The following is a 72,089-nucleotide window of genomic DNA, read 5'->3' as shown; positions in this document are numbered from 1 at the left end:
ATTGCATTCATAACCATTGTGGGATGGAGTCTTGATGGCATGATTGAGCTTTGATGTAAACATGAAAGTGTCCAGCTAAACTTTCTAGGAAGTACTAAATCATTAACTTCGACATCCATTGCTCAGACAAAAGTTATGTCATCCAGATTGCAAAGTTTTAATAATATTTGGTATATTTGCAAAATGCCATAAGCTGAGATGATGCCAATAGTATATGCACCATAGACAAGGAAAAGCAAAGCTCCATAACTATTTATATCTACTCATATTGGCCCAGATATTCAAAGTCCAGGTTCATATTGGTAAAGAAAAATTGCAAAGTAAACACAAAACTATTCGAATTATTTTAAGCTAGGTTCGCATATTTTACTTTGGAGAAGATCAATTACAAATATGTGTACGTTCCTTTATTACTCTCCTTATTAGGTTAGACACTGTCTTGACCAGCAGGTACAACTATTATCAATTCCATAGAGAACAAGGAAAAGAAAAGAAATGTGTTTCCTACAGCTGGAAACACAGGACTATTTTTTGGGATTTATACACATATAAAATATATTCATGAGTTGTCCCAAATACCATTAAAGCACGAGACTATTTAATTGATTCAAAAATATTCCAATTTCACTGAAATACGAGATAGAAATATATAAAACTTAATGAAAACTACAAATGAAGAAAGCAGGACAAATAACTGCATGTATTCAAGCTTTTATAGATCCAAAAATGAGAAAATTTGTCTGTGAACTCAAGCGAGTCTACCAGATGAGTTGGAAGAATAGCATCATAAAGAGGAAATGCATTAAAAAACCATGCCAACAGTTCACGCTTTAATTGTACTAAATTTGTAAGTATAGAATACAAATAAAATATCCATCAATGAGTAAATTAAACTTTGCTGCTAAGCTACAAGCAGCAAACGAATTTTCACAAATGAGACATACAGCCTTAGTCCAAATGATATGCTACCTAGCATAACTAAGCCACTGGAACATGCACCTTGGCAATATTCCATACTTTTGAGTGAGAGGATGTAGGCATGGGCCATGGGTTACAACCCTTTCAATGTGTTTTAAACTGACAATTTATGCCTGAACTATAGTTACCTCTTCAATAAGAATACTTCGGAATAATTTACTATAGCATACATATGTCCAAATTTTGTGGCGTTGTAATAGCTAGTCAAAATGTTGGTTATTGGATATCTATCTCAATATATCCTGAGGGATGACATGATAACAACAAAAAGAATAATCTCAAGAAATATAACCTGCATTTTGGATTTAAATACTTGACATCTATAAAGATTCAACAGTACACGCCCCTAAGATAGTGCAAGTAATGGTATGAAAATGCTTATAGCAATTGAGTTAATCACTTATTTAAAGAATTATTTACGGAATCCTCACCAAGCCTAGACTTGGAACATCGTAGCCAACCTCAGCCTGATATTTTGCATCGCTTGATCTTGCAATAAGCTTTACCTCACCTTGTTGAGACTGTCACAAAAATGTTGGCTTACAGTTCAGTTGATGTGCTACGGCAGGTATGATGGTAGCTCAATTGTGCAAATTTTCAATGAGCAGCTTCCAATATGGCTCTTTCTATTTGTAGATTCAGTGAGTAGGAAAAAAAAAACCAAAATAGGCTGGATGTCTCACCTTGATTTCTCTGAGATACTTCATTTCTACATTAGACCCAAGGTTTGCGATGGCAGTTACAAGTGCATTGCGGTCCTCGTGGTCATACAAGACGGAGAGATGCTTGGTGGAGAGGGAAAGGGAAGGGGACCGGATCTCCCCTGTCTGATCACGCTGGAATGATGCCCTGATCTTCGCGAGCCCATTGAGGATGCGTGCAGAAACTTTGTTAGTGAGCATGCTGACTTCGCTGTCATACTCACTTGACACCTTCAAGGCAACATACTTCCTCCAGTCTCCTCCTTCTTTTATGAGGCTCGTAGCAGTGGCAGTGACGGTGCTGAGGAGAGGGGGATTCGATGGCTGCTCCATGGGGATTCCTACTAAATATCACGCAAGCAGACAGAAGAGAGGAGGAAACAGAGGGAGAAGGTGTGAGTGGGATAAAGAGGGGAAAAACCAGAAACAAGAAAGAAAGAAAACCAAAAAATGGTGGGACAAATTTCATTGCTTGGCCTTGCCTGTGGATGAAGAAGGAGGCTGGGATGATGCAGCTCCTGCTCCTGCTCCTGCTCCAGCTCCCATGGCCCTGTGCCCCTTGTCTTGCTCTGCTCTGTCTTTACAGTAGGACCAAGCATGAAGGAGAACAAAAACAGTCTGTGCTCAAGACTTGAGTTCAAAACCAATGAGAAAGAGAAAGAGAAGAAAAAAAGATGCTTTGCTTGTCATCCATAAGCTGCCCACTTTCCTTCCTCCAAAAAGGATTGGATTTGGGGAGATATCTCATATATGTATGTATCCACCACCACACCACACGGATCACACGCACCTTTCGCTCACATCCGAATGCATACGCATCCCCACTTCTGGCGTGAATTTGTATCGACCATCTCACTAGCGAACAGATGTGCACTTGCCCAATTCCTGCTCCTGCTCAATTCCTCCTCTTGCTCTTGCTCTTGCTCTCTCTCTACTACAATGCGCATTGCCCCGGTACAACATGGTCTCTTGAGTATATTGATACCTCCTCCTGCCCGTATGTGTGTGGACATACCATTTGAACTAGAACCAAACCCGTCTTCTACATTCCTTCCCTTTTCCCCCAATGCACTTCTCATCCTATATTAACAATGGCATATGTACGTGAATAGGGCGATGTAGTTCATGGCCTTGGAGCACGAGAATCAAAGGCTTCTCGAGGATTTACTAGAAGTCAATGCTAAGAAAGCTCGACAACGTGAGGAATTAACTCAGACAGTTCAACAACTTGAAGTGGTGCAGAAACAAACATTGGGAGCACCAAGTTCGCCGAAAGAAGCTAAGATGAGTTTACCAACAAAGTTTGATGGTACTCAGGCACAATTCCAAGGATTTCTAAACCAAGTGCATCTAGTATTGCTAATGCATCCCACTCGACATCCAACTGATTCGGCGTGAGTAGGGTTGGTCTATTAATTTGTACAACACTAGCTTGGTTTGCGCCATTACTTGAGAAAATGTCCCTTATTTTGGATAGTTTTGATGAGTTTATTAAGGAGTTTGAAACTTGTTTTGGAGATATGGATTGTGTGAGAATTGTAATAACTAAGATTTGAAGATTGCGACAAGGAGATTACCCAACCTCGACATATGCAACTAATTTTCGTCTTCTTGCATGTGACATCCCTTGGGATGAAGATGCATTGATGGATCAATTTCAACAAGGACTTTGTAATAGTGTGAAAGACCTACTTCTCACATTTTATGAAGATTCTATTGAGGATCGAGACCGGCCACAACCGGTTATACTCACAAATACGTGTTTGGGTGCACAGAAACCGAGCAAGGTAATGCACAGTAAAAAACGAGGGGCGGGAAAAAAACGAAAAACAAAGACACAAGATATTTTACGTGGAAAACCCAAATCGGGAAAAACCACATGGAGTCCTCGAACTCCGAATTGAGTTTCACAGTTCTGCTCTCTCTGTCTCTCTCGTGTATTCAAGCTTTCCATTAAACCTCCGCATTGTGTTCTCTTGTTATCTGGACTAGCCGATTTTGTCTTAGCTTCCGCACAATATCTTTTACATAATCTAAATGCCCACCGATTTATTCTAGTTTATTTGAGTCAACAAAACTCATTAATTGCACTTTGCATTCTGTCCAAGTTGTTTGCATCCCCCTTAACGTAAGTTGTTGTATCATCAGCATATTTTGTATCAAGTATCATTCCTGCATCCTTGGGCAGGGGAAGGCCTTGTATTTACCAAGATCTATCAACAATCTGATAATGCGAAGCTTCTGCTGCAATAATGAATAGGTATGGGGCCAATGGCCATCCTTTGTGTGCTGATTGTGACATCTTAAAGCTCTTCCCCATGCTTCCAACCATTAAAACCTAGCTGGATGCATCCTGTAAAAGGCAACCGTTCCAAGGATACATTGTTGTTCGAAGCCTAGGGCCTGCATCACTACTTCTAGGAATTCCCATGAGATCCTATCATATGCTTTTTTGAAGTCAAGTAACATTACTGCCAAGTCTACCTCTTGCTCCTCTGCCCATGCCGAATACTCCCAGAAAGTTATCACATTGTCAACAATGCTCTGGTTTTCTAGGAAGCCAATTTGTGTTATATGTATAATGTCCCCTAGTACTGTTTTCAATCGACTACTTACAACTTTAGCCATGATCTTATAGGCATTAGGGAGAATCGTCAATGGTCGCTCGCCAATTATCAAGTATTGTCAGATCTTTTCTATCCTTGGGTATTAAATAAATCATTCCTCTGCACAATGTTGTAGGCATTAAACCTTCTGCCATAATGTATTGCATCCCTACCAACATGTCATCCTTAATTAGATCCCAATGTTTGATGTAAACATATATAGGGAGTCCATCAATCCCTGCACAACTTTGTTTATTCATATTTGCAATTGCATCCCACAATTCCTACATACATATAGGGGTATTTAGTCAGTCCATCATCTAAGCAGTAACTCTTTTCGGTATCCTATTTATTATATTTCCGAAGGCATCTTGATCAATTTGTTCCTCTTTGCATACATTTAGTAGTTGCATATAATAGCTCGTGGTCATTTCAAGCATTTCCTCCTCGCACGTGGTCATTGTGCCATATGTCTTTTTTAAACATGAAGTCTGAGTCCTGGAGCCTTTGCATTTGACAACTTCAAAAATCCTTTAGTAACACGATCTCCTACCCTCATCCAGCTTGTTGCTTTACGTCGATAGGCATCAGTAGTCCTTAGTTTCTAGTACATATCTTGTTTGCATTTTGCCTCCTCTAGTTGGGCCTCAATCCATACATTATTCGGGTAATGTTTTCGTAGTCGTTGCATAGAAGTGAGTGTCCATTGCATTCTTTGTAGTTTCTCCCTCCTCTCTTTTCTAATTTCAGTCCCTTTCTTCCGAAAGAAGCATGCCCATTTCTCAATTTTCCCAGCCAGCCTATGAGCGGGATCATGATACATCCATTTGACATTAGACCATATTCTTCTTATATCATCAATCCATTTATTTTCCATAACCAATTCCTTGCTCACCTTCACATTATGTGGCCTGCATCGATTGTTTTCATTTATATGCAACAGAACTGGTGCATGGTTGGAAAACAATTTTCTAGGACAAATTATGCATTTGCCTTTCCTATCGAGGAGCCGAGGGTCCAAATATCATTTGTCCAGCTTGGACATTGTCCTCCCATGCACGAGTCCTCCTACTCTAGAGTATAGCAGAGATTTTTCTTTTTGCATCTGAAAGTTAGCTGCATTCCAACAATCTATCTCATTATATGCTAAACAAAACTTATCCCATGCATCTTTTCCTGCCCCTTGCACTATGCCATTTGCATTTCCTCTTCTATCTTCTTGTTGCTCCACCATATTAAAATCTCCTCCAATGACCCACAACTCTGTATTTGGTTTCTTGTCCACTAGTTGCAACCAGAATTCTTTTCTTTTGGCAGTTGAATTTGGGGCATATATGTTCAATATGCCCAAGTGCCCATATCCGTGTTTTATCCTGATATAGACAACACAACCCTCCATTTAACACCCCCTGCATGTGTATGATGCATTATACTTAGCTTTCATTGCTATCAGTACTCCCCCGTGAATATGTCTATCCCTCGTAGCTACCAACCATGTATTGGTCCAACTCCCAGGGCAAATGTTTCCAATTTTGTCGATCTTATCCCCATCTAGGTGGTGCTCTTGCACCATGATAACATCAGTCACCATGACATTGGTGCATCTAGAATTGGGTGCCACAAATTCCTTGTATGTTCCATGTTAGCAAGTGAAGATTCATTTCAACATATACCCTGCATCTTTTGTGGCCCAACCAATGCATTTTCCGCTTCCATTAGGTTAGCTAAGATCCTATCTTGGAGATTATCCTCTTCTAGTGTCAACATTTCAAGGTGGTATACCATGAACTCCGTGATCATTCTAGGAAGCTTCCTAAATTTCACATTTATGTAGCATATGCATTGCTCATTCACCTTGTCCAAGCTCCATATCATGACATCTTTTCATTGTCTTTTCATTTTCACACCTATTGTGGTACCATATGTTGAGTCTAGATGAGCACCCATTTGTTGTTCAACCCATCCGAGTGCTTCTTCTCTACTGTGGGGTTCCTTATTTCCAGTGACCAACATATAGGACAGTCCAACGATTTGACCTTCGTCATCACATTTACTATAGATATTGATTCGACACATGTTGTCCTTCTTCATCTCAGTTCCACACATTTCCTCGAACCACTTTTTGCTTGTCAGTTTCAGTTTGATTTGTTGCCCGATATTCGATAGGGGGGTCACTTTTTATTGAGGATTCCATTTCACTCTAGGCCATTTACGCATACCTTTATTTTTCTCCATCACATTCTCTTCATCTTTTCTAGCATGCATGTGCCTTTTCATTTTTGCTATCCCCTTAATATGTTGGGTTTTCATTAGTGACTTATCTTGCTCTTTCAAGGGGCTTACAACCTTTCCAATACTTATTTTTCTTACCTCATCCATACATTCCTGATGCAACTGATCAGTTTCAGCCACTACCAGGTCATCTTCCTACTGCAATTTTTGCATATCATTAATAGCTGTTGAAAATCAACCTCAACCTAGCCTAGTGTGTGAACACACCCTTGAGAGTGTATGAACACTCAAAGGTCAAAAGTCACACCGCTACTCTTTACACATTAACTATGTGTCATAGAATCATATTCTATGACACATAACTAATGAGTTTCCACATTCCCCATGACTCATGAGCTTCGATAATTAATGAAGAGAGAGAGTGACTATATAAAGCACTCTCCTCCTACTTTGTAATAGGTCGGTTAATCTCCTTTGTAATATACAATCTTCTTGAGTATTTTCCATTGTCTATTCTATCTATCTTGTGTTTCTCTCCTCTCCTCTCTCTCTCTCTCTCTCTCTCTCTCTCTCTCTCTCTCTCTCTCTCTCACTCACTCACTCACATAACACACATCTCTAACCTATTCCGCTGCACGAGAATCGCCATTGATTCTTTACATGGTATCAGAGCGGTTTGGTAGCTCGATCTAGCCCATCCGTGTGTGTTGTGCTCTACACTGATGTTTAAGAAGAACCGGCTTATCATTATCGTAGTGCAGCTACATAGCTCATATTCACGAGAGAAGAAGAAGAAAGAAAACTACATTGAACACCATGAATACTCAAATGGGGAGCGCTCTCCCTAGAGAGAAGTTGGACCGAAACAATTTCATATCTTGGGAATACAAGATGCACCAATACCTTGTCGGTGAAGGTTATTGGAGCTACATCAAAGGAGCACAAGAAAATTGACCTGACCTAAAGGACGCTGACTACTCAACATGGGAGCAAGCGGCGAATCGAGTAATGTATTGCTTGGCGACATGTGTTCATGTTGAGTGGCAAGCTCAACCGGATCCGGATCGACTGAATAAGCCTGAGCCGGATCGGTGAGCCGGTGAGCTGGGGAGCCGGTTAGGTGGATCAAGCAGTAACCGGAAGCCAAGTAGCAGCTAGTCTACTAGGGAGTTAATATCTCGTAGTTAGTGTCAGACGCTCGTGTGAGCATTGAAGTACACCATACTTCTGTCAGTCCATATGGACTTGTATAAAAGTGTTCACTGAACACATACGATGTACAGACTGAGTAGTATTTTTGAATTGAGTTTCTGTGTGGTCTCTCTCTCTGTCTCTCCCGTGTACTGTTAAGCTCTCCATTAAACTTGTTTTCTGTTTTCTGTTTTCTATTGCTTTCGCATGCTATTTGTTTCTACATGGTATCAGAGCGTGAGGGTTGAGAACCTCTACAACCGACATTTGCTTTCGCAAGAAGAAAACCTAACCTTTGTAAAGAACAGAAAAAAAAAACAAATGGATAGAGGAATGGCTAGCTCGCTCCCGATGGAGAAACTCGACAGATCCAACTACGCATCTTGGTCATACAAGGTGCACCAATACCTGCTTGGGCATGGTTACTGGAGCTGTGTCGACGAAGCTAACGACGCAACACCTGATGCGGCACACAAGGACTTCCTAGTGTGGGAACAATTGGCAAGCAGAGTGTTACGGGCATGACCATTTAATATCCCGTGGTGAGAATTTACCGTAGTATTCTATACACGTGGATAAGTGTGAGGGTTAAACAAGAGTGTAAAGAAGGGGAGGATTAGTTTTATTCCTCGGGATTGAGACAACCCATTAGGTCAAGTGTGAACTTGCCTGGGGGCCTTGGGAGTGATGTACTGCTTTGCGTCCAGTGTCAGAGACCAGCTGCTGAGCCACATCCGAGATGCCAAGACGCTGAAAGAGGCTTGGGGAAACCTGAAGAAGGTGTTCGCCGCAAGCACTATAGCCCAGAAGCTGTAACTCCGACAGGAGTTGAGCAATGTCCGACAGAAGGACATGTCGGTGGTTGATTACACGACCCGAATCAAAGAGATCTGTGACTCTCTTGCCTCTATCAACGTCACTATAGAGGAAGACGAGATGGTACAAGTCTGTCTTGGGGGCCTGGCGTCTAAGTTCCGAGCTTTCCGGACAACAGTATGTACGAGGGAGAATACGTCGTCATTTTTTGATTTACAGTCGATGCTCCTTGTAGAGGAGAACCACGCCGGTGCATCAACAAGTGCACCCACTGACAGTTGGATGCTGTACACGGCGGCGGATCGGCCCTGTGGGCGTGGTGGATGAGGCGGGTTGGCTTGCAATGGTAGCGGCCGGCAAGAGCAGGACCGAAGGCACAGAGAGCATGCCGACAACAATTCCGAACCCTCCACAACCAAGGGGAGTTAAGGCGGCACCAGAAGCTGGCAAGACAAATCCGCCACGGAATGCTGGTATTGTGGCAAAAAGGGCGATAGAGAAAGCGAGTACTGGAAGAAGCGCGCCGATTCAGATAGATCTGGATCCGGAAAAACTGGTCGGGAGAACAGGCAAAGCTCTCACTACGCGCAAGGATCGAAAGGATCCGGAACTGGGAAGACCGGTAAGGGGCCAGCCTTGATGATGAAACACGAGGCTAACTCGATGAAGAAGACCGCCTCCGAATCAGAGGAAGTGTGGTATGTTGATTCCGGTGCGTTGAATCAGATGACGAGCCACAAAGAGTGGTTCTCCTTCTTGGAGAAACCGGAACAACCGGGAGTCGTCGAAACCGGAGACGACACTCCTCACCCAATCATGCATGTCGGAGAAGTCCCTTTGAGCCACGTCGGACAAAAGGGGAAGCTGATGAGCGCATTACACGTTCCGACCATCACGAAGAAGTTGGTGTTGGTTGGACAGATTGTCGACCAGGGGATGTAGGTGCAGTTTACGCACCTCGGGTGCTTCATCGAGGAAGAGGGCCAAATCATTGCGCAAGGGCGCAAAGACGGGAGGATGTTTATCCTCAACACCAATGACGTCGACACCGCGTTGTTCGCCAAAGGACAGAAGATTGAATCGGATATTGATCTCTGGCACAAGTGGATCAGCCATGTCAATTACCAGAGGCTTCAAGACCTGCAAATGAAACAAGTTGTTTTCGGTTTGACGAAGTTCAGTGGCCGGAAGGCCCAAGTATGTGAAGCCTGCCAACTCGGGAAGCAACACCGACTTCCATTCCCCACTGAACGAAACCATAGCCGTAACAAGCTCGACCTTATTCATTCGGATGTATGGGGACCAACACAGAACGTGAGTCTTGGCGGGAGTCGATACTTCGTCTCCTTCATCGACGACTATAGCCAGCACACATGGATCTACCTCATTGAGCGGAAGAGAGAAGTATTCGACTCTTTCCGGAACCTCCAAAGCATGGTGGAACAGGAATCAGAGACGAAGATCAAGTGCCTATGGTCAGATGGCGGAAAAGAATATTTTTCTGGCCAATTCAATAGTTATTTTCAGCAAACAGGAATTCGAAGAGAGTTCAGCTACAGATACACACCGGAGCAAAACGGTGTGGCCGAAAGGAAGAACCGGTCGCTTGTCGACGTGGCAAGGGCAATGTTGGAAGAGAATAACATGCCCCATTTCTACTGGGCGGAGGCGGTCCGGACGACCGTCTACATCCAAAACCGGATCGGTGACAAGGTGTCCACGCATGAGCTGTATTTCGGGCGCAAGCCGAATTTGAGACACCTTCGGATTTTCGGCAACATAGCATATGTGCATGTGCCGGATGAGAAGCGGAGGAAGCTAGATGCAAAATCAGAGAAGTGCATCCTCATCGGCTACTCACATGAGCAAAAGGGGTATAAGTGTTATAACCCCCGGACGAAGTAGGTCCGAGTTAGCCGCGATGTTGAGTTTGATGAGACAACATCATGGTATGCCTTACCGGCTCCGACTTCCGACCCCAACCCGATACCGGAGGATGAGGCTAGTGAGCCTGAACCGGTCCAGATAGAAGATGATGAATCCGGGACTCAAGAAGAGAGTTCGGAATCATTTCGGTTGAGTGGGCCGAACGAGAGACTAGGTCAATCTGACCAGTCAGAAGAGGAACTGACGAGTAGTGAAGACTCTGCCGTGCTCTCCCTGTGCAAGGAACAGAGGAGACAGTTCACGCACAAAGAGAAGGGGAAGAAGAAGATGCCGGATTATGAAACCGGTAATGATGAGTCGGATCAGAGCGGATCCGACTCCGGAAAGGAAAATGACGGTTCTTCGGCCAAGAAGGGCCTCAAACCGGGTAACGGTGGGTTACGTCGGTCAACCCGCCAGAAGGAACCTGTTAAGCGGTACGGGTACAATGAGTACATGGCACATCACTATGCGTACATGACCAAGGTGGCGGAAGTGCGTGGGCCGGAGAGCTACATAGAAGCGACAAAGGACGCAAGTTGGCGTGCTGCTATGGAGGAAGAAATGTGGGCACTTGATGCCAACGAGACATGGGACTTGGTTGACCCTCCCCGTCACTGTAACTGATTGGATGCAAGTGGGTGTACAAGGTAAAGTACAACGCCGACGGTTCAATTAACCAGTACAAGGCCCGTTTAGTGGCGAGGGGATACGTGTAGACCCACGGAATTGACTACGATGAGACCTTCACTTTGGTAGCGAAGATGACGACGGTTCGTGTGGTGTTGGCAGTTGCTGCGGCAAGGGAGTGGCATCTTCACCAGATGGATGTGAAGAATGCGTTTCTTCAAGGTGATCTTGAAGAAGAAGTCTTTATGACTCAGCCCCCCGACTTTCAGTCAGAGATGAACAAGTCAACGGTGTCGCGTTGCTACACGCGTGCGTGGAGAAGGGCGGGACCACGGGGGGTCTTGGACTAAGGAGTAGAGGAGAAGGAATCAGACATGGAATGGAAGCTTTGCTCAAGAAGAAGAAGAATGAACAAGAGATTAGATCGAACAAGAGGAAGATGGAGACAAGATGATCAACAAGATATATTAAAACGAAATGAACGATTACAAAATGGTGGCCGCATAGGCCGCACCAAACGACTACTCGAAACCCTAACCGACGAAGATGAAGATAAAGATAAAGAAACCCTAACCCTAACCCTAACGCTCGACCTATGTGGTATACCTCGCACACTCAAAATAGGCAACCCCCACAATGGTGCCTTCCCTCTCCTTTTATAGCACAAGGAGGGAAGACCGTTTACAAAAGTGAGACTAAAATATCCCCTTTCATTCAAAGGGGATATTTGCCTTGATTTGGGGAGGGTGAGATTGATGGCCCCTTTACTCCCACCTCCACACAAACAACTAGGTACCTATGTACCGCATAATACCTCTCTCTCTCTCTCTCTCTCGCGTGGATGTGCGCACAAGATCACATCACCTTTATACCTTAGGGATCCTATGGGGCATTTCTAGCACCATACACTTTACCCTTATTACTATTACAAATACATTATATACGTGTGCAACGTTGCACATCGCTCTTTGGCTCTCTTTGCTCGGGTTTCCGCTTGTGGACGAAAATCTTCACGACAACGGTATGCAGGCTGAAGAAGTCACTTAATGGCCTGAAGCAAGCCCCCTGAGCTTGGAATGCGAAGATCACGCACCGATTGCGTAAGATGGGGTTTGTGGCCTCCAAATCCGACTCTTCACTGTTCATCCGGCAAGGTCCGGACGGTCTGGTTTGCATCTTGTTGTATGTTGATGAATTGGTCATCACCGGACCCGGACTCGATGAAATCAACCGAGTCAAGTCCCAACTGTCGAACGCATTTGAGATGAAGGATCTGGGGGACCTTCACTATTTCCTTGGGATCGAGGTGATCCAAACCCCCGACAGCATATTGCTCTCACAAAGACACTATGTGTTGAATATGTTGTACAAGTTCGGCATGACAGAATGCCGACCGATCTCCACACCCCTGTACCGGAACCAGAACCTTCATCCCGACTCCGGATCGGCCTGCGATGAGAAACAGTTCCGGCAAATTGTCGGAAGCCTTATATATCTAACAATTACCCGACCTGACATCAGTTATCCAGTCGGCGTGATCAGCCAATATATGCAGAAGCCAACCGTGGAGCACCTTTTGTGCGCGCATCGAATTTTCTGATATGTGAGCGGCACGAAGGAACAAGGACTTTTATACCGACATGGTATAACCGAAGAGCTAGTCGGCTACACCGATGCCGATTGGGCTGACGATGCATCGGATCACCGATCCACCTCTGGCTATATGTTTTCCATTTGTTGTGCGGTTGTTGCGTGGAGCAACAAAAAGCAACCAATAGGGGCCCTTTAGAGCACTGAGGCTGAATATCGGGGCGCTACCGTTGTCACTTGTGACGCCATTTGGCTTCGGCGTTTGCTGCAAGACCTGCGGATCGAGGTGCCAACCCCGATCCTGATCTACTGTGACAACATCAGCAACATGCAACTCGCCAAGAACCTCGTATTCCATGCTCACACAAAGCACATAGAAGTGCACTACCACTTCGTGCGCGAGCGTGTCCTGAGCGGTGAAGTCGAACTTCGGTATGTTCATACGGATTGGCAAGTTTTCGACATCTTCACCAAACTACTCGGATCAGACAAGTTGCAACACTTCACTGAAATGCTTGGTGTTCAACATCTCAACGTGCCACACTTTAGGGGGAGAATGGGCAAAGACACTGGAACGGGCAATGGCAAAGAGACTGCCGATTGCGCCGGTGAGGGAAGAACCGACAAAGGGGGAGACAAGAAGAAGAAAGGAGCCGAGTCGACAAAGGAAGTTGACACATCCGAACAAGTCGGAACAAGCGGCAGTGGCGGCAGAGTCAAGAAGGACAGAGCCGACCGGAAGAAGAAGGCCAAGACCCGGACATGGTCTGATGTGGTGAAGGGCCTAGAACCGGAAGACGAATCGGGAGCAACTGATTCAGACAAGAGCTGGAACGAATCGGAGACAACTGATTCGGTTCAACAGACGGATTCGGAAGAACCAGATCAATTCAAGGCCAAGAGGACGAGATGGCAGCAAAAGTTGACGCCAACATGAAGGAATCGGCGGGTCGACAAGCGCCGAAGTCACAGCAGCGAGGGAGCTGATTTGGGCTTGTTGAGTAGACAAGACGACCAAGGAGGTCGAGATGCGCAGAAACAAAAGGGTCGTGGCCAGAAACAAAAGGGTCGTGGCAAACGGGACCGAACCGGACAAGGAGTGCGAGCAAGGCGGAGTGACGCCAGAATGAGCCGGGTGGATGGACCGGCTGCCATGGAGACTGACACTACGATCTGACCTCAAGTTGAGCTTGAGGGGGAGTGTTGACACTAAACACATACGATGTACAGACTGAGTAGTATTTTTGAATTGAGTTTTTGTGTGCTCTCTCTCTTTGTCTCTCCTGCGTACTGTTAAGCTCTCCATTAAACCTGTTTTCTGTTTTCTGTTTTCTATTGCTTCCGCACGCTATTTGTTTCTACAGTTCATGACCACATGCTCAACTACATTCAAGAAGCCACGAGACCAAAAGAAGTATGGGAGAATCTAAGGAAGATATTCGCCGCCAATACGACCACATGCAAGCTTCAACTCCGCCAAGAGTTGAACAACATCCAACAATGGGACATGTCCATCACAAGCTACACTTTGAAGATCAAATAGCTTTGTGATTCACTCAACTCAATAAGCGTCAATGTGGAGGATGATGAGATGGTGCAAATATGCCTCGGCAACCTTGCACCACAGTTCGGTGCAATGAGGACCGTCGTACTAGCAAGGGAGAATCCTCCCTCTTTCTTTGATCTTCAATCCATGTTGTTGGTTGAAGAAAATTATGTTCGAACGAGGAGCAACGCCTCGGAAAGCCACATGCTCTACACACATTCAAACGGAGGAAGAGGACGTGGCCTAGCAAGAGGCCGATTCGGCCAAGGACGAGGTCCGACTTATGAAAACAACTCTCAAGTTCGGCAACAAGACGGAAGCCATCGAGGAACCTTCAGAAGAAGGGGGAGCTTCCATTCCTCGATCGAATGCAGATATTGTGGCAAAATCGGCCACCACGAAGAAGAGTGAAGAAAGAAGAATCGTGAATTGACAACTCACAAATTACGCCACAAACTCGGACTATGAAGACCATGGCAAAATGTTCGCGATGAGACATAGAGCAAATTCTATGTTGATGTCCACTTCGACTAATGCCTCCAATCCGGAAGATGTATGGTTTGTCGACTCCGGTGCTTCAAACCATATGACGTCTCATCAATAATGGTTCTGAGACTTACAAGAGCTGGATTGACCCGGTTATGTCGAGACCAAAGACGACACCACTCATCCGATTCGGCATGTCGGCAATGTCCCATTCAGGAAAGACGACAAACAAACTTGCATAAAAAACGTCTTACATGTACCCACCATAACAAAGAATTTGGTCTCGGTCGGCCAAATTGTGGAGCAAGGGATGCAAGTTTGATTCAACCAAGGTGGTTGCTTCATCAAGAAGGAAGGCTGACTAATTGCTTGTGGTTGACGGGAAGGCCGAATGTTTATCCTTGAAGCGAATGAGGTAAAATTGGCCATGTTTGCAAAGGGCCTCAAACCCGACACCGACATAGAGCTATGGCATAAAAGAATCAGCCATATCAATCTCAACAAACTCAAGGTGATGCAATCGAAAGGAGTCGTCATTGGACTTCCGATGTTCAAAGAGAAAGAGATTGAAGGAGTATGTGGAGCATGCCAATTTGGCAAGCAACACCGGCACCCATTCTTGAAGGAGAGGAATGTGAGCAAAGGCCTATTGGATGTAGTCCACTCGGATGTGTGGGGACTGGCACAGACAACAACATTCGGAGGATGTCAGTACTATGTTACCTTCATTGACAACTTCTCTAGATACACATGGATCTTTCCCATGAGGATGAAGAGTGAAGTGTTTACACACTTCCAAAACTTCAAAAGTGAAGTCGAAAAGACAATTGGCCACCATGTACGATGTATTCGGTCAGACGGAGGAAGGGAATACTTCTCCGATGCATTCATGGCATACCTTCGACAAGAAGGAATTCGGCGAGAATTCACTTGCCGACACACACTGCAACAGAACGGTGTATCCAAACGCAAGAATCGGCACATACTCAAAGTAGCAAGGGCCATGCTAAATGAGAAGCATATGCCCAAGTCATATTGGGTAGAAGCTGCAAATACCGACGTCTACCTCATGAACTGGTGCACACCATCCGGAGTGCACGAGGTCACCCCGCACGAGAAATACTATGGGAAGAAGCCGGATCTATCCCATACAAGGATATTCGGCTCCATTGCATACGTGCACATTCCCGATGAGAAGCGGAAGAAGCTTGACCCAAAATCAGAGAAGTGCATCCTCATGGGGTACTCACTAGAGCAAAAGGGGTACAAGTGCTTCAACCCCTCTACTTGGAAAGCTCGTGTAAGTCAGGATGTCATCTTTGACGAATCGACATCATGGTACAAACCTGAGCCGACTCCTCCTGAACCATCTACGAACGACCTTGACAACACAGAAGACGATGATCAACTAAGGTCAATACTCGAAGAGAGTCCGATCTCAACTAGATTAAGCGAACCACAAGAGCCTCCGAACAACCAAAGCATATCTCTACCAAGTCCAAAGATAGACAAAGGGAAGGCCAAAATGCCGGAATATGATGACAATCACTTCGACGACAACGAATCGACTCACTCACTCGATAGTGAGTTCGATGGATTTGATGTGCCTCTTTTGAGGTCACCCGGAGTTAAGAAATAACTCACATCGGCAAATGAGAAACTTTGTTGCTCCACCTGAGAGAAGAATCCGGTTAGCCGATTCAACTACAACGACTATATGGCATACCACTATGCCTTTATGATGAAGGTGGTAGCAGTTCGAGAACCAGAGAGCTTTGCCGAAGCCGCTAAAGATCCGCGATGGGTCGAAGCGATGAACGAAGAGATGCAAGCTCTCAGCAAGAATGAGACATGGGATCTTGTCCCTCACTCACCGCACAAGATGGCAATCGGTTGCAAATGGATATACAAAGTGAAGTATAATGTTGACGGTTCCGTCAACCACTACAAAGCTCGACTCGTAGCAAAGGGCTACACACAAACACAGGGAGTCGACTATGAAGAGACCTTTGCCCCGGTGGCAAAGATGACAACCGCACAGACCGTGATAACGCTTGCTGCAGCAAAAGGGTGGCACCTCCACCAGATGGATGTCAAGAACGCCTTTCTTCAAGGAGCATTAGAAGAGGATGTGTACATGGTAACAACCACCCGGCTTCGAATCCAATATTCATCCGAAAGCCGTCTGCCAACTCAAGAAGCCTCTCTACGGCCTTAAGCAAGCACCACGTGCTTGACACTCGAAGATAACACAATATCTTCATCGAATCAGGTTCCGAATGTCAAAATTTGACAATTCTCTCTATGTAAGAAGTGATTCCGAAAGTCCGATTGTCATCATCCTATATGTGGATGATCTGGTCATTGGAGGTGAGCATCTAGTTGACATCAACAAGGTCAAGTCCCTCCTCTCCAACAAATTCGAGATGAAAAACATGAAAGAGCTCCATTACTTCCTTGGCATTGAGGTAATCCAGACTCCAATCGGAGTAATGATCTCTCAACGGCACTACATACCTAACTTGTCATACAAGTTCGGGATGACCGAGTGCAAATATGTGGCAACCCCTCTTGATCGAAACCTCAAACTGGATGCCAATTCTGGCACCACAGAGTGTGAGCCAACACACTATCGACAACTTGTTGGTAGCCTCATCTACCTCATGATCACTCGACCCGACCTTAGCTATCCGGTCGGCCTCCTTAGCCAATTCATGCAAACTCCGCGAGATATCCATTTGGATTGTGCTAAGCGAGTGCTACAATATGTGAGCGGAACGATGGACTATGGTATTCTCTATAAGTCAGCCATGCTAATTCAACTCGAAGGGTACACAGATGCCAATTGGGCCGGCTACAAAGACAATCGACGATCAACCTCTGGTTTTGTCTTTTCCCTCGGAAGTGGAACCATCTCCTGGAGTAGCAAGAAGCAACCCACCACTGCGCTTTCGAGCACAGGGGCCGAATACAGGGGCGCGACAGTGGCTGCATGTGAAGCCGTATGGCTCAAGAGGATATTGAAGGATTTGGGTGCTCCCATCAAAGATCTGATTCCCCTTTACTGTGAGAACATGAGCAATATTCATCTGGTTCAGAACCCAGTGTTCCACGCATGCAGGAAGCATATCGAAGTGCATTATTACTTCATTTGAGAGCGCGTTCAGGCTAGAGATGTCGACCTTCAACACATCAACACGAATCTTCAAACAATCGACATCTTCACCAAAGCCCTAGGAGTCGACAAGCTTCGGCAATTCATGTTAGACCTTGGATTGATGATCCATGACTTGCCAAGCTTGAGGGGGAGTACGTCTGAACCGGGTATCAGCTGAAGCAAACACCAAACAGAGAGAACTGAATATCGTTCGAATTGGGTACTAGCCGAAGCGGACAAGCCGACCCAAGTTGAGCTTGAGGGGGCATGTTGAGAATCAAGCTCAACCTAGCCTAGTGTGTGAACACGCCCTTGAGAGTGTATGAACAGTCAAAGTTCAAAAGTCACACCACTACTCTTTACACATTAACTATGTGTCATAGAATCATATTCTATGACACATAACTAATGAGTTTCCACGTTCCCCATGACTCATGAACTTCAATAGTTAATGAAGAGAGAGAGTGGCTATATAAAGCACTCGCCTCCTACTTTGTAATAGGTCGGTTAATCTCCTTTGTAATATACAATCTTCTTGAGTATTTTCCATTGTCTATTCTATCTATCTTGTGTTTCTCTTCTCTCCTCTTTCTCTCTTTCTCTGTCTACATAACACACATCTCTAACCTATTCCGCTGCACAAGAATCACTGTCGATTCTTTACAATAGCTCTAACATAGTTTCTCTCCAAATTTGCCTTCGATCTTGCTTCCCTTTCATTAGTTATGTTTTCATTGTATTCTAAGGTTAAGAGTTCATATTTGTTGCTAACTGGAAGCCATTCTTGTCCGACCATAATTTTTTGTTTTACTTTATTGTTCTTATATTTCCTGTTACGGGCATGACCATATAATATCCCGTGGTAAGAATTTACCGTAGTATTCTATACACGTGGATAAGTGTGAGGGTTAAATGAGAGTGTAAAGAAGGGGAGTATTACTTTTAATCCTCGGGATTGAGACAACCCATTAAGTCAAGTGTGAACTTGCCTGGGGGCCTTGGGTATCACTATAAATAAGAGGCCTAGCTACCCTCATTGTGTCAAGATTCGAACTCTTGACATAGCCATGTTGTAATCGAGTGTTATGTGTTAACCACACATCTAGCATATAATCATGTATATACTTCCTCATTGTAGGTTTTAGCTAGCATCATGTGCATAATTTCGCCCTTGTATTATTAACACTTGGCACATGCATGCGTACCTACTGCCTACATGCTCTATTGTATCACATGTGTGCAATAGGTACGCATGCCACTTAGTATAAATAGTTGAGTTCACCTTGAAGGAATTCAAGGTGAACAACGCTAGTCATGGACATATCAAACTAGTATTCTCGTTTCGCCCATCTTCTCTCATTAATCTTCATCTCTATCTTTATGCTCTTGCGTCATTCCGTCATCGCTCCGTTGTAGCCTCATCATCCTTGCTCCGTCTTAGTCCGCGCTTGGTGTGTCCGTGACAGTTTGTTCACCTTCCAATTAGAAGCATCACTCGTCTCCGTCATCGCCTTTGCTTCTAGAGTTACCATCGTCACCATACCATCATCAACATCGCTTCATTTCCTATCTTCCTCGTCGTTTCTATCTCCTAGTTTTTTCTCATAATTTTCATTGGCATTTAGTTCTCCTCATCATTGTCGCTATTTTTTAGTTTCTTTCCCGTTCATGTTTGTGTTCTAGTTCCTGGTGAGGGCCACACAAGGCCGCTCACTCCCGTTGGTGTTCTTGTTCCAGTTCCTAGTGAGGGCCGCATGGTCGCTCACGCATGTTCGTGTTCGAGTTCCCGGTGAGGGCTGCATGGTCGCTCACGCACGTTTGTGTTCGAGTTCCCGGTGAGGGCCGCATGGTCGCTCACACCCATTCGTGTTCTTGTGCCTGGTGAGGGCCGCATGGTTGCTCACTCCCGTTCGTGTACCAGTCTCCAGTGAGGACCGCATATGGTCGCTCACTCCAGTTATTTTTCATGTTCCACATCCCGGCGAGGACCGACATGGTCGCTCATGCCCATTGCGGCTCATGTTCTAGTTCTCGGTGAGGACCACACATGGTCGCTCACGCCCGTTGGTGTTTGTGTTCCAACTCTCGGCGAGGACCAACATGGTCTCTCATGTCTGTTGGTGTTCGTGTTCCAATCTCCGGTGAGGACCACACATGGTCACTCACTCCAACTATTGTTTGTGTTTCAGATCTCGGTGAGGACCGACATGGTTCCTCATGCCTGTTGTTGTTCCTGTTCTAGTTCCTGGTGAGGACCACACATGGTCAATTACTCCCGTTCGTGTTCCTGTTCCCGGTGAGGGCCACACGGTTGCTCACTCGTTTGTGTTCCATTTCTCGGTGAGGACAACATGGTTGCTCATGCCCGTTGGTGTTCGTGTTCCAACTCTCAGCGAGGACCATTCCGATTCTCGGCAAGGACCCCACATGGTTACTCATGCCCCTTGGTGTTCATGCTCCCCGTGAGGACTTCACATGGTCGCTCACACCCGTTGATATTTGTATTCCAGCTCTAGGCGAGGACCACACATGGTCGCTCATGCCCGTTGGTGTTAAATACCTCGTCTTGTGGAAGGGTTACTCCTTGTCTAGGGTTTACAAAATACTTTGGAGGTGATCTAAGATTTTCATCAACAATATCCCCTTAAGCTGACAAACGATTTGGGAAGACATCGTTGGAGGGGGGATAATGTCAAGATTCGAACTCTTGACATAGCCATGTTGTAATCGAGTGTTATGTGTTAACCACACATCTAGCATATAATCATGTATATACTTCCTCATTGTAGGTTTTAGCTAGCATCATGTGCATAATTTCGCCCTTGTATTATTAACACTTGGCACATGCATGCGTACCTACTGCCTACATGCTCTATTGTATCACATGTGTGCAACAGGTACGCATGCCACTTAGTATAAATAGTTGAGTTCACCTTGAAGGAATTCAAGGTGAACAACGCTAGTCATGGACATATCAAACTAGTATTCTCGTTTCGCCCATCTTCTCTCATTAATCTTCATCTCTATCTTTATGCTCTTGCGTCATTCCGTCATCGCTCCGTTGTAGCCTCATCATCCTTGCTCCGTCTTAGTCCGCGCTTGGTGTGTCCGTGACACATTGGATCATCTTTTGACTACATCGAGACTCTGCTCGTGTGGTGGGTCAACTCTTGTAGCGAGCGCGCCAGCACCAGGTACGACTCAACGCCACAGCGGTGGTATGGGACGCCGATCGAGGCTCGAGTCCGTCTCGATCCCTTCGCTCGGGGGTGGTCGGGTGGATCGACACCCTTCTTTCTCTTTCTCCTTTCTATCTTTCATTTCTTTATCCTTATCTTAAGCTTACTTTAGTACCTAGATCTATAATATTTGGTATCAGATTTTTGTACTAATGTTTCTTTGTTTTTCATTTGTCTTTTGATTGATGCTGATCGATCATTGTGCGGTTGGCCTTGATCCAGACAACGATCAACAAAGAACTTCGGTAACTCTTTCCATAATTTTTCTTTCTATTCTCTCTTCTCCCATCTAATCATGTGTTTAGTTTATATGTAATTTTTTTCATTAAGTCAATGATGTTGTAGTGGTCTTTAATTGATTATCTAAAACGTTTACATATGTGCACGAGGTCAATACCTCGTTTGACATATTAATAATATGTGATGAGTGTCGTATGCGTACGCGGTTAATACCTCAATTACGTATTACGTTCACGAACATATGTTACGTTTGCGTATGAGTTTAATACCTTGATTTGTTGTAAACGATATGTGTTTGGTCTCGTATGCGTAAGAGGTCAATACCTCCATTGCATATTACGATGATCTCTTATTTGTGGATGTTTCGTGTGCGTAGAGGTATATACCTCGATTACGTATCTCGATCACATCATTTGTGGCTATTTACTATAACGATATGTTTAATATAGGCATATGTGGTCACATATATACGTATTTGATCGTATATATGTGATAAGTAAACATATGTGTATATTCGTTATTACGTGATTATATCGAAAGTTGTCATGGTCGGGAAAAGGATGTTGGTGGCCGTCCTTACATTTTTGTGAGAATGGCGTTGTCACCATCCCTTTTTCAACATTTTTTTATTGTTGATAACCCCGTTGATGACCTCGATTTCGTTACGTAAAGAAACGCCAATAGCCAAAATGATGTTGAGTACGTAGGGCTTGACCCACTTCAAGTGAGGTCGCTCCAATGACGCACGTATCCAACATCCCTCCCTCGTTACATGGATACGATGCCACCATGAGCTCGTTCTTACGAGAGGCATTCGTAATGACGTGACCATGTGATGGCCCACGTGAGCCTACTACGAAACAAGGGCTCATTTGGCTTCACCATTAGGTTGCACTTTGGCGTATGCCATCGTAATTACGAGACTTGAGGATAGGTAACGTACCAACATAGTTTTGGTAAATGAGGGCGAAATAAGGACCCTTGACATATATGTTCTTTTAAAAAAACATATATGATCAATTGCCTCGCATATCTCTTATACGCATCAAACATTAAGCATTCGAGAAGAGCAACTTACTTGGTTGGCTCAAGTGTTTAATGTATTTGTTCTCGAGGTCTCGAGTTCAAATATGACCAAGACCATACAACATCCTTGATACATATGACTATAACACATGTTTAGACTTAAGGTCTAAGTGCACCTCGGGGTCCTCGTAATAGGACTTAAAGAGCCGAAACCACTTATGTGGGCACCGAAACATAGTTTATTGTTAACATTTTTTTTCGTGTATAAACTATTCATGACGCGAACATACATGGTTGAGCCTCGGGGAGCCACCATGAAAAAATCGATATAGAGATCAGGGAAAGACATTTATTTGTCACCCCCATGGTTTTTAAAACACCTTTGTGTTACCATAGTAACCTAATCTTGAACCTCATCTCATACGTCTAGAGGGGTATTGACGTGAGATAATGATATCGATTAATGCTCGCCCATGATATGTTTACATCACGACATGATGTTATGACTATATCTCTGACCTTATCCTATTTCTTTTCCAGAAATAATCTTTAATGGCTCAAATTAACGACCCGATGTCATCCGCTCAAGCGGAAGGAACTCAAGGGAATCCTCCTGGACAAATGTCCACTGAGATGTATTTGGCACAAATAACCCAATACCTTAGTTTCACCGCTCAACAGATGACCGAACTTCGGCAATCTCAGAGTGCACTTGAGGCACGTGTCATTAGTCTACAACATGAGACTAATAGACCTGATGAGCGACAAGGTGAACCATCATTTGTCATTAAGCCATTTACGGGAGACAAAAAGGAAAGAACCGAAGAAGCAATCTGCACATGGCTGGGACGATGGGAGTCTCATTTTGAGCTCTATCCCACGCCAGATAGTACGAAGATTGCATATGTCGGCCGAGAACTCGGGGGTAAGGCCGCCGCCTGGTGGCGTGGCCTCCGTACTATGGGGAAATTGCTGGATACTTGGACAGATTTTGTCACGGTTTTTAAGGGCCAATTTCTGCAACCTCCCTCTCGAACCGAGGCAGCACAAGCTTTAATGAACCTCTCTAGCAGGAAATTTTCCTCGCTAGAAGACTATGTTCACCATGCTAGAACCCAAATCCAAAAATCGGGTCTAGAAGGGGACAATTGGTTGATAGCTTGTTTTGTCAATGGCATCCCCAATTCGGACTATCACTGGATAGTGCACGATAAGGATCCAAAATCCTTCGAAGAGGCCGTTGAAATAGTTCTTCGCTATCAACACACTTCGAAGAAGGACCATAACAAACCCAACGAAGCGCCCGGGACTAAGCAGTCGCAATTTGTTGGGAAACGCAAGACACCCAACGAATTCCTAGATCGCGATTGTAAGCGACAACATCCTTTTTGTGTATTCTGCAAAAAGAAGTGTCATACAAAAGATCAATGTCGAAAGCTCCAGCGGAAAGAGCACGACAACAAAGCTAAAGCTGCAGACCATAAAGGTCAGATTCCTAATGTCCTTCAGGTCTATACACACCATTTAAGTAATTGTCAATGTTCTTTCCCTCACTATGTATTGGGTCCCAATGATTTACTACGTGCAAACGAGTATATCAATGGATCTCCCGTACAATTTTTATTTGATTCGGGAAGCTCACACAATTTTGTGAATGATCGTTTGGTTCAGATATGGGGAATCCAACCCACCGTAAGTGATCACACCTACACGGTGCACTTGGCTGATGGAAGAGTACAATACATCAACGGGGCGATTCATTCATTAGGAATTTCTATTGATACTTATATAGAGGAAGTAGACTTCCATGTAATGAATCTTTGTACCACCGATGTAATACTGGGTTATCCCTGGTTTTATAATAAAAACTCTTCTTTATTTATTGATTGGGTTCGTCATTCCATTTCTTTTGTACTGAACGATTGTACGCATTTTATTCAATGTGTAAAAAAACAATCCCTCTCGATTGTTTCCTCGTGTCCATCAATATCCGAGTTGTCTTGTTCTACGTTATTTTATTGTGTACTTGATCCGGACATTCACGTTTACAATATCGATAATGTCCCGATTCAATTAACATATTTTGAACAACAACAACTTGATGAAATCTTAAATGATTTTCATGATGTTTTTCCAAGTGAACTACCTGATGGGTTACCTCCTAAACGTAATATAGACCATCGTATAGATATTGTACCTGGTGTTGCACCAATAAGTATACCTCCGTATCGCTTAAGTCGATCCGAAGAAGATGAGGTATCTAAGCAACTCAAGGACTATTTACGAATGGGTTATATACGTTATAGTAAATCTCCATGGGGTGCACCAGTTCTCTTGGTTAAAAAGAAAGAGGGCACATGGCGTATGTGTATTAATTACCGACGCTTGAATAAAGTGACGATCAAGAATTCGTATCCATTGCCCCGGGCTGACGATCTAATTGACCGTCTCCAGGGAGCTCGGTATTTTACGAAACTTGATCTCCGTACTGGCTACCATCAAATACGAATAAGTGAGGACGATGTTCCTAAAATGGCATTTCATACGCGCTATGGCCATTACGAGTTTTTGGTTATGCCTTTTGGTTTGACCAATGCTGCGGCTACTTTTCAACAAGAAATGAATGACATTTTCCGAGAACAACTTGGAAAATTTGTCGTTATTTTCTTGGATGATATTTTAGTTTATAGCCGTACATTACAAGAACATGCTAGACATGTCCGCTTTGTTTTACAAACATTGCGTGACAAACAGTTTTATGCGAAGATCTCAAAATGTGAGTTCTTCAAGAAATCAATTACTTATCTAGGACATCTCATAACCGAACGAGGAGTTGAAATTGATCCTTCTCGCATTGAGAAAATCAAGCTTTGGCCCACTCTTCGGAATATTCGAGAAGTTCGATCATTCCTTGGTTTTGTGGGGTTTTTGCGAAAGTCTCTTCGTAATTACTCCCAATTGACGACGCCGTTTACTGATCTTTTAAAAGGTCAAACGCGTAAGTCTACAAAACCTATTGTGTGGAATGCTACAATAGACCTTGCCTTTAAGGAACTCAAGGACCTGGTTTGCAAGGCTCCTTCACTTCTTTTACCCGATCCTTCAAAACCTTTTGAGGTTGAAACCGATGCAAGCGATTATGCTATAGGTGCTGTCTTGTATCAAGATGGTAAACCAATAGCATTCGAGAGTAAGAAACTTGATTCTGCTCAATGTCGGTATACCGTTCAAGAAAAGGAATTATTTGCAGTTATACATGCGCTCAAAACATGGCGCCATTATCTTTATGGAAATCACTTTGTGGTAACTACGGACCACGAGTCCTTGAAATATTTTTGTGACCAACAAGACCTGAAAGGTCGTAAGGCACGATGGGCTGATCTCATCCAGGACTTTGATTTTTCCATACGATATCGTAAAGGTTCCATGAACACTGTCGCTGATGCACTAAGTCGCATCCGTGAAGTTAACATGCTTAGCTTCACTGCAATATCATCAGATCTTTATGATCACCTTCGAGGAAAGTATCCTGATGACAGTTATTTCGCAAAATACTGGGCAAGAGTTGAGTCTGGAACAGACACCACCACATCCTCGAAGGAATACTTCCACATTGCTAACGGTTTGCTCTACCGTAATGGGAAGGTTTGTGTTCCAGATTTACCCGAGGTCAAAAAGAGGATTCTTTTTGAATGCCATGATGCACCCTCAGCAGGGCACCCTGGAATACATCGTACACTCGTTCTCATCTCCACTCAATTTTATTGGCCTAAGATGCGTCCTGACATACATAGCTATGTGACTAAATGTCACCAGTGTCAGGTTAACAAAGCCGAGAGACTTAAAGCCGCAGGACTTTTACATCCCCTGGACATTCCCAATAATAAGTGGGAAAGTATATCCATGGATTTTATTGTTAGCCTTCCTCGCACCCAAAAAGGTCATGATGCCATCTGGGTTGTCGTTGATCGACTAACTAAAATGGCCAGATTTATTGCTACTAAAACCACGATAACAGCTCCTGAATTGGCTTACCAATTCGTTGACGAATTGTTTCGTTTTTATGGGTTACCGATGGATATCGTGAGTGATCGAGATCCAAAGTTTACTAGTGACTTCTGGACACAAGTCTTTAAGAAGTTAGAAACTACGTTGAGCATGAGCTCCACGGATCATCCTCAATCTGATGGACAGACAGAACGAGTAAATCAAATTATTGAGGACATGCTTCGAGCATACGTTGGTGCAAAACCAACAAAATGGGAACGTTATCTCCCAATTTTGGAGTTTGCTTATAACAGCTCCAAGCATACGTCGACGGGATATAGTCCTTTTATGTTGATGTATGGTTTTCAGCCACGAGCCCCGATTGATGTTAATATACATCATGATGAGTTGCGAAGTACGCAAAACTTTCTTCGGGATATGCAAGATATGTTGCATATTGCACGAGATAATATAAAAACAGCTCAAGATAGAGCGCGTTTTTATGCCGATCATCATAGGCAACCTCGTGTATTCAACCTTGGACAGAAGGTATTTTTACGTGTACCTCACAATTCTAAGACATTGTCTACGGGTAAGTACGCTAAGTTAGCCCCACGGTTTTGTGGATCTTTTACAGTCCTCAAACGCATTGGGTCATCAGCCTATCGTCTCGCTCTTCCCGATGGTGTTGGAATTCATCCAGTCTTTCATGTGAGTCGTCTAAAAGAACTTCTAGGTTCTGGCGACAATACAGTTACGACTGAAACTCTGGTTACTTCTGAAGAATTATCTTCTAAACCACATGTACCAGAAAGAATTCTCGATGTTAAAACAAAAAAATTACGTACTAAAGAAATCCGAGAATTCAAAATAAAATGGATGGATAAATCAATAAAAGATGCCACATGGGAACGCCAAAATACTCTTAGAACTAACTTCCCTAACTTTCCATTGCAAGAGTGCAATGTTTTAAAGAGGGGGAGTATGTTACGGGCATGACCATATAATATCCTGTGGTAAGAATTTACCGTAGTATTCTATACACGTGGATAAGTGTGAGGGTTAAATGAGAGTGTAAAGAAGGGGAGGATTACTTTTAATCCTCGGGATTGAGACAACCCATTAGGTCAAGTGTGAACTTGCCTGGGGGCCTTGGGTATCGCTATAAATAAGAGGCCTAGCTACCCTCATTGGATCATCTTTTGACTACATCGAGACTCTGCTCGTGTGGTGGGTCAACTCTTGTAGCGAGCACGCCAGCACCAGGTACGACTCGACGCCACGGCGGTGGTATGGGACGCCGATCGAGGCTCGAGTCCGTCTCGATCCCTTTGCTCGGGGGTGGTCGGGTGGATCGACGCCCTTCTTTCTCTTTCTCCTTTCTATCTTTCATTTCTTTATCCTTATCTTAAGCTTACTTTATTACCTAGATCTATAATATTTCCATCCATCTTCATTCATACGCACTGCAAGGTTTATTCTCAGATTATTATGTTGTGTCAGACTTGTTCTGCCTTTCCATCCTTGCTTCCCATTTCTACGATGTATGGTCTCCTTACCTCTAGGGCATTCTCGGGCCATATGCCCCATCTATCTACATACAAAGCATTGCCATGGGAGTCTTGCATATTCCACTAGTTGTACATGGTCGGACTTTAGTTTGCTGCTAAGAAACATCGATTGTGGTAAGGCCTTTACATTAGAGACAATTAATTTCATCCTCGGTGTTTCACTTATTCTCTCTACTAATGTTTTTCCCATGCATTGCCCTCCCATACTTTTGCCAATGGCTAGGAGAAAGGACTCCCATTGATTAGGCAAACCAGGAAAAAAGGTCGTTACCATTGCTGGATTGGCTATACAAGCATCTGCTTTACACATGTTGAAGTCTAGATCCCATTTGAATACATAGGCTCTTGCATTGTGCCATGTCAATGGGCTGCACTCTATAATTTTGAATATATTCGTTTCCGGCAACACAATGACATGGTAAAATCCCTTTCCCATAAATGCGACATCCTTCATTCTTCCAAGGTCTTCTTATAGGCCGCTTTGCAAACAGTCATGCAACAACGCTTGATTAGTCGACTACCCACAACTTTCACCACAAATGATTCATGTCTAAGTCTAATTATTTCACTCTCTGTGATGCATTCTTCTTCCAGGGAGAGAACGAAGGCTCCCATAGCTTGTATTGAGCTACCACTCCAACTATCCATCCCATCTATCCCTTGTTCTAGATCATCATCATAACGATTATACCTCGTTCCTCACATACTTGCGTCCCCTTGATGGCAAGAGGGCTTTGTGCAACCTTCAATGCTTCTGAAATGTTGTTTGATGACCCCTCTGCTACCTTCGCTCCTCTCATCCCCTCCATCCCCGTCGCTCCTCGTTCAAATCTGAATTTCTCCTTTAAATGGTTCATTGACACTCGTAAACTTCTCTAACACATGTGCATGTATAGTTTACATGTTATCTTATTTTAAGGATTTAGTATATTATTAAAAACGTTGATATAATAATTCCGAAGATCAAATCCAATTCCCAAAGTATATTATATGTTTACTTCCAAATATGTGCTCCACATCCCCCTAAAGCACATATTTATATCATGGAGTTGTAGTTTTTTTAAAAGATTTTTGACAAGATTGCTTAATAAACATTCACCTCTTGTGATTATTCAAGATAAATTACAATTATTGTAACTATTTGAGAATTGATTTTCGTAAACATAGAACATCTGTTATACTTTGCTTAAAACTTGTCTTTTGTAAATACTTTGTTAACATGTCATACCAAGCACATGGTGCTTGTTTCAATCTACATAAATCTTTTTTTAGCTTGCATTTCAAATCATTACCATATCATATGTGTATCCTTGTGGTTGTTCCATTAAACAGTTTCATTTAGATCACAATTAAAAAAATATTTTTGACATGTATCCAATTAATAAAGCTTCCAATTTTGACTATCAAGTGATATTACGGATCTTACACTCGACATTTTTGCGATAGGTAAAAATGTTTCTTCATAATCTAAACCATATCCAATCTAACTTTGTTAACATGTCATACCAAGGAGGCGATGCTTATTTCAGTCAATATAAAGCTTTCTTTAGCTTGCATATGAGATTATTACCATATGTGTATCCTTGTGGTTGTTCCATGTAAACAACTTTATTTAGATTGCCGTTAAGAAAAACATTTTTGACATCCATTTGCGACAGCTTCCAATTTTGACTAACAAGTGATATTACAAATCTTACACTCGACATTTTTGCGATTGGTGAAAATGTTTCTTCATAATCTAAACCAACGGTCGGATACCATTGTTAGTTATACATGAATAGAAAGGTTATACATAGATAGAGAAAGAGAATATAGAAGATGATCTTAACGTCGAATAGATACAATGTTCTTGATATTAATTGTCAAATACAATAACACTATGATATCTCTCACTTGATGATATTCACCTCTTTGATGTGAGGTCTTTATATACAATTGCTTGTTCAGTTCATGCATGACACTTGCAAACTTCTCCAATACATATACATGTATAGATTATATGTTATTTTTTATCTTAAGGATTTAAGATATCTTAGTTTGTATGATCAAAGACTTTCATAATAATAGGTCTATATATCAAATCGAAGGAGTTCCTAAAGTATATTATATGGTTACTTTCAAACATAGGCTTGTATGCTTTATTCAACATTTTCATATTGTAATAGGGATTCATTAATTCAAAGCTAAAAGATAGTATCACATTGAGCCTCAAGGAGGAGGTACTATTACAAGGGGAATTTCCAGAATCAAACTCGAAACCTCTCACACCTAAAGCAAAAATCATACCACCAGACCAAATGCATTGAGAAGGCATACTATTACAAACATTCAGTCATTCAAAGATAAGAGGTACTATAACATTAAGCCTCAAAGCAAGGGTAATATTATAATGGGCATTTTGAAACCTCTCGCACCAAAAGTGAAATATACCACTAGACCAAATATGCCTTAGAAGGGATATCGAAAAGGTCCGGGTTGTCGAATCACGTCTCCCGAAAATTATCAGTACATATGGCAGAAAACACTTTTCACATATTGAGGTCGGAATGGGATCAAGTGTTTTACGTCTTACAAAGATGCCCGAAGATGAAACACTTGATTAATGAACAAAAGAGTGCTAACGACAAAAGCGGCGGGCGCCGAACAACAAACAAGTAGGGAAAGTGCATTGCCTATTTGGTCTAGTGGTATATTGAAAGGGATAGTTGGAGAATGGAAGGGGTACTATTTTATAATGGGCATTTCTAGAATTGAAGGGGTAATATTACAAGAATCGAACTCGAGACCTCTCGACCCAAAGCAAAAATCCTACCACTAGACCAAATGCCCTTAGAAAAGGTATAAGGCCTCGTCATTCCAAGAATCAAAGTCGAGACCTCTCGCACCTAGCGAGAATCATACCGCCAGATCAAATGCCCTTAGAAATATAAGCGAAATTCATAAGTTCTTAGAAGGAATAGTAAATATATAAATGCCTTAGAAGGGATATTGAAAGGGAGAATTGGAGAATGGTAGGGGTACTATTTTATAATGGGCATTTCCAAAATTGAAGGGGTAAGATTACAAGGGGCGTTTTGAGAATTGAACTCAAAATATCTTGCACCCAAAGTGATAATCATACCACTAGACCACCTTAAAAAGGATATTGTTACAAGAATTCAACTCTCACACTGAAATGGAGAATCATACCACTAGAACAACCTCTCAACCCTAGGTAAATGCGCCTTTGGAACAAGCATTTTAGCTGCAAGATTAGTTGTTGCACTCTATGGTTTATTGATCCAAGTGGCTCATTGAATCAATGCCACCTAGATTGCGATAAGTTCCTCGGAGGCTAGACTTATGTAACCCCCACCCAATCTCGTGACAAAGATTGCAACTGCTTAAAATTTCTATCTTTTGATGGATTGATAAACTAATTTGGATTTGTCATTTCAAAGAGTTACAAATAGTTTCATATATATTTACTAATTCTAATTTCCTTTTCTCCTTCTCAAAGAAATATCATCACAAAGCCTCAAAGAAAGGATACTATTACAAGGGGCATTTCGAGAATCATCACAATAAACCAAATTCCCTTATAAGGGATACCGTTACAATGCCTCCAAGGAGTAATATTACACTCTCGGGGCATTTCGAGAACCGAACTCAAGACCTCTCATACCAAAAACGAGAATCATACCACTATACCAAATGCCCTTATAGGGAATACATCTCACAAAGAAGATTTTTTGGAGGATTGAACAAGGCACATTTCGAGAATCATTTTCAAGACCTGTCGCACTCGAAGTGAGAATCATACCAGTACACCAAATTCCCTTACAAGGGAAGAGTTTTTGGAGGATAGAACAAGGGGCATTTCCAAAATTGAACTTGACACCTATCGTACCCGAACCGACAATCATACCACATACCAAATGCCCTTACAAGGGAAGATTTTTTGGAGGATTGAACAAGGGACATTTCAAGAATCACACTCGAGATCAAATGCCCTTACAAGGGAAGATTATTTGGAGGATTGAACAAGCGGCATTTCGAGAATCGAACTCGAGACCTCTCGCACCCGAAGCGAGAATCATACCACAGACCAAATGCCCTTATCCCCTTACAAGAGGAGGAAGAAAATTTGGAGGATTGAACAAGGGGCATTTCGAGAATCGAACTCGAGACCTCTCGCACCCGAAGCGAGAATTATACCATAGACCAAATGCCCTTACAAGAAGAAAATTTGGAGGATTGAATGGGTAACGGATACCCCTCACAAACTATTACACGAGGAATTTCGAGAATCAAACTCGAGACCTCCTTACCCGAAGCGAGAATCATAACACTAGATTGAACGCCCTTACAAGATATATATCCCTAACAAGGAAGAATTTTGAGAGTTGAAGGGGCATTTCAAGTGTTCTCTGTTACCCGGCCGGCAAAGGAGCTAAGGACGACAAATACCAGGGTGTGAAAAGGGGAATTGTTATTTAGGAATCTGTTGAAATTACTAGTCTTAATATATAGATTAATATATGAGAAGATGTGGACGAATGGACCGGAATCGGTATGCCGATCCGGATCCGGACCGATCCCGAATAAGTGCTGGTTGGCACCGTTTTGTACTTCGCACCGGTGACCTATATAAAGGCCCGGTTATAATGTAGTCATTAACGGAGAGTAATATAAACCTTTTGTTTAATCATTGAGTATTGTTCACCATTCTATGCTTATTGTATATCTTATGCGTGTTAATGATGTATTGCTAAGTAACCGATTAAGGTCCAATTAAGCGTTGTGTCGTAAGTTATCTCGCCGTAACACCCTTTGGTAAAGTGTCTTAAGTGGACACCTTGTGTTAGGCTGTTGTCCGGCTCTAAGGATTAACATTCTCGCACCTGAAGCGAGAATCATACCACTAGACCAAACGCCCTTTCAAGATATACCCCTCACAAGGAAGAATTTCAAGAATTGAAGGGGCATTTCGAGTTGAGATCTCTCGCACACGAAGCAAGAATCATACCACTAGACCAAATGTCCTTTCAAGGAATACCCCTCACAAGGAAGAATATTTGGAGGATTGAATACTACGGGCATTTCGAAAATCAAACTCGAGACCTCTCACACCGGAAGTGAGAATCATAACACTAGACCAAATGCCCTTTCAAGGGAAGACTTTTGGGAGGATTGAACAAGGGGCATTTCGAGAATCGAACTTGAGACCTCTCGCACCCAAAGCAAGAATCATACCACTAGAACAAAAGCCCTTACAAGGGAAGACTTTTCGGAGGATTGATAACAAGCATTTCGATAAATCGAACTCAAGACCTCTTGCACCCGAAATGAGAATCATACCACTAGAACAAAAGCCCTTACAAGGGAAGACTTTTCGGAGGATTGATAACGGGCATTTCGATAAATCGAACTCCAAACCTCCCGCGCCCGAAGCGAGAATCATACCACAGAGCAGATGCCATAAGGAAGAGATGTTGAGACCTCCCGCGCCCGAAGAGAGAAACATACCACAGAGCAGATGCCCTTACAAAGAAGAGATTTTCGAGGATTTAAGGTGTAAGGGATACCCCTCACAAACTATTACAAGGGGCATTTCGAGAATCGAACTCGAGACCTCTCACACCCGAAGCGAGAATCATACCACAGAGCAGATGCCACAAGGAAGAGATGTTGGAGGATTGAACAAGGGGTGTTTCAAGAATCGAACTCGAGACCTCTTGCGCCCGAAGCGAGAAACATACCATAGAGCAGATACCCTTACAAGGAAGAGATGTTGAGACCTCCCGCGCCCGAAGAGAGAAACATACCACAGAGCAGATGCCCTTACAAGGAAGAGATTTTCGAGGATTGAAGGTGTAAGGGATACCCCTCACAAACTATTATAAGGGGCATTTCGAGAATCGAACTCGAGACCTCTCACACTCGAAGCGAGAATCATACCACTAGACCAAACGCCCTTTCAAGGAATATACCCTACAAGGAAAAATATTTGGAGGATTGAAGGGGTACTATTACAAGGGGCATTTCGAGAATCGAACTCGAGACCTCTCACACCCGAAGCGAGAATCATACCACTAGACCAAACGTCCTTTCACAAAGAAATATTTGGAGGATTGAAGGGGTACTATTACAAGGGGCATTTCGAGAATCGAACTATAGACCTCTCACACCCAAAGTGAGAATCATACCACTAGACCAAACGCCCTTTCAAGAAATATACCCCTCATAAGGAAAAATATTTGGAGGATTGAAGGGGTACTATTACAAGGGGCATTTTGAGAATCGGACTCGAGACCTCTCACACCCGAAGCGAGAATCATACCACTAGACCAAACGCCCTTTCAAGGAAGAATATTTAGAGGATTAAAGGGGTACCATTAGAAGGGGAATTTCAAGAATCGAACTCGAGACATCTTGCACTCAAAGCGAGAATCATACCATTAGACCAAACGCCCTTACAAAGAATACTCTTCACAAGGGAGAATATTTGGAGGTTTGAAGGGGTACTATTACAAGGGCATTTCGAGAATCGAACTCGATACCTCTCACACCAAAAGCGAGATTCATACCACTAGACCAAATGCTTTTTCAAGGAACGCCTCCCTAAGAAGGAGTGTTCGAATATTTGGAGGATTTAAGGGGTATTATTACTAGAGGCATTTCGAGAATCGTACTTGAGACCTCTCGCACCCGAAACAAGAATCATACCACTAGACCAAATGCCACAAGGAAGACATTTTGGAAGATTGAACAAGGGGCATTTCGAGAATCGAACTCGAGACCTCTCGCACCCAAAGCGAGAATCATACCGCAGACCAAATGCCCCTACAAGGAAGAAATTTTGGAGGATTGAAGGGGTAAGATTACCCCTAAAGAACTATTACACGGGGAATTTCGAGAATTGAACTCAAGACCTTTCTTACCCGAACGGAGAATCGAACATGAGACCTCTCGCACCCGGAACGAGAATCATACCAGTAGACCAAGCACTATTTCAGGAAATAACCCTTTGGAGGATTGAAGGGGTACTATTACTAGGGCAATTTCGAAAATCAAACTCGAGACCTCTCACACCCGAAGCGAGAATCATACAACTAGACCAAATGCCACAAGGAAGAAAATTTTGGAGGGTTGAACAAGGGGCATTTCGAAAATAGAACTCGAGACCTCGGTCTAGTCACAAGGAAGAAAGCTTTGGAGGGTTGAACAAGGGGCATTTCGAAAATAGAACTCGAGACCTCGGTCTAGCCACAAGGAAGAAAGCTTTGGAGGATTGAACAAGGGGCATTTCGAAAATAGAACTCGAGACCTCTCGCACCCAAAGTGAGAATCATACCACTAGACCAAATGCCACAAGGAAGAAAGTTTTGGAGGATTGAACAAGGGGCATTTCGAGAATCGAACTCGAGATCTCTCGCACCCGAAGCAAGAATCATACCATTAGACCAAATACCCTTTCAAGGGAAGACTTTTTAGAGGATTAAACAAGGGGTATTTCGAGAGTCAAACTCAAGACCTCTCGCACCCAAAGCGAGAATCATACCACTAGACCAAATTCCCTTATGAGGGAAGAGGTTTTGGACGATTGAACAATGGTCCATGGTTGTTTACGTACCCGTATTTAATGTTTAAATACGTATAGTACCTCATCATTTGTATAGTATGTACTATACCTCAATGTTGTTTAGTCAAATATCATGTACATTTGTCCAATACGGTATTTAACGTATTTATAAAAAAATAGGTATAATACGTATTTATAAAGAAAATGTAAGTAAAACCCTAACAAAAAGCAAAAGAAAAAAAAGATTTTAGTGAAAAAGAAGCCAAAGGAAGGAAGAAAGAAGAATAGAAGAGACGATGATGAAGAAGATGAAGAAGAAGTAGAAGAAGAGAGAAAAGAAGACATAAACCTGTCGTGAGTGTGATAATTGCAGTCGATAGAAGAAGAAGAAGAAGAAGAAAATGAAGAAATGAGATACCTATCATGAGTGTGATAATCGTAGACGATTACTCAATCTATGAAGGCATAATTGTAAATAATTACAATTTTAAGTAGAACATTGTGATACACACTTACACTGATTTATAGGATAAGGGAATGTCAACATCCATATTGCTACAAGTATTTTAGGATGTGAAATGTTCAAATGTCTTATATGCATTTTAGGATGTAGAACTATATTGTACATCACAAAATTGTGTAAACATAGATGTTTTTTACAATATTATAGATATTTTTTAGAAAGGTAAGTAATTTTTCAAATTCTAGAAGTATTTAACGTACTATACGTACTATACGTAAAATACGTATTTTATAAGTATTTAACATATTAAGAAAACGTATTTAACGTATTTTTAAATTGGGAGGTACTATACGGGTATTAATATGTTAAATACGTATGGTATCCATACCGTACCTAACAACCTTGCTATTAGAGATTAGGTACTAAAGTAAGCATAAAATAAGGATATATCAATGATAGATCTAGAAAGAATAGAGAGAAAAGAGAGAAAGAAGGGTGCCGATCCACCCGACCACCCCCGAGCGAAGGGATCGAGACGGACTCGAGCCTCGATCGGCGTCCCATACCACCGCCTTGGCGTCGAGTCGTACCTGGATGATAGCGCGCTTGCTACAAGAGTCGTTCCACTCACGGACAGAGTCTCGACGTAGTCAATGCATGATGAAATGAGGGTAGCTAGGCCTCTTATTTATAGTAATTCTCAAGGCCCCCAGCCATGTTCACACTTGGCCTCATGGGTTGTCTCAATCCCGAGGATTAAAAGTAATCCTCCCCTTCTTTAGACTCTTTGTTTAACCCTCACACTTATCCACGTGTATAGAATACTACGACAATTCTCACCACGGGATATTATATGGTCATGCCCGTAACATACTCCCCCTCTTTAAAACATTGCACTCTTGCAATGGAAAGTTAGGAAAGTTAGTTGTTAGAGTCGTTTCGCGTTCCCATGTGGCATCTTTGATTGATTTATCCATCCATTTTATTTTAAATTCTCGGATTTCCTTAGTACGTAATTTTTTTGTTTTAACATCGAGAATTCTTTCTGGTACATGTGGTTTAGAAGATAAATCTTCAGAAGTAACCAGAGTTTCAGTTGTAACTGTATTGTCGCCAGAACCTAGAAGTTCTTTTAGACGACTTACATGAAAGACTGGATGGATTCCAACACCATCGGGAAGAGCGAGACGATAGGCATTTCGATAAATCGAAGTCGCGACTTCTCGCACCGGAAACAAGAATCATACCACTAGACCAAATGCCACAAGGAAGAAATGTTGGAGGATTGAACAAGGGGCATCTCGAGAATCGAACTTGAGACATCTCGCACTCAAAGCGAGAATCATACCACAAACCAAATGCCACAAGGAAGAGATTTTGGAGGATTGAACAAGGGGCATTTCGAGAATCGAACTCGAGACCTCTTGTGCCCGAAGCGTGAATCATACCACAGACCAGATGCCCTTACAAGGAAGAGATTTTGGAGGAATTTTACCAACGGATTTTCGAAATTCCAGCATTCAATTCTTTCTACAATCAGAGTCGCATTAAAGATTATCGTATAATAATCCATGAATATTCAAGCCTTCTTGAAAGGTCAAAAGCAAAGACTTTATACCTGCAACATCAGGAATATCTTCAATATTAGGAATATCTTCAATATCACCAATTCTTGAAAATATATCCATTCCAAATTTTTTTGATATTTCTGGACTTATTTGAATTCGACCAATTCCACGAAATTCATCAATTACATCAAAAGGATCAATTTCCTTAATTTCATAATATGTAGGAGGGCATTTCGAGAATCGAACTCGAGACCTATTGTGCCCGAAGCGAGAATCATACCACAGACCACATGCCCTTACAAGGAAGCGATTTGGAGGATTGAAGGGGTAAGGGATACCCCTCAAAAACTAATACAAGGGGCATTTCGAGATGTTGGGATTACGGTCCCTTTCGGATGGGATGGTCGGATATCGGAGATGAATGCTGACAAGCCCGGTTTCGGTTTCGGAACCGGATGATGAAGACCCCGGCTTCGGAGCCGGATGACGAATGTACCCGGAGCGAGATCCGGATGCGGGGACATATCTGCGAATATGTTTGCCAAGGGCCCTTGAGGCTATAGTTGTAAATAGCCCCAAAGTCATATGTGTATAAATATGACTTAGGGCAAACAGTTTTGATGTTGCTGATCATTTTTCTGTTTTTCCACTCAAGAGGAGTGAAGAGAGAGCAGCCGTGAGAGAGATAGAGCGCGAGAGAGGAAGAGGTCGACGCCTCTGTGTATTTCCGCTGCCTGTGGCGAGGACAACGAGCTCAAGGTCGTCGCCTTGCAGCTCACCATTGTATACTTCTCTGTGCATAGTTTTGGTTCGGAGTCGTGTACTCCCATGGTTTTTCCCGTACAGGGTTTTCCACGTTAAATCGTGTGTCCATTCTATTTTTCGCATTTCCCATTTTCTGCAACAACGATTCGTGTGTTTCCTCGGTTGTGGCCGAGAGGTGAAGTTTGGAAAGTGTCGATTAATTTCCATCAATTTGGTATCAGAGCGGGCTGCTGCAAAAAATGGAAGGCGGCGGCAGCGGGCAGCCGGGGATGATGGTGCTGAATGCGCAGAATTACGCCGACTGGAAGATCAAGATGGAGGATCTTCTAATTGTTCGGGACCTGTACGAACCGATTGACAGGTCGGAAATACCGAAGGGAGTACTTGAGTCGGAATGGAGGCTTCTGAACCGGAAAGCCGTTGCAACCATTCGGCAATACGTAGACGTGAGCGTTCTACAACATGTGGCGAACGACATCAACGCATATGAGATGTGGCGGAAGCTGTCGGGCCTCTACGAGAGGAAGAATGCGTTGAACCGGACCTCCCTGATGAGGAAGATAGTGAACCTCAAGTACCGGGACGGCGAGAGTATGGTGGAACACGTAAGCACGTTCATGGGATTCGTGAACCAGCTTGCGGCGATCAAGTTCCCGCTGGAGGATGCAATGCAAGCCATCATTCTGATGTGTACATTGCCGGAAAACTGGGAGAACTTGGTGGTGACTCTCAGCACCTCCTGCACGGAAGATAACTTGTCCCTACAAACGGTAAAGACAAGTATTTTGAACGAAGAAGCGCGTCGGAGAGATAAAGAACCGGCCTCCGACTCGAAGGCGCTGCTTACCGAATCGGAACGGGGAAGACAATGGAACCGGAGTCCGCAAAGACGGGAGAAGTCGGGGACCCGGTCGCAGTCAAGAGGAAGACCCACGTGCTTCCACTGTGGGAAGCCGGGGCACTTCCAAAAGAATTGTCGGCATTACCGAAAGGACAACGGAGCCGACGACACCGATTCGAAGAAGTCACCGGAGAGAAACGGTGCACACCGGGGAGCCACGGACCGGAGAGGTCCGGATCGGCGAGGGCAGGATCGGAAAGGAACGACGGCACTCGCAGCAAGTGAGGAAGAAATCATGGTCATCACCGAAGAAGGTGAACTAAACATTGCCGGCGATGAGACGACCTGGGTGGTCGATTCCGGAGCATCGTTCCACCTGACCCCGGAGAGAAGATACTTCTCATCCTACACAGCCGGTGAACATGGCTGTGTTCGGATGGGAAATGAAGGTACGTGCCGGATTGCCGGCATAGGAGACGTGTGGTTGACAACCCCGACCGGATGCAAAATGCTGCTGAAGGATGTCCGACACGTTCCGGAGGTTCGATTGAACCTGATTTCGGCCGGGAGGCTAGACGATGAAGGCTACACAGGTAGCATCCGGAACGGCGTAATGAAGTTCAGCAAGGGGAGCCTGATAGTGGCTCGGGCCCGGAAAGACAACACACTGTACCTGATGAATGCCCGGTTATGTCCGGAAGAGCTGAATGTGGCAGCCGACACTGCCGGTGAGTTGTGGCACAAAAGACTGTGCCACATGAGTGAGAAGGGGATGAAGAGGCTTGCAGAAGACAACCTTATTCCAGTGAAGCACGTGCACCTGGAGAAGTGCACCGATTGCCTAGCCGGTAAGCAGAACCGAGCCTCCTTCCACTCAAGGCCACCGACGAGACGTAGTGTACCATTGGAGTTGGTACACACTGATGTGTGTCAGGTAGAAACGAAGTCACATGGCGGAGCCCAGTACTTCGTAACATTCATTGATGATCACAGCCGGAAGCTGTGGACGGCACCGTTGAAGACAAAGGACCAAGTGTTGTGCGTCTTCAAAGAACTCCACGCGAGAGTGGAAAGAGAATCCGGCAAGAAGCTCAAAGCGATACGAGCGGATAACGGAGGGGAATACCGGGGACAGTTCCAGGAGTACTGTCGCTCGAAGGGAATCCGGCTCGAGTTTACTGTGCCGAAGACGCCGGAACTGAACGGGCTGGCCGAGAGGATGAACCGGACCATAATGGAGAGGGTCCGGAGTATGCTGGCGCATGCGAAATTACCCAAGGGGTTTTGGGCTGAGGCAATGTCGACGGCGACATATGTGATAAACCGATCACCCTCAGTACCTTTGGACGGAGACACGCCGCAGAGAGTGTGGACCGGTAGGGAAGTATCTTACCGGCATCTGAAGGTGTTCGGGTGTCTCGCATACGTGCATGTGGCAAAGGACCGGAGAGGAAAGCTAGATCCAAAGACCCGGCCATGCATATTCCTCGGTTACGGCGACGACGAGTTCGGCTACCGAGTATGGGACCCGGTCGACAAGAAGATATTCAGGAGTCGAGATATCATCTTCATGGAGAACAAGACACTCGCCGACTGGGAGTCGGAGAAGAAGATGAAGAGCTCCAAGTCGACCGGTGAGGATCAACTCTACGAGGAGCAGTCCCGACCGGCAAGGGACCGGTTAGCACTCGAGGATCCGGCCGAAGACAGTGAAGAAACAGAACCGGCCGAAGAAGATGAAAATGATACCGGAACCGGCCCCGATCCCGAAATGGATTCGGATGAAGAAGAATCGGAAGAACCGGTTACCGAAGCTCCGGAACGGAGATATCCTCTAAGAGTGAGAAGGGCCCCCCGGAGATTTCCGGAACCAGAGCACGTGCTGCTAACCGACGAGGGGGAGCCGGAGAGCTTTGAAGAAGCAAAGCATGACACCCAGAGCCGCAGGTGGTTGAGTGCCATGCAGGACGAGATGGATTCCCTGCATGAGAACCACACATATGAACTTGTGAAGTTGCCGAAAGGAAAGCGGGCACTTCGAAACAAGTGGGTGTTCAAGCTGAAACCGGGAGATGCCGGAAACCCCCCGAGATACAAAGCCAGGATCGTGGTGAAGGGGTTTCAGCAGAAGAAGGGCGTCGACTTCGACGAGATATTTGCCCCGGTAGTGAAGATGACCTCCATCCGGACGGTGCTGAGCATAGCGGCAAGCATGGACCTCGAGGTAGAACAGATGGACGTGAAGACGGCATTCCTTCACGGTGACCTCGAAGAAGAGATCTACATGTAGCAACCGGAAGGATTCGAGAAGAAAGGGAAGGAGCACCTGGTATGCCGGTTGAAGAAGAGCCTCTACGGACTGAAGCAGGCTCCCCGGCAATGGTACCGGAAGTTCGACTCCTTCATGACCGACGAAGGGTACCTCAAAACGCAGTCCGACCACTGCGTGTTTGTGAAGAAGTTCGAAGGAGGAGACTTTCTAATACTCCTCCTGTACGTGGACGACATGTTGATCGTCGGACGGGACCAGGTCAAGATACGGATGCTGAAGAAGGCTCTTAACCGAACCTTCTCAATGAAGGACTTGGGTCCGGCGAGACAAATACTAGGGATGCACATCATCCGGGACCGGAGCAAGAAGCAGTTGTGGCTGTCACAGGAGAAGTACGTGACAAAGGTGCTTAAACGGTTCAACATGTCGGAAGCAAGGCCGGTCGGATCGACCCTCCCGGCAAACTGCAAGCTGTCCAACAAGCAAAGTCCCAAGACAAAGGCTGAAAAGGAGGATATGATGAAAGTGCCGTATGCCTCAGCCGTCGGGAGCTTGATGTACGCCATGGTGTGTACGAGACCGGACATAGTATATGCAGTCGGAGTGGTGAGCTGGTACATGAGCAATCCCGGCAAAGAGCATTGGAACGCGGCCAAGTGGATACTCCGATACCTGAAGGGCACGGCAAACGTGTGCCTCCGATTCGGCTCCGGTAAGCCCGAACTCGACGGCTTCACCGATTCGGATATGTCGGCTGATGCAGATACCAGCCGGTCCACATCAGGGTATGTGATGACGTATGCAGGGGGAGCTGTTTCATGGCAGTCGAGGCTGCAGAAGACGGTTGCGTTGTCAACCACGGAGGCGGAGTACATGGCGGCTGTTGAAGCCGGCAAGGAAATAATATGGATGAAGGACTTCAATAGAGAGCTCGGTATCCGACAGGAGGAGTACCGACTCTACTGCGATAGTCAGAGTGCAATCCACCTTGCGAAGAACGCGGCCTATCACTCCCGGACGAAGCACATCCAGCGAAGATATCACTGGATCCGGGAAAGGATAGAAGACAAGGAGTTCGTGCTGACGAAGGTTCACACGGACGAGAACGGGTCGGATATGCTGACCAAGGTGCTCACACCCGACAAGCTGGAAGCATGCTGGAAGAGGATCGGATTGGAGAGACATCCCATGCCGAAGTGAAGGGGGAGTTTGTTGGGATTACGGTCCCTTTCGGATGGGATGGTCGGATATCGGAGATGAATGCCGACAAGCCCGGTTTCGGTTTCGGAACCGGATGATGAAGACCCCGGCTTCGGAGCCGAATGACGAATGTACCCGGAGCGAGATCCGGATGCGGGGACATATCTGCGAATATGTTTGCCAAGGGCCCTTGAGGCTATAGTTGTAAATAGCCCCAAAGTCATATGTGTATAAATATGACTTAGGGCAAACAGTTTTGATGTTGCTGATCATTTTTCTGTTTTTCCACTCAAGAGGAGTGAAGAGAGAGCAGCCATGAGAGAGATAGAGCGCGAGAGAGGAAGAGGTCGACGCCTTTGTGTATTTCCGCCGCCTGTGGCGAGGACAACGAGCTCAAGGTCGTCGCCTTGCAGCTCGCCATTGTATACTTCTCTGTGCATAGTTTTGGTTCGGAGTCGTGTACTCCCGTGGTTTTTCCCGTACAGGGTTTTCCACGTTAAATCGTGTGTCCATTCTATTTTTCGCATTTCCCATTTTCTGCAACAACGATTTGTGTGTTTCCTCGGTTGTGGCCGAGAGGTGAAGTTTGGAAAGTGTCGATTAATTTCCATCACGAGAATCGAACTCGAGACCTCTCGCACCCAAAGCGAGAATCATACCACTAGACTAAATGCCCTTGTTACCTTCCTATCACAAGGAAGATTTTTTTTACAATTGAACGGGTAAGATTACAAGGGGCATTTCGAGAATCGAACTCGAGACCTCTCACACCCAAAGTGAGAATTATACCACTAGCCAAAATGCCCTTCCAAGGAAAGACTTTTTGTAGGATTCATAACAGGCATTTCGATACCCTTACAAGAGATACCCCTTGTCACCTTCCTATCACAAGGAAGATTTTTATTACAATTGAAGGGGTACTATTACAAGGGGCATTTCGAGATTCGAACTCGAGACCTCTCGCACCCAAAGCGAGAATCATACCACTAGACTAAATGCCCTTACAAGAGATACCCCTTGTCACCTTCCTATCACAAGGAAATAATTTTTTTACAATTGAAGGGGGGCATTTCAAGAATCGAACTCGAGACCTCTCGCACCCAAAGCGAGAATCATACCACTAGACTAAATGCCCTTACAAGAGATACCGCTTGTCACCTTCCTACCACAAGGAATATTTTTTTTACAATTGAAGGGGTACTATTACAGGGGCATTTCGAGAATCAAACTCGAGACCTGTCACACCCAAAGCGAGAATCATACCACTAGACTAAATGCCCTTACAAGGGAAGACTTTTTGGAGGATTGATAACGGGCATTTCGATAAATCATACCACTAGACTAAATGCCCTTACAAGAGATACCCCCTGTCACCTTCCTATCACAAGGAAGATTTTTTCACAATTGAAGGGGTACTATTACAAGGGGCATTTCGAGAATAGAACTCGAGACCTCTCGCACCCGAAGCGAGAATCATACCACTAGACTAAATGCCCTTACAAGAGATACCCCCTGTCACCTTCCGATCACAAGGAAGTTTTTTTTTACAATTGAAGGGGTACTATTAGAATGGGCATTTCGAGAATCGAACTTGAGACCTCTCGCACCCGAAGCGAGAATCATACCACTAGACTAAATGCCCTTACAAGAGATACCCCTTGTCACCTTCCGATCACAAGGAAGTTTTTTTTTACAATTGAAGGGGTACTATTAGAAGGGGCATTTCGAGAATCGAACTAGAGACCTCTCACACCCAAAGCGAGAATAATACCACTAGACTAAATGCCCTTGTCACCTTTCTATCACAAGGAAGTTTTTTTTTACAATTAAAGGGGTACTATTACAAGGGGCATTTCGAGAATCGAACTCGAGACCTCTCGCACCCAAAGCGAGAATCATACCACTAGACTAAATGCCCTTGTCACCATCCCTTCACAAGGAAGCTTTTTTTTACAATTGAAGGGGTACTATTACCAGGGGTATTTCGAGAATCGAACTGGAGACCTCTCGCACCCAAAGCGAGAATCATACCACTAGACTAAATGCCCTTACCTTCCCTTCACAGGAGGTACCCCTTATCACCTTCCCTTCACAAGGGAAATATTTTTTACAACTAAAGGGATACGATTACAAGGGGCATTTCGAGAATCGAACTCGAGACCTCTTGCACCCAAAGCGAGAATCATACCACTAGACTAAATGCCCTTGTCACCTTCCCTTCACAAGGAAGCTTTTTTTTACAATTGAAGGGGTACTATTACCAGGGCTATTTCGAGAATCGAACTGGAGACCTCTCGCACCCAAAGCGAGAATCATACCACTAGACTAAATGCCCTTACCTTCCCTTCATAAGAGGTACCCCTTATCACCTTCCCTTCACAAGGAATATATTTTTTACAATTAAAGGGATACGATTACAAGGGGCATTTCGAGAATCGAACTCGAGACCTCTCGCACCCAAAGCGAGAATCATACCACTAGACTAAATGCCCTTACAAGAGGTACCCCTTGTCACCTTCCCTTCACAAGGAAGATATTTCTTACAATTGAAGGGATACTATTACAAGGGGCATTTCGAGAATCGAACTCGAGACCTCTCGCACCCAAAGCGAGAATCATACCACTAGACTAAATGCCCTTACAAGAGGTACCCCTTGTCACCTTCCCTTCACAAGGAAGTTTTTTTTTACAATTGAAGGGATACTATTACAAGGGGCATTTCGAGAATCGAACTCGAGACCTCTCACACCCAAAGCGAGAATCATACCACTAGACTAAATGCCCTTACAAGAGGTACCCCTTGTCACCTTCCCTTCACAAGGAAGATATTTTTTACAATTGAAGGGATACTATTACAAGGGGCATTTCGAGAATCGAACTCGAGACCTCTCGCACCCAAAGCGAGAATCATACCACTAGACTAAATGCCCTTGTCACCTTCCTATCACAAGGAAGATTTTTTTTACAATTGAAGGGGCTACTATTACAAGGGGCATCACTAGACTAAATGCCCTTACAAGAGGTACCCCTTGTCACCTTCCCTTCCCAAGGAAGATTTTTTTTACAATTGAAGGCAAGGGGCATTTTGAGAATCGAACTCGAGACCTCTCGCACCCAAAGCGAGAATCATACCACTAGACTAAATGCCCTTACAAGAGGTACCCTTTGTCACCTTCTCTTCACAAGGAAGATTTGTTTTACAATTGAAGGCAAGGGGCACTTCGAGAATTGAACTCGAGACCTCTCGCACCGAAAGCGAGAATCATACCACTAGACTAAATGCCCTTACAGGAGGTACCCCTTGTCACCTTCCCTTCACAAGGAAGATTTTTTTTACAATTGAAGGCAAGGGGCATTTCGAGAATCGAACTCGAGACCTCTCGCATTCAAAGCGAGAATCATACCACTAGACTAAATGCCTTTACAAGAGGTACCCCTTGTCACATTCCCTTCACAAGGAATTTTTTTTTTTACAATTGAAGGGGTACGTACTATTACAAGGGGCATTTTGAGAATCTATCTCGAGACCTCTCGCACCCAAAGCGAGAATCCTACCACTAGACTAAATGCCTTTATAAGAGGTACCCCTTGTCACATTCCCTTCACAAGGAAATGTTTTTTTACAATTGAAGGGGTACGTACTATAACAAGGGGCATTTCGAGAATCGAACTCGAGACCTCTCGCACCCAAAGCGAGAATCATACCACTAGACTAAATGCCCTTACAAGAGATACCCCTTGTCACTTTGCTATCACAAGGAAGAGTTTTTTGACAATTGATGGTGTACTATTACAAGGGGCATTTCAAGAATCGAACTTGAAGTTTTTGACAACTAAAGGGGTACTATTACAAGGGGCATTTCGAGAATCGAATTCGAGACCTCTCACACCCGAAGTAAGAATCATACCACTAGACCAAAAGCACTTACAAGAGGTACCCCTCACCTTCTGTTGAGCGGACAAGCTCAACCGAATCTGGATTGGCCGAAGAAGACAGAGCTGAATCGGAGTTCGGAATGATGAACCGGATCGGTGTCCGAATGGTATCCCGAACCAGGAGCCGGATCAGATTGTAACCGGTAGGACATTAGAGACCTACGAATCTAACCTAGTACGTAGGCATATTTTTAGGAGTTTGTGTCAGTCGCTCGTATGAGTATTGAAGTACTTGTCAGTACTTCTGTCAGTCCTTTTAAGGACTTGTATAAAAGTGCTTACAAAGCACATTTTATGTACAAAGTGTTTTTAGTGTTTTGGAATACACATGTTTTGTTTGTTCTGCTCTAACTCTGTCTCTCCCGTGTAAGGTTTCCATTAAACATGTGTCTGTATTTGTTGAGAGACAAGCTCAACATTTGTGTGTAATACGATATGTAACCAGTGCGTAAACTGGGTGCATAAAACCGGTACGTAGACCGGTGCGTAGAAAGGCCGTATCGGTGCGTAGACCGAAAGGCCGTTAGAAAGATATTCCTCGTAAGGAATAGTTTTGGGAGTAAGTGTCGAGGCTCATTTATGAGCAGTCAAGTACTGCCAGTACTTGTGTCAGCCCATTGTCAGGGCTTGTATAAAAGTGCTCACTGAGAACATCCTATGTAGAGATTGAGTATTATTTTTCGAATTTAAGTTCTTGAGTTACTTTCTCTCAGTCTCTTCTGTGCGTACTATGCAAACCTAAGCTTTCCATTAAACCTGCGTTTTCTGTTGTTCGGTTTTCCTATATTGCTTCCGCACGCCATTCTTTTCATGGTATCAGAGCGCAAGGGTTGAGAACCTCTGCAACTGACTTTGCTTGAAGGAAAAGCCAACGAAGAAGAACAAGAAAACCGATGGACAGAGGAATGGCTAGCTCGCTTCCAACGAAGAAGCTCGACAGAACCAACTACGCATCTTGGTCCTACAAGATGCACCAGTACCTGCTCGGACACAGTTACTGGAGCTATGTCGATGGAGCAAATGACACAGCACCCGATTCGACACACAAAGACTTTCCGGCGTGGGAACAATCGGCGAGCAGAGTGCTATAGTGCTTCGCGTCTTGTGTGGGTGAACAACTGCTAAGCTACGTTCGGGATGCAAAAACGCCGAAGGGTGCATGGGAAAATCTGAAGAAGACTTTCACCGCGATCACCACAGCCAGGAAGCTTCAGCTTCGACAGGAGTTGAGCAACCTACGACAACGCGATTTGTCGGTGGCTGACTATACCTCGAAGATTAAGGACATATGCGACTCCTTAGCTTCCATTGATGTGAACATCGAGGAAAGCGAGATGGTCCAGGTCTATCTCGGGGGTTTGGTGTCGAAGTTTGGGGCGTTCCGAACTGCAGTGTGTACCCGGGAGAATACGCCGTCCTTTTTTGACTTACAGTCGGTGCTCTTGGTAGAGGAGAACCACGCGGGTGCGTTGACGAGCACGCACACCGACAGCAAGATGTTGTACACGGAGGGAGAAAGGCCCCGTGGTCGTGGCGGACGAGGCGAGTCAGTACGCAATGGAGGCGGCCGACGGGATCAAGGAAGAAGGCACCGATGTGATGTTGACAACAATTCCGGACCCTCCGGAAACAGGGGGAGTCGAGGCGACGAGAACCAGAAAGGGAAATCCGCCGCGGAATGCTGGTACTATGGCAAGAAAGGCCACAGGGAGAGGGAGTGCTGGAAGAAGCGCGTCGAGTCGGAGAGGTCTGGTTCAGGATCTGGTTCCGGACATATTGACAAAGGAAATCGGCAGCGATCGCACTACGCCGAAGGATCCGGAAAAGCCGGAAAAGGGTCAGTCTTCGTGACGAGATACGAAGCAAACTCAATGAAGCAGTCCGCCCCGAAATCAGACGAGGTGTGGTATGTCGACTCCGGCGCGTCAAACCACATGACATGCTAGAAGGAGTGGTTCTCATACCTTCAGAAAACCGACAGAACCAGGAGTAGTTGCAACTGGAGACGACACTCCACATCCGATCACGAATATCGGTGAAGTTCCCTTGAGCCATGTCGGGTAGAAAGGGAAACTTATGAACGTGTTACACGTCCCGACCATCACGAAGAATTTGGTGTCGGTCGGGCAGATCGTCGACCAGGGGATGTAGGTTCGGTTTACGCATCTTGGGTGCTTCATTGAGGAAGAAGGCTGTATTATTGCGCAAGGGCGCAAAGATTGTTGGGAGACAAGTCCCTCCGGATGGGAAGGGAGAAGAACAGTCCCGATGAACAAGCTGCGGAGAGGAGTACCCGACTACGGAGAGCCGGATGGTGTAGACCCGGTATGAACCGGATGAGGAGTACCCGGCTACGGAGAGCCGGATGATACAGACCCGGTGAAGACCGGATGAGGAGTACCCGGCTACGGAGAACCGGATGGTGCAGACTCGGTGAGAACTGGATGTAGAGACATATTCGTAAATATGTTTCTAAGAGTCCATCGAGGCTATATTTGTAAATAGCCGAAAAGTCATATTAGTATAAATATGACTTAGGGCAAACTTTTAGTTATTGTTGGTAGTTGTAGTTCGCTGTCATTTTTTTTCTTTGTTGGTGCAAGAAGAAGAGAGAGCGCGTAACAGTGTACACAGAGAGAGAGAGAAAGAGGTCACTGCCTCTGTTGTAACCGCCGCCTGTGGCGAAGATCGTAAGCACGAGGTCGTTGCCTCCGTGAACTCATTGTTTGTACATTCCAACATAATGATAGTTTGCAGCCTGTGGGGTGCCGTGGTTTTTCCCTTAGTTTGGGTTTTCCACGTAAACATTCTGTGTATCCTTTTCTCTCGTTTGTGTCGCGTGCATTTGTTTCCCGTTTTTTGTGTATGATCCTAAGCTCGGTTGTGGCCGAGCGTTGTGCATAAGGAGCCTTGAGTTCCCGTCAGAGATGGGAGGATGTTTATCCTCGACTCTACTGACGGTGGCACCACAATGTTCACGAAGGGACAAAAAGTCGAGTCGGACATCGACTTATGGCACAAACGGATAGGCCACGTCAACTACCAGCGGCTTCAAGACCTGCAATCGAAACAAGTGGTGTTTGGATTGCCCAAATTTAGTGGCCAGAAGGCACAAATTTGTGAAGCCTGCCAGCTTGGGGAGCAACACCGACTTCCTTTCCCAAACGAGCGTAACCGGAGCCGGAACAAGCTAGACTTGATACACTCTGATGTGTGGGAGTCGGCACAAAATGTTAGTCTTGGCAGGAGCCGATATTTTGTCTCCTTCATCGATGACTACACGCGGCACACGTGGATCTACCTCATTGAGAGGAAAAGCGAAGTCTTCGACTGTTTCCGGGACCTCAAAGGGTTCGTGGAAACGGAAACAGGAAGAAAGATCAAGTGCCTCCGGTCGGATGGCGGAAAAGAATACTTTTCTGGTCAATTCAACGGTTATCTACAATAGATGGGAATTCGGCGCGAATTCAGTTGTAGATACACGCCGGAGCAAAACGGCGTGGCCGAGAGGAAAAATCGGTCGGTTGTGGAAGCTGCACGCGCAATGCTGGAGGAGAAGAGCTTGCCTAAGTTCTATTGGGCCGAGGCAGTAAGAACCGCGGTATACATCCAGAACCGGATCGGAGAAAAAGTGTCGGCGCACGAGCTATGCTTTGGAATAAAGTCGAACTTGCGACACTTACGAGTTTTCGGTAGCATTGCATATGTGCATGTGCCGAAGGAGAAAAGGAGGAAGTTGGACACAAAAGCCGAGAAATGTATCTTGGTTGGCTATTCGGACGAGCAGAAGGGTTATAAGTGCTATAACCCGAGTACCAAACAACTGCGCGTGAGCCGCGACGTTGTGTTTGATGAGTCCGCGTCATGGTACTTGCCTCTGACACCGGACCTCACCTCCAATCCGAGTTCTGACGATGAGGACAGTGAGGCCGAGGTGCCTCCGACTGAGCCGGAAATCGGGACCCACGAAGAGAGTCCGATTTCGTTTCCGTTAAGTGGACTGAATGGATGACTGAGTCGGTATGACCGGTCCGATGAAGAGCCGGCGAGTAGTGGAGACTCGGCCGTGCATTCCCCTCGTAGGAAGCCGAGGAGACGGCTTACACGCAAAGAGAAAGGGAAGAAGAAGGTGTCGGATTCCGGCACGGATAGGAACGAGTCAGACCGACGCGAGTCCGACTCTGAGGGAAGCGGCGACGGGCCTTTAGAAACGAAGTCCGCATCAGCTGAGAAGACCTCGACATCGGCTAATGACCGATTACGCCGATCTACCCGCCAAAAGAACCTAGTTGTGCGGTTTGGATACAACGAGTACATGGCGCATCACTATGCATACATGACCCATGTAGCGGACATGCATGAGCCGGAGAGCTACGCAGAAGCGGCGCAGGACGCGAATTGGCGTGCTGCGATGGAGGAAGAGATGCACACATTGGCGGAAAACGAGACTTGGGACTTGGTTGACGCACCGAAGGGTGTGAAGCCGATCGGATGTAGGTGGGTGTGCAAAGTCAAGTACAACACCGACGGCTCGGTCAACCGATACAAGGCCCGGTTAGTGGCAAAAGGCTATGCGCAGAAACACGACATCGACTACGATGAGACGTTCACGCCAGTCGCAAAGATGACGACTGCCCGTGTTTTGCTCGCGGTAGCCGCGGCCAAGGGGTGGCACCTACATCAGATGGATGTAAAGAATGCATTCCTGCAAGGTGAGCTTGAGGACCAAGTGTACATGGTACAACCCCCCGGATTTCACTCCGGAACGAACACGTCGGCAGTATGCCGATTGAAGAAATCCCTTTACGGACTGAAGCAAGCCCCGCGTGCCTAGAATGCGAAAATCACGCATCGGCTACGTCGGATGGGCTTTGCGATGTCAAAATCGGACTCCTCGTTGTTCATTCGGAAAGGTCGCCTCGGGCCGGTCAGTATTTTACTCTATGTTGATGACTTGGTCATCACCGGCGCCGACCTAGGTGAAATCAACCGCGTGAAGCTCCAGCTTGCGGCATCATTCGACATGAAGGATCTTGGGGACCTTCATTACTTCCTTGGGATCGAAGTGATCCGCACCCCCGAAGGCATACTAATCAGCCAACGTCATTACGCGCTGAATATGCTCTTCAAATTCGGGATGGCAGACTGTAAGTCCATCTCGACTCCTCTAGATAGAACTGTCAAGGTTCGCCCCAATTCCGGCAAGGTTTGCGATCCGACAAGGTTCCGACAAGTTGTCGGAAGCCTTATCTACTTGACAATCACCTGACCCGATCTCAGTTATCCGGTCAGGGTGATCAGTCAGTTCATGGCGCGACCTACCGAGGAGCACCTTCAGTGTGCGAAACGCGTATTGCGGTAAGTAAGCGGCACTAACGACCGAGGACTGCTATATCGGACCAATACAGCCCCGCAGTTGGTCGGCTACACCGATGCTGACTGGGCCGACAATGTCGCCGATCACCGATCCACGTCCGGATATGTGTTCTCTCTTGGGAGTGTCGCGATAGCGTGGAGTAGCAAGAAGCAGCCGACAGTTGCATTGTCGAGTACCAAAGCCGAGTATAGAGGAGCGGCTGTCGCAACATGCGAAGCCATATGGTTGAAGCGGCTACTTAAGGATCTGCAGGTGGAGGTGTCCGATCCAACGACGATCTACTACGACAACCTCAATAGCATCCAACTCGCGAAGAACCTCGTCTTCCATGCATGGACCAAGCACATTGAGGTGCACTACCATTTTGTCCGTGAGCGTGTCCTTTCTGGTGAAGTCGAACTTCAATATGTTCCGACGGATCGGCAGACCGCCGACATCTTCACCAAGTCTATTGGTCTGGACAAGTTGGGGCAATTTTCGGGTGCGCTTGGGTTGCGTCACCTCGACGTGCCGAACTTGAGGGGGAGAAACGTCCCAGATAACCATGAAAGGGAGCAGGAAAGGAGTGAAAAAAACCTCGGATCGGCTGAAGAAGCCGAGAGCGGATCTGCGGAAGAGTCCGAAAGCGGACACAAGGGGAGTAGCCGAAAGAAAGAGCCAAAGACAACCAGGCATGGAGGAGATGACGCCGTCAAGGGCGAGAAGACCGGAGACGAGTTGGAGACAGCCAACTCGGATGAGAGCGAAAACCGATCGGAGGTAGCCGAGTTAGTTCGGATGTTTGATTCAAATACACTAAATCAACCGAGGGCCAAGTGGAAAAGAAGGCAGCAGGAGAAGGGCCAACACCGCGACAGCAAGGGACCTGTGAAGGGCCATGGGAGCAGACAAGCCGACCAGAAGGGTCGAAGCGCACAGAGTCGAACAGGCCGAGGAGCGCGAGCGAGGCGTGGAGCTAGGAGAAGCTGGAGCGTAGGTCCGGCAGAGCAGGCGGAACATCAAGTTGAGCTTGAGGGGGAGTGTTGAGAGACAAGCTCAACATTTGTGCGTAATACGATGCATAACCAGTGCGTAGACTGGGTGCATAAAACCGGTACGTAGATCGGTGAGTAGAAAGGCCGTATCGGTGCGTAGATCGAAAGGCCGTTAGAAAGATATTCCTCGTAAGGAATAGTTTCGGGAGTAAGTGTCGAGGCTCATTTATGAGCAGTCAAGTACTGCCAGTACTTGTGTCAGCCCATTGTTAGGGCTTGTATAAAAGTGCTCACTGAGCACATCCTATGTAGAGATTGAGTATTTTGTTCGAATTTAAGTTCTTGAGTTACTTTCTCTCAATCTCTTCTGTGCATACTGTGCAAACCTAAGCTTTCCATTAAACCTACGTTTTCTGTTGTTCGGTTTTCCTATATTGCTTCCGCATGCCATTCTTTTCAGTATTCTTTTGCTATCCGAATGAGCTGGTTTTGTCTTGGCTTCTGCAATCGTATTATTTTACACCTTCCCCTCAAAAGGAAGAATGTTGAGCGAGCAAGCTCAACCACATTCGGATCGGCTGGATAAGCTTGAGTCGGATCATATCTGGATTGGTGTCTGGATAGTATCCGGAACCAGGAGCCGGATAGGGATTGGGGAGCCGGATCGGAGAGCCAGACCCACGTGTGTACCGGTAGGCCGTTTAGAGGTCTACGCTTCTAGACTACTAGGTAGTCATGGTCCTCGTAGTTAGTGTCAACTGCTTGTATTTGCATTGAAGTACATAGTGCTTTTGTCAATCCCTTGTGGACTTGTATAAAGAGTGTTCATTGAGCACATCCTATGTACAGAGTATTATTTTTTAATATAGTTTATGCTATTCTGCTCTCTCTATCTCTCTCACTCTCAATCTGTGTCTTGTAAGGTTTCCATTAAACCTGTACTCTCTCTATTGCTATCCGATTGAACTGGTTTGTCATTGTCAGGAACAGTACTAAGGAAGAGAAGTACTATCAGGAACAATACTAAGACAGGGAAGGAACTAGTACTAAATGATGAGGATTAGTACTAAGGGAGGTGTAGAACTCTCGAGAGAAGGAAAGAGTGAGTGAGAGAGAGAGAGAATGATGATAACAAAAGATATATATTATGTTAAGAGAATATACAATAGTAGCTAGGAGGCTTAAGACTGGCGTTGAACCGATTTGGTTTGAAATAATGTCTTGTGCCTCCTTTTATAGTGTTCTCAGAAGTACTCCTCAAGTTTCTAGAATGTTCTAGTGAAATCTGGAATATACATCAATTTTCTATAGTAAAACTTAAATGAAAATAATATTCCTTATATTACAACTTATAGTCTAATGGTCAAGATTTTGACCCATGTTACATAAGGTCATGGGTTCGAGTCTTTCCATATCATAACAGTCGTATGCTTTTGCATATTAACTTCTACATGGTATCAGAGTACAAGGGTTGAGAAACTTCGCAACCGACAAGCGATTACTGAAGACAAACCCTAACATCCGGTAAAGAACGAAAGATGAACAAAGGTATGACAAGTTCGTTTCTGACAGAGAAGCTTGATAGACACAATTATGCATCTTGGTTGTACAAGATGCACCAGTATCTGCTGAGACATGGATACTGGAATTATGTTGAGGGTGTGAATGAAATAACGCCGAAGTCATCACAAAAGGAGTTCCAGGCATGGGAACAAGGAGCAAGCAGAGTTCTGTACTGTCGTGCGTCCTCCGTGCACGACCAGATGATCGACTACATTAGAGATGCTAAGATGCTAAACCATGCTTAGGAAAATCTAAAAAAGATTTTTGCCACAAGTACCTCAGCCCGGAAGCTACAACTACGGCAAGAACTAAACAATATCCGACAAAAGGATATGTCAGTTTCAGACTACACCATGAAGATAGAGGAGGTTTGCGACACATTAGGGTCCATTGATGTCACGATAGACAAGGACGAAATGGTGCAAATCTATCTTGGTGTTCTAGCTCAAAGGAACGGCTCAAATCTATCCTCACCTGGGAGAAACCACCATCCTTCTTCGACCTGCAATCGATGCTCATGATCGAAGAAAACCACGCGAGTGGGTCAAGGACCATTCAATCGGACTAGATGTTGTACACGGAGGTAGATCGGCCCCATGGGCGTGAAGGACGAGGTGGATCGGCACGCAATGCAGGCAATCGACAAGAGGAGAATCAGAGGCACAGAGATAGTGCCGACAGCAGCTCCGCACCCTCCACTAGCCGGGGGAGTCAAGGCAGCACAGGAAACAGACAAGGGAAAACTGACACGGAATGCTGGTATTGTGGCAAGAAGCACCATTGAGAGAGCGAGTGCTGGAAGAAGCGTGCCGATTTAGATAAATCTGGATCCGGCAAGGCCGGACAAGGGAACTAGCAAAGCTCGCACTACGCTAAGGGATCAAAAGGATCCAGAACCGGTAAGATCGGAAAAGGGCCAACCTTTGTGATGAAACATAAGGCGAACTCAATGAAGAAGATCACTTCCAAATCGAAGGAAGTGTGGTATGTTGACTTCGGAGCGTCTAACCACATGACGAGCCACGAAGAGTGGTTCTCGTTTCGGGAAAAGCCAAAACAACCGGGAGTTGTCGAAACCGGAGACGACACTCCGCACCCGATTGTGCATGTCAGAGAAGTCCCTTTAAGCCATGTCAAACAAAGGGGAAAGTTGATGAACGTACCACATGTTCCGACAATCACAACGAACTTGGTGTCGGTTGGGCAGATCGTTGACCAGGGGATGTAGGTGCGGTTCACCCACCTTGGGTGCTTCATAGAGGAAGAAGGCCGAATAATCACGCAAGGGTGCAGGGACGGGAGGATGTTCATCCTCGACACCGACGATGTTGACACCACTGTTGGGATTTCGGTCCCTCCGGATGGGATGTCCGGAGATGAATGACGGCAATCCCTGTTACGGCTACGGTTACGGTTGTGGTTACGGAGCCGGATGATGAAGTCCCCGGCTACGGAGCCGGATGACGAATACCCCGGCTGCGGATCCGGATGATGAAGATCCCGGCTACGGAGCCGGATGATGAAGACCCCGGCTACGGAGCCGGATGACGAATGTACCCGGAGAGAGAGATCCGGATGCGGGGACATATTTGTGAATATGTTTACCAAGGGCCCTTGAGGCTATAATTGTAAATAGCCCGAAAGTCATATGTGTATAAATATGACTTAGGGCAAACAGATGGTGTTATTGCTCATTTTTCTGTTTTTCCACTCAAGAGGAGTGAAGAGAGAGCAGCCGTGAGAGAGACAGAGCGTGAGAGAGGAAGAGGTCGACGCCTCTGTGTAATACCGCCGCCTGTGGCGAGGATAGCGAGCTCAGGGTCGTCGCCTTGCAGCTCGCCATTGTATATTTCTCTGTGCATAGTTTTGGTTTGGAGTCTTGCACTCCCGTGGTTTTTCCCGTATAGGGTTTTCCACGTTAATCCCTGTGTTATCGTGTCTTTCTCTGTATTTCCTATTTTCTGCAACAACGATTCGTGTGTTTCCTTGGTTGTGGCCGAGAGGTGAAGGTGAATCGGAGCGTCGATTCTCAACAAGTGGTATCAGAGCGAGTTGCTGCAGAAAATGGAAGCCGGCGGCAGCGGGCAGCCGGGGATGATGGTGCTGAATGCGCAGAATTACGCCGACTGGAAGATCAAGATGGAGGATCTTCTGATTGTTCGGGACCTGTACGAACCGATTGACAGGTCGGAAATACCGAAGGGGGTACTTGAGTCGGAATGGAGGCTTCTGAACCGGAAAGCCGTTGCAACCATTCGGCAATACGTCGACGTGAGCGTTCTACAACATGTGGCGAACGACACCAACGCATACGAGATGTGGCGGAAGCTATCGGGCCTCTACGAGAGGAAGAATGCGTTGAACCGGACCTCCCTGATGAGGAAGATAGTGAACCTCAAGTACCGGGACGGCGAGAGTATGGTGGAACACGTAAGCACGTTCATGGGATTCGTGAACCAGCTTGCGGCGATCAAGTTCCCGTTGGAGGATGCAATGCAAGCCATCATATTGATGTGTACATTGCCGGAAAGCTGGGAGAACTTGGTGGTGACTCTCAGCACCTCCTGCACCGAAGATAACTTGTCCCTACAGACGGTAAAGACAAGTATCTTGAACGAAGAAGCGCGTCGGAGAGATAAAGAACCGGCCTCCGACTCGAAGGCGCTGCTTACCGAATCGGAACGGGGAAGACAATGGAACCGGAGTCCGCAAAGACGGGATAAGTCGGGGACCCGGTCGCAGTCAAGAGGAAGGCCCACATGCTTCCACTGTGGGAAGCCGGGGCACTTCCGAAAGAATTGTCGGCATTACCGAAAAGACAACGGAGCCGACGACACCGATTCGAAGAAGTCACCGGAGAGAAACGGTGCATACCGGGGAGCCACGGACCGGAGAGGTCCGGATCGGCGAGGGCAGGACCGGAAAGGAACGACGGCACTCGCGGCAAGTGAAGAAGAGATAATGCTCATTACCGAAGAGAGGGAGCTGAACCTTGCCGGTGAAGAGATGACCTGGGTGGTCGATTCCGGAGCGTCGTTCCACCTGACCCCGGAGAAGAAATACTTCTCATCCTACACAGCCGGTGAGCACGGCTGTGTCCGGATGGGAAATGAAGGAACATGCCGGATTGCCGGCATAGGAGACGTGTGGCTGATGACATCAACCGGATGCAAGATGCTGCTGAAGGATGTGCGACACGTTCCGGAGGTCCGATTGAACCTGATCTCGGCCGGGAGGCTAGATGATGAAGGTTACACGGGTAGCATCCGGAACGGTGTCATGAAGTTCAGCAAAGGGAGCCTGATAGTGGCTCGGGCCCGGAAGGTCAACACACTGTACCTGATGAATGCCCGGTTATGTCCGGAAGAGCTGAATGTGGCAGCTGACACTGCCGGTGAGCTGTGGCACAAAAGACTGTGCCACATGAGTGAGAAGGGGATGAAGAGGCTTGCAGAAGACAACCTTATTCCAGTGAAGCATGTGCATCTGGAGAAGTGCACCGACTACCTGGCCGGTAAGCAGAACCGGACCTCCTTCCACTCAAGGCCACCGACGAGACGTAGTGTACCATTGGAGTTGGTGCACACTGATGTGTGTCAGGTAGAAACGAAGTCACACGGCGGAGCCCAGTACTTCGTAACATTCATAGATGACCATAGCCGGAAGCTGTGGACGGCACCGTTGAAGACAAAGGACCAAGTATTGTCCGTCTTCAAAGAACTTCACGCGAGAGTGGAAAGGGAATCCGGCAAGAAGCTCAAAGCGATACGAGCGGATAACGGAGGGGAATACCAGGGGCAGTTCCAGGAGTACTGTCGCTCGAACGGAATCCGGCTCGAGTTTACTGTGCCGAAGACGCCGGAACTGAACGGGCTGGCCGAGAGGATGAACCGGACCATAATGGAGAGGGTCCGGAGTATGCTGGCACATGCGAAATTACCCAAGGGGTTTTGGGCTGAGGCAATGTCGACGGCGACATACGTGATAAACAGATCACCCTCAGTACCTCTGGACGGAGACACGCCGCAAAAGGTGTGGACCGGTAAGGAAGTGTCCTACCGGCATCTGAAGGTGTTCGGGTGTCTCGCATACGTGCATGTGGCAAAGGACCGGAGAGGAAAGTTAGATCCAAAGACCCGGCCATGCATATTCCTCGGTTACGGCGACGACGAGTTCGGCTACCGAGTATGGGACCCGGTCGACAAGAAGATATTCAGGAGTCGAGATATCATCTTCATGGAGGACAAGACACTCGCCGACTGGGAGTCGGAGAAGAAGATGAAGAGCTCCAAGTCGACCGGTGAGGATAAACTCTACGAGGAGCAGTCCCGACCGGTAAGGGACCGGTTAGCACTCGAGGATCCGGCCGAAGACGGTGAAGAAACAGAACCGGCCGAGGAAGATGAACCTGATACCGGAACCGGTCCCGATCCCGAAATGGATTCGGATGAAGAAGAATCGGAAGAACCGGTTACCGAAGCTCCGGAACGGAGATATCCTCTAAGAGAGAGAAGGGCCCCCCGGAGATTTCCGGAACCAGAGCACGTGCTGCTAACCGACGAGGGGGAGCCGGAGAGCTTTGAAGAAGCAAAGCATGACACCCATAGCCGCAGGTGGTTAAGTGCCATGCAGGAGGAGATGGATTCCCTGCATGAGAACCACACATATGAGCTTGTGGAGTTGCCGAAAGGAAAGCGGGCACTCCGTAACAAGTGGGTGTTCAAGCTAAACCCGGGAGATGCCGGAAACCCCCCGAGATACAAAGCCAGGATCGTGGTGAAGGGGTTCCAGCAGAAGAAGGGCGTCGACTTCGACGAGATATTTGCCCCGGTAGTGAAGATGACCTCTATCCGGACGGTGCTGAGCATAGCGGCAAGCATGGACCTCGAGGTAGAACAGATGGACGTGAAGACGGCATTCCTTCACGGTGACCTCAAAGAAGAGATATACATGCAGCAACCGGAAGGATTCGAGAAGAAAGAGAAGGAGCACTTGGTATGCCGGTTGAAGAAGAGCCTTTATGGTTTGAAGCAGGCTCCCCGGCAGTGGTACCGAAAGTTTGACTCCTTCATGACCGAAGAAGGGTACTACAAAACGCAGTCCGACCACTGCGTGTTTGTGAAGAAGTTCGAAGGAGGAGACTTTCTAATACTTCTCCTATACGTGGACGACATGTTGATCGTCGGACGGGACCAGGTCAAGATACGGATGCTGAAGAAGGCTCTTCACCGAACCTTCTCAATGAAGGACCTGGGTCCGGCGAGACAAATACTAGGGATGCACATCATCCGGGACCGGAAGAAGAAGCAGTTGTGGCTGTCACAGGAGAAGTACGTGACAAAGGTGCTTCAACGGTTCAACATGTCGGAAGCAAGACCGGTCGGGTCAACACTCCCGGCGAACTGCAAGTTGTCCAGCAAGCAAAGCCCCAAGACAAAGGCTGAGAAAGAGGACATGATGAAAGTACCATATGCCTCTGCCGTCGGAAGCTTGATGTACGCAATGGTGTGTACAAGACCGGACATAGGATACGCAGTCGGAGTGGTGAGCCGGTACATGAGCAATCCCGGCAAAGAGCACTGGAACGCGGTCAAGTGGATACTCCGATACCTGAAGGGCACGGCAAACGTGTGCCTCCGATTCGGCTCCGGTAAGCCCGAACTCGACGGCTTCACCGATTCGGATATGTCGGCTGATGTAGATACCAGCCGGTCCACATCAGGGTATGTGATGACGTATGCAGGGGGAGCTGTTTCATGGCAGTCGAGGCTGCAGAAGACGGTTGCGTTGTCAACCACGGAGGCGGAGTACATGGCGGCTGTTGAAGCCGGCAAGGAAATAATATGGATGAAGGACTTCATTAGAGAGCTCGGTATCCGGCAGGAGGAGTACCGACTCTACTGCGACAGTCAGAGTGCCATCCACCTTGCGAAGAACGCGGCCTATCACTCCCGGACGAAGCACATCCAGCGAAGATATCACTGGATCCGGGAAAGGATAGAAGACCAGGAGTTCGTGCTGACGAAGATCCACACGGACGAGAATGGCTCAGATATGCTGACCAAAGTGCTCACACCCGACAAGCTGGAAGCATGCCGGAAGAGGATCGGATTGGAGAGACATCCCATGCCGAAGTGAAGGGGGAGTTTGTTGGGATTTCGGTCCCTCCGGATGGGATGTCCGGAGATGAATGACGGCAATCCCTGTTACGGCTACGGTTACGGTTGTGGTTACGGAGCCGGATGATGAAGTCCCCGGCTACGGAGCCGGATGACGAATACCCCGGCTGCGGATCCGGATGATGAAGATCCCGGCTACGGAGCCGGATGATGAAGACCCCGGCTACGGAGCCGGATGACGAATGTACCCGGAGAGAGAGATCCGGATGCGGGGACATATTTGTGAATATGTTTACCAAGGGCCCTTGAGGCTATAATTGTAAATAGCCCGAAAGTCATATGTGTATAAATATGACTTAGGGCAAACAGATGGTGTTGTTGCTCATTTTTCTGTTTTTCCACTCAAGAGGAGTGAAGAGAGAGCAGCCGTGAGAGAGACAGAGCGTGAGAGAGGAAGAGGTCGACGCCTCTGTGTAATACCGCCGCCTGTGGCGAGGATAGCGAGCTCAGGGTCGTCGCCTTGCAGCTCGCCATTGTATATTTCTCTGTGCATAGTTTTGGTTTGGAGTCTTGCACTCCCGTGGTTTTTCCCGTATAGGGTTTTCCACGTTAATCCCTGTGTTATCGTGTCTTTCTCTGTATTTCCTATTTTCTGCAACAACGATTCGTGTGTTTCCTTGGTTGTGGCCGAGAGGTGAAGGTGAATCGGAGCGTCGATTCTCAACAACCACTATGTTCGCAAAAGGACAGAAGATCGAATAGGACATCGATCTCTGACAGAAGCGGATTGGCCACGTCAACTACCGGAGGCTTCAGGACTTGCAATCGAAACAAGTTGTTTTTGGATTGCTAAGATTTAGTGGTCAGAAGGCCCAAATTTGTGAAGCGTGCCAACTTGGGAAGCAACGACAACTTCCATTCCCCACCGAAAGAAACCAGAGCTATAACAAGCTCGATCTAATACATTCGAATGTATGGGGATCAACACAAAACGTTAGTCTTGGCGGGAGCGGATATTTCTTCTCCTTCATCGATGACTACAACCGACATACGTGGATCTACCTCATCAAGAAGAAAAGCGAAGTTTTCAATTGTTTCCAGAACTTGCAAAGTTTAGTCAAATGAGAAACGGATAGGAAGATCAAGTGCTGGCGGTCAGATGGCGAAAAAGAATATTTTTCTGGCCAATTCAACAGTCATCTGCAGTAGTAAGGAATTTGGAGAGAATTTAGTTGTAGGTACATACCGAAACAAAACGGTGTGATTGAGAGGAAGAACCGGTCGATTATCAACGCGACAAGGGAAATGCTTGAAGAGAAAAGCATGCCCAAATTCTACTGGGCTGAGGCGGTTAGGACGGTTGTCAACATCCAAAACCGGATCAGGGAGAAAGTGTCAGCACACGAGTTGTATTTCGGGTGGAAGCTGAATTTAAGGCACCTTCAGATATTCGGTAGCATAACATATATGCATGTACCGGATGAGAAGCGGAGAAACCTGGACCCAAAGTCGGAGAAGTGCATCCTAGTTGGCTACTCATATGAACAAAAGGGTTATAATTGTTATAACCCTCGAACAAAACAAGTTCGAGTGAGCCGAGATGTCGAATTTGATGAGTTGGCATCATGGTACGCTCAACCGACTCTGATTTTCGACTTCAACCCGATAGCAGAGGATGAGGCTAGTAAGCCCGAACCGGTCCGGACAAAAGATGAAGAAGGGTTCAACACTCTAGATGAGAATCCGATCTCGTTCCGGATGAGTGGGCCAAATGAGCGACTGAGTCGGAATGACCAGTCCGATGAAGAGCCAGTGAGCAGCAAAGACTCAGCCGTGCTCTCCCCGTGTTAAGAACCAAGGAGACAGTTCACACGCAAGGAAAAGGGAAAGAAGAAGATTCTAGAGTACGACACCGGCAGAGATGAGGTAGATCAGAGCTAATCCGACTCTGGAAAGAACGAAGACGGACTTTCAGAAATGAAGTCCCGGTCAGCCAAGAGGGCCCTCAAATTGGCTAATAAGAAGTTATGCCGATCAACCAGCCAGAAGTACCTCGTCAAGAGGTATGGATATAATGAGTACATGGCACATCACTATGCATACATGACAAAGGTGGCGGCAGTGCGTGAGCCGGAGAGCTACGTAGAAGCAACGAAAGATGAAAATTGGCGTGTCGCAATGGAGGAAAAAATGCGGGCACTAGATGCAAACGACACATGGGACCTGGTTGACCCTGCCTAACAAGGTAAACTGATAAGTTGTAAGTGAGTATATAAGGTGAAGTAATGAGTACAAGGCCCGATTAGTGGCAAAGGGATACGTGCAGACCCACGGAATTGACTACGACGACAAAATCTTCGCTCCGGTAGCGAAGATGACAACGGTCTGTGTGGTGTTGGCGGTTACTGCGGAAAGGGGGTGGCATCTTCATTAGATGGATGTGAAGAATGTGTTTCTTCAAGGTGATCTTGAAGAATAGGTGTACATGGTCCAGCCCCTCGGATTTTAGTCAGTGATGAACAAGTCGGTAGTGTGCCAACTCAAGAAGTCGCTTTATGGTCTTAAGCAAGCCCCTTGAGCTTGGAATGCGAAAATCACGCACCGGTTGCGTAAGATGGGTTTTGTGACCTCAAAATCTTACTCTTCACTATTCATCCGGAAAGGTCTGGATGGCTTGATATGTATCCTACTATACGTAGATGATCTAGTGATCATTGGACACAGGCTCGATGAAATTGGCCGAGTGAAGTCCTAGTTGTCGGATGCATTTGAAATGAAGGACCTAGGGGATCTCCATTATTTTCTAGGGATCGAGGTGATCCATCCCCTAACGGCATATTGCTCTCACAACGACATTATGTGGTGAGTATGTTGTACAAGTTCGACATGACGGATTGCCGACCGATCTCCACACCCCTAGATCGGAACCTGAAGCTATGTCCTATCTCCGGACCACCCTGCAACGAGAAACGGTTCTGACAAATTGTCGGAAGCCTTATCTACTTAACAATCACCCGACCCAACATCACTTAACCGGTCAGAGTTATTAGCCAATTCATGCAGAAGCCGACCGTGGAGCACCTTCAAAGTGCACACCAGATACTACGGTATGTTAGTGGCAGTAAGGATAAGGGTTTGTTATACCGACACAATATAACTAAAAAGCTAGTCGGATATATAGATGCTGACTAAGCTGGTGATGCATCGGACCGTCGGTCCACCTCCGGATACATGTTTTCTCTTGGTAGCGCGGTTGTTGCATGGAGCAACAAAAAGCAGCCAACCGTAGCTTTGTCGAGCACGGAAGTTGAGTATCGGGGCGCTACCATTGCCACCTGTGAAGCTATATGGCTTCGGCGGCTACTACAAGACCTCCAGATCGAGGTATCGACCCCGATCCTGATTTTGATTCTATTGTGACAACGTAAGTAGCATTCAACTCACTAAGAACCCCATATTTCATGCTCGGACAAAGCACATAGAAGTTCATTATCACTTTGTGCATGAGCGGGTCCTAAGCAGTGAAGTTGAACTTCAGTATGTTCACATAGATCAGCTCCAAGCCGCTCGGATCAGACAAGTTACAACACTTCTCGGAGATGCTCGGTCTCCAGCATCTCGACCTGTCACACATGAGGGGGAGAATGGAGACAGGTAATGCCACCAAACAAGGAGCCGGAGAGAAAGAGAGAACCAAGACACGGGGAGACAAAAAGAAAAAGGAAGCTGAGTCGACCGAAGGAGTCGACACATACAGACAAGTCGGAGAAAACAGCGATGACAACAAAGTCAAGAGAGAAGAGTTGACTGGAAGAAGAAGGCCAAGACCTGGACATGGTCCGATGTTGTGAAGGGCCTGAAAACGGAAGACGAGTTGGAGACTACCAACTCAGACAAGAGCTGGAATGAATCGGAGACAACCGATTCAGTTCAACAACTTGATTCGGAAAAGCCAAATCTGTTGAAGGCCAAGCGAACTAGAGGGCAACGAAGATGGCACCGGAGTTGCAGCAAGGAAGGAGCTGAGATGGGCCTGTTGAGCAGATAAGCCAACTGAGGAGGTCGAGGAGCGCAAAACCGGACGGGTCACGGAAGGAGGAACTGGACCAGACGAGGAGCGCAAGCGAGGCAGGAGGACGTCTGAAGGAGCCGGATGAAAGAACCGGTGGCCCCAGACACTAACACCACGATCCAACCTGAAGTTAAGCTTGAGGGGGAGTGTTGAGCGAGCAAGCTCAACCGGATCCAGATCGGCTAGATAAGCGAGAGCCGGATCGTATCCGGAACTAGGAGCCGGATCGGGATTCGGGAGCCAGACCCACATGTGTACCAGTAGGCCATTTAGAAGTCTACGCTTCTAGACTACTAGGTAGTCATAGTCCTCGTACTTAGTGTCAGCCGCTCGTATGAAGTACATAGTGCTTCTGTCAGTCCCTTGTGGACTTGTATAAAGAGTGCTCACTTAGCACATCCTATGTACAAAGTATTGTTTTTTAATATAGTTTATATGCTATTCTTCTCTCTCTGTCTCTCCCACTCTCTATCTGTGTCTTGTAAGGTTTCCATTAAACCTATACTCTCTCTGTTGCTATCCGGCTTAACCGGTTTGTCATAAGCTTCCGCATATTAACTTCTACAAAGAACTTTTGGACAGTTGAAGGGGTACTATTACAAGGGGCATTTCGAGAATCGAACTTGAGACCTCTTGCTCCCGGAGTGAGAATCATACCACTAGAACAAATTCCCTTTCCAAAGAATAAATTTTGGAGGATTGAACAAGGGCATTTCGAGAATCGAACTCGACACTTATCGCACCCGAAGTGAGAATCATACAACAGACCAAATGCCCTTTCAAGTAATACCCTCACAGGGAAGAATATTTGGGGGGATTGAAGGGGTACTATTACAAGGGGCGTTTCGAGAATAGAACTCGAGGCCTCTTGCACCTAAAGCAAGAATCATACCACTAGCCAAAATACCACAAAGAATTTTTTTTGGAGGATTGAACAAGGGGCATTTCGAGAATCGAACTCGAGACCTCTTGCACCCGAAGCGAGAATCATACCACTAGACCAAATGCCCTTACAAGGGAAGACTTTTTGGAGGATCAAGTAAGGGCATTTTGGGAATCGATTTCGAGACCTCTCGCGCCCGAAGCGAGAATCATACCACTAGACTAAATGCCTTTTCAAGAACCCCAACATTTTGAGGATGTGTCATCATATGTTGAGCCTGCTAATATTCAAGAAATGATTAATATGTTACTACAAGATTTCAGCTCTAAAATCCTAAAAATCTGTGACTATTTCGCTCTAAACCACAACATTGATGATACACTTAAGAGAAACAACCCCGGAACTTAGAGATAAAACAAGAGAACAAAATAGATATTAAAACCCTAATATTAGAGATATAGACATTACAATGTATGAAGGGGAAGAAGAAATTGATAATGAAATGTTTTATGACAGTCCCTCATTCATTGCTCCCGTAGAAGCCGAGATAAATAACACTAAAAAATTTGTCCCCCATACTATTAACCTAAATAAATATTCTAATCCCACACCCAACCCCAAAAAGAATCTAAACTTTACCCTAAACCCTAACCCAAAACCCAAGTCTAACCCACACACTAACTTTAATTCCAAAAATACTACTAACCCTTTTCCTAACTCTCACCCTAACCCAAACCACTACTCCAATAATAACTCCAAACAAGTGCAATGTCCTCGTCACCGAGCATCTAACCTCTTTTTCACCTACAACACCACAACTAATGAGGTTAAACAAGCATTTAAACCTTATCCCAACTTTGGGGGGCCTCAAGTTCTTTTCCATAACCCACACTTTGCCAATAATGAACCACGCCATTACCACTCACCACAAGCATTCACAACGATAGGCCTCAGTCATCTCCCCACTCATACAAGTCCTTCGTCTTCTAACACCGTCCCCGAGCTCCATCCACCATACTATCGTCAGCCTCACCTGCCAAACATTTCAAGGCAACAATTTCGACACTTTGTTACGGATCAGACAAAATTCCCACTGCCGCCGCCGCCGCCCCTTCTTCGTCGTACACATGGTATGCCCTACAATAATTGGACATCACAGAAACGTCAGCCACCCCACAATACTCAACAAAAGACCGTGGTTGATCGCGGCCTCTTTCATCAATCGTCCCCCTCGTTCCCCCCCCCCCCCCCCCCCTTCCCCCCCTATTGTAAACAAGTATGGGACTGTGTTGGACAACCATCTCGTGCACCCTTCCCCCTCCCTACATGGCGCGTTGTTTGGGACTGCGCAAGGCAGCTGGCAAACATTCGTGTCGCCCCTTCTTCCAACCCCTCATCTATGGCCACAACAACCTCACCTCTCACATTTTCAGAACCCTAATTACTCCCCTTTCTCTGTTTCCTCCTCACATTCCCCTTTCTCTTCATATGAAGGCAACCTATATGAACAAATGCCTCCTCCCCTCACCTCTCCCTCTCACTTATTTCCATATCTCATCCATGCCCCTACATTACTTCCTGATAATCTAACTCATGCCCCCCCCCCCCCCCCCCCTTATTTTGCCCCTAATTCACATACTACCCCTCCCCCTCCTTTTTCTAATTTTCATTCCCCCCCCCACCTTTTTTTACCCCATTTGTTGAAACCCCCCCTCCTCTAACTCATACTCTACCCCTCACTTGTATCTTAATAAACCCCCTTCTTATTATCCCCTCTCTAATATAAAAACCCCCTTCACCCACCACACCACACCACCACTCCTATCCTAATAAGAAACAGTATAGAAATACACCACACCCCACTAATCCTCCCCCTACCACACACCATAGGAACCCACCTTCTAACCGACCAAAAAACGACTAGCACGGCGTGCTAAGCGTGTTAACAAACACTTTAGACAGATCGTGCATCCTTGTAGACGCCTATTTTATCTTCTTAATAGGACCACCTCCACCTCAGACACTTTTATGTGGCTAGGTAATACAAATACATCTTTCCCCTTCCGCCCACGCCAGAAAAAATCCAATAGTAATAGACTGCGAAATTATTTTGGAAACCGCTTAATGATACCCTTCGAATGGATAGTAAAATTCACAATTTATCTAAACACCCCCTCACAATAAATGAAACACAAATGCTAAGCTTAGGACTCAAATACATTCCACCATCCTCTCTACCTTTCGGTAATACTATCCTTAAAGAATTTTCTAGTTTAAGTAGATCTTTACGTTTAAAACATTTCTTTAGAGACATGGACTCACCCCGCCTTAATCCATTTAAACTACCAAACCCTAACTGGAATCCACCATTTCAATATCCCCCTCTTGAAAGTATTATTAAAAAACATGAAACCCTCCTTTTGTCTTAACTCCAACAACCTAAACCCAAACCCGTTAGGACACCACTTCACCTTTGCACAACCCTTAAGAGCCTTAGGAATAACAAGCAAATTATCATTCTTCCAGCTGATAAGAACATGGGAGTATGTGTTCTAGACAAATATACCTATTATGAAAAAGCTATAAACCACCTCTCGGATACCACCACCTATAGAAAAGTAACCCATTTTCCGTTAGAAGAACTCTTGTATCACTTTAATAGTGCAAAAAAATCTAGGAACACTTTACTTTATCGAAGCTAATTACATACTCCATAAATCCCTAAAGGGATATCAAGTATCTAATATTTACTTTCTCCCTAAACTCCATAAAACACCCATTGGCTTTAGACCCATTTGTTCTTATAATAACTCGATATTTGAGCAAACCTCGAAATGGCTACATTTTCAACTTTTACCTATCCTAATACTCCAAAAACAATACCTAAAAGATTCACACTCCCTCATCCAGAAACTAAAACAACTAACCCCCCTCCTAACAATTGCATCTTCTCTTTTGATGTAGAATCCCTTTACCCTAGCATCCCCCCTAAGTTAGGACTCGAGGCACTTCGCCATATCATCTCCCCCCATTTTTCCTTAGCCAAGACTAATCTTATCTATACCCTTAGCGCTCTAACCCTAGAGTATCACTACCTAACCTTTGATAATCAAGTATACCAACAAATCAAAGGAACAACCATGGGTAGCAACTTCTCAATTGTCTATGCATGCCTTTTCTTATCACACTTAGAAAACTCACATTTACCACACCCCATCTCTTCTATTTTACTAGGTACAGAGATGATGCTTTCGGGGTTTGGACAAGTACGAAACCCCAACTCTTAGACTACCTAAGTTTCTATAGCCTTATGACCAATAACTCTATTAAACTTACGATCCATACGTTCCCCACTAGGCTCCCTTTCTTGGATATTTGGATCAATCTAGAGAACTCTAAGTTCTCTTTCAATTGTTTCCAAAAACCATTAAATTCCTATCAATATCTTCCCTTCTCTTCAGACCATCCCATACATGTTAAACAAAATTTTATTTCGAACGAATTAAAATGCTACTTAGTTAGAGAAAGCACACATATAGGGTACCTAGAAATGAAAAAACGTTTCTTCCTTAGACTCATTAACCAAGGTTACCCACCCCATTTCATCCTTAAAGCTTTTAAAAAACATCCTTTCTCCCTTAGGAATACTCTCATCCATAAGCATAAAAACACATCTTCCTTACACCTACCATATTCAAGCTTAGGTGCTCTAAAAACACCCCTAAATTAGACATCCACTCGTTTTTACAAGACTTACACGCCGACCTTAGCCTAGATCCCCAACTAAGAGACATCCTTAAGCCTTTTATATGTTGGACCAAGTCCAAAACACTCTATTCTTGTCTAGTCAAAACTAAATATATTAGATCCCCATTAAAACATCACACTTGCTATTGCTATCTATATATTAGAACTAAATATAATAGATCCCCAAATCATCCCTTCCCATCGAACTCATTAGGCTACCCCTTTCTACATTCACTACCTCCCTAACTCCCACATCCTCCTTTATACACATTCAAAACCCCTCTCTCCCTTTCATCCATCCCCACCACTCCCCTTCTCTCTTCTTTCCTCTTCCCTTATATAACCCTCTCACATTTTTTGTATATGGTCTTTAGCACTAATGAGCTCATATAGAGAGAAACATGTTTGCCAAAAGACCTTTTCTTACATAAATTGAAATTCGAATTCTCTCTCTCTCTCTCTCTCTCTCTCTCTCTCTCTCTCTCTCTCTCTCTCTCTCTCTCTTTTCTCCTCCCCTATTATTCTCTTTTATACTATTCTTTAGGTACTGTACTATTTAACCTAACTATTCAACCATTGAAGACTATATGCTCACACTCATTTTTTCCAAAAATACGCTCGCACTCCTTGCTTAGGCCATAAGGCCAACAACTACTAAAGATTCGACATATCACATGGAGGTTCATTCACCAGAGATAGGAACCCACAATGGATTTGCATCGACAATGTTTGGGCAACCATCTAGTGAAGAGTTCCCTCATCCCACGGTAATGATGTCTGCAGCGATGGCATCGGCTACACCGACCCCTATCAAGCGTAGTAGTGTGAATAAAAGACCACAAAAGCGCACTCGAGATTATATTCTCTCTCCCTCACTCATCAACTCCACTCATGATACTAAGGTTTTCAATACTAAGGTATCATATTCTAATACATCATTTTGCTCGAAATACTTAGAAGAATATAAAACTAGAGTATACATAGAATTTAAACAACTCTTCATAGTAGGATGTTGAACTTATACTCTCATGAATTAACCCCTAATAGTCTTAGAATTCATCCCCCCAAGCTAAAGGTAGATCATGAAGAAATTAACAATAGCATGCATAAGGACTTTCTAACCCTCACTAATCAATATAATAAAGATCTAACAAGTACTTATATTAAACATCTAGACTTACTAGTGCACTCCTATACTAAAACCCTAGATAATTTCCCTAATACCATTAGATCAGATCTACATAACTTTGCGAACATCCTTCAAGAACCCCATCATTTTGAGGATGTGTCATCATATGTTGAGCCTGCTAATATTCAAGAAATGATTAATACATTACTACAAGATTTCGGCTCTGAAATCCTAAAAATGTGTGACTATTTTGCTCTAAACCACAACATTGATGATACACTTAAGAGAACAACCACGAAACTTAGAGATAAAACAAGAGAGCAAAATAGATATGAAAACCCTAATATTAGAGATATAGACATTACAATGTATGAAGGGGAAGAAGAAAATGATAACGAAATGTTTTATGACAGTCCCTCGTACATTGCTCCTTAGAAGCCGAGATAAATAACACTAAAAAATTTGTCCCCCATAATATTAACCTAAATAAATATTCTAATCCCACAACCAACCCCAAAAAGAATCTAAACTTTACCCTAAAACCTAACCCAGAACCCAAGTCTAACCCACAAACTAAATTTAATTCCAAAAATACTACTAACCCTTTTCCTAACTCTCACCCTAACCCAAACCACTACTCCAATAATAACTCCAAACAAGCGCAATGTCCTCATCACCAAGCATCTAACCTCCTTTTCACCTACAACACCACAACTAATGAGGTTAAACAAGCATTTAAACCTTATCCCAACTTTGGTGGGCCTCAAGTTCTTTTCCATAACCCACACTTTGCCAATAATGAACCGTGCCATTACCACTCACCACAAGCATTCGCAACCATAGGGCCCAGTCATCTCCCCGTTCATACAAGTCCTCCAGCTCATAACACCGTCCCCGAGCTCCATCCACCATACTATCATCAGCCGCACCTGCTAAACATTTCAAGGCAACAATTTCGACACTTTGTTACGGATCACTCCACAAACTCCAAAACAAATCTCTAAGATAGAGGAGAAGTACAATGAGAAACTCGGAGGCAACGACCTCAAGTTCTCCTTCGTCTGACAAACAACTACAAAGTTACACTCTCTCTCTCTCTCTCACTCTCTCTCACTCATAGTTACAGAGACAACTACCTCGTTCTAACTATATCACAATAATGATACATCACTCCCTCATAAGGTTTGCCATAGTTGTATTTATACCAATACAACTTTCTGGGCTATTTACAGATATAGCCCACAAGGGGCACATTTAGACTATTTACAATTATAGTCTTCCAATTTCGGTTTCGATTCGGCTTGTACTCTTCTTTCCATCCAAAGGGACCTGTTTTCCAAACATTGGTCGATCAAGAGGAAGGAGAGTGGTCGGTGATCTGAGCAGAATCGAGGACGACCCGACTCGAACCACTCTCTAGTCGGCAACCAAGTTAATGTTGCCGACACCCGATCAGGAGAAATCCTCTCCTTAGAGGACTCAATTATCGGAGAAGTCCTCTACAATGCGCAAGACGCACACACATGGTTACTGGACTCCGATGCCCCATTTCACATAACCCCCAACATCAAAGGGTTCTCAAACTATTCGATCGGCGCCAACGACACAGTCCGACTAAGCAATGTGCAGGAATGCAGAATCGCAAGAATTAGCGAAGTACAAATTCAACAGTCAAATGGCAACACAATTGTCCT

General features: G+C 45.4%; 1 protein-coding gene, 1 long non-coding RNA gene, 14 other non-coding genes and 1 pseudogene across 17 annotated transcripts in view; all 17 read right to left on the bottom strand.

The window, feature by feature from the left end:
* The window catches only part of LOC147856924 (outer envelope pore protein 37, chloroplastic-like), a 6,090-nt gene extending 4,034 nt beyond the window's left edge, over nt 1-2,056 (bottom strand). The window contains exons 1-2 of one of the 2 annotated variants that reach the window (XM_087328876.1): nt 1,662-2,056; nt 1,410-1,499 (exon numbers count right to left, since the gene is read on the bottom strand). In XM_087328876.1, the coding sequence (XP_087185002.1) occupies nt 1,410-1,499; nt 1,662-2,012 (441 nt within the window). In that variant the 5' untranslated portion in view covers nt 2,013-2,056. The remainder of the gene's footprint in view (nt 1-1,409; nt 1,500-1,661) is intronic. The other variant, XM_087328877.1, reaches the window with a different exon arrangement.
* A 31,751-nt stretch (nt 2,057-33,807) lies between these two features.
* Nucleotides 33,808-33,879, bottom strand: TRNAS-CGA (transfer RNA serine (anticodon CGA)). The gene has a single exon. It is a non-coding gene; the product is annotated as a tRNA-Ser (tRNA).
* A 9,645-nt stretch (nt 33,880-43,524) lies between these two features.
* On the bottom strand, nt 43,525-43,596 carry TRNAP-UGG (transfer RNA proline (anticodon UGG)). The gene has a single exon. It is a non-coding gene; the product is annotated as a tRNA-Pro (tRNA).
* A 62-nt stretch (nt 43,597-43,658) lies between these two features.
* Nucleotides 43,659-43,730, bottom strand: TRNAP-UGG (transfer RNA proline (anticodon UGG)). Its single transcript has one exon. It is a non-coding gene; the product is annotated as a tRNA-Pro (tRNA).
* Nucleotides 43,731-44,165: 435 nt separating this feature from the next.
* On the bottom strand, nt 44,166-44,237 carry TRNAP-CGG (transfer RNA proline (anticodon CGG)). The gene has a single exon. It is a non-coding gene; the product is annotated as a tRNA-Pro (tRNA).
* Nucleotides 44,238-44,441: 204 nt separating this feature from the next.
* Nucleotides 44,442-44,513, bottom strand: TRNAP-UGG (transfer RNA proline (anticodon UGG)). Its single transcript has one exon. It is a non-coding gene; the product is annotated as a tRNA-Pro (tRNA).
* A 215-nt stretch (nt 44,514-44,728) lies between these two features.
* On the bottom strand, nt 44,729-44,800 carry TRNAP-UGG (transfer RNA proline (anticodon UGG)). Its single transcript has one exon. It is a non-coding gene; the product is annotated as a tRNA-Pro (tRNA).
* Nucleotides 44,801-45,015: 215 nt separating this feature from the next.
* Nucleotides 45,016-45,087, bottom strand: TRNAP-UGG (transfer RNA proline (anticodon UGG)). The gene has a single exon. It is a non-coding gene; the product is annotated as a tRNA-Pro (tRNA).
* Nucleotides 45,088-45,161: 74 nt separating this feature from the next.
* TRNAP-UGG (transfer RNA proline (anticodon UGG)) lies at nt 45,162-45,233 on the bottom strand. The gene has a single exon. It is a non-coding gene; the product is annotated as a tRNA-Pro (tRNA).
* Nucleotides 45,234-45,307: 74 nt separating this feature from the next.
* On the bottom strand, nt 45,308-45,379 carry TRNAP-UGG (transfer RNA proline (anticodon UGG)). Its single transcript has one exon. It is a non-coding gene; the product is annotated as a tRNA-Pro (tRNA).
* Nucleotides 45,380-45,453: 74 nt separating this feature from the next.
* On the bottom strand, nt 45,454-45,525 carry TRNAP-UGG (transfer RNA proline (anticodon UGG)). Its single transcript has one exon. It is a non-coding gene; the product is annotated as a tRNA-Pro (tRNA).
* A 147-nt stretch (nt 45,526-45,672) lies between these two features.
* On the bottom strand, nt 45,673-45,744 carry TRNAP-UGG (transfer RNA proline (anticodon UGG)). The gene has a single exon. It is a non-coding gene; the product is annotated as a tRNA-Pro (tRNA).
* A 200-nt stretch (nt 45,745-45,944) lies between these two features.
* On the bottom strand, nt 45,945-46,016 carry TRNAS-UGA (transfer RNA serine (anticodon UGA)). The gene has a single exon. It is a non-coding gene; the product is annotated as a tRNA-Ser (tRNA).
* A 229-nt stretch (nt 46,017-46,245) lies between these two features.
* Nucleotides 46,246-46,317, bottom strand: TRNAP-UGG (transfer RNA proline (anticodon UGG)). Its single transcript has one exon. It is a non-coding gene; the product is annotated as a tRNA-Pro (tRNA).
* Nucleotides 46,318-65,574: 19,257 nt separating this feature from the next.
* Nucleotides 65,575-65,646, bottom strand: TRNAP-CGG (transfer RNA proline (anticodon CGG)). Its single transcript has one exon. It is a non-coding gene; the product is annotated as a tRNA-Pro (tRNA).
* A 352-nt stretch (nt 65,647-65,998) lies between these two features.
* Nucleotides 65,999-66,741, bottom strand: LOC147856909 (uncharacterized). The gene is made up of 2 exons (XR_015530636.1): nt 66,446-66,741; nt 65,999-66,323 (listed from the first exon to the last, which is right to left on the bottom strand). It is a non-coding gene; the product is annotated as an uncharacterized LOC147856909 (long non-coding RNA).
* Nucleotides 66,742-71,068: 4,327 nt separating this feature from the next.
* Nucleotides 71,069-72,089, bottom strand: part of LOC147856908 (uncharacterized) — a 52,097-nt pseudogene continuing 51,076 nt past the window's right edge.

Source organism: Azolla caroliniana, unplaced genomic scaffold (genome assembly GCF_043228905.1).
Source record: "Azolla caroliniana isolate FFs.n. ecotype wild unplaced genomic scaffold, voAzoCaro1.0.p SCAF_12, whole genome shotgun sequence".
NCBI lineage: Eukaryota > Viridiplantae > Streptophyta > Polypodiopsida > Salviniales > Salviniaceae > Azolla > Azolla caroliniana.
The sequence above is the reverse complement of the archived record's forward strand: the minus strand, read 5'-3'. Positions and strand labels throughout refer to the sequence as shown.